Here is a 54670-nt window from a genome sequence, read left to right as displayed (position 1 = left end):
AACAAAATTCATGGTCTGATATTTTGAACCACCATTAGAGTGGAATTATGCATTGTGGACTGGATAAAATGGTGTAACTACTTCTCGTCGAGTACAGCTAAAGACCCTATGCGCTTCTTTTGAAAGTTTTTTACAATAGCATAGTCCCTAGTCCTAGTCCTAGTCTCTGAAACAACATTACCAAAAAAAGAAACTTCTTGATTCAGTTTATTCCAGTCATGTTATTGATCAAGATGGCAGGGGACATGATAAAATGTGTCCTGATATAAAAGCACGTTAGAGAGGAAATTTTTTGAGAATATCCAGTTACAACTAGGAGTCAAAATGTGAAATGGTCACTTCTTATGAATAGTGAGAATAGCAATGTTAGCCTTTAATTTTTGCTTCGAGGCACTGGATGGTTAGACCAAGCACTAAGCAAGACAGTGCAGGTCTTCTGAAATTCTTTCATTCTTCTGCAGAGTAATATTCGTCGTCAGAGGCAACACTTCCGCTTGTTGCTGCCTCTTGTGTTGCCTTGACCATGGCACCTTCTTGTTCATCCATAGCCTCGTAAACAGAAATGCTGCTCTTGGATCGGTTCATTTTACTGATCAGCTCTTCCATGTCGTTCTCGTAAAGTGCACGGGACCCACATTTCTTTACCTGCAACAAGCATCTGTCGTTTCCTCCAATCCGAGAGATTTTGAACGAAAACAAAACCTCATCGCATATGTCCGCCAAACGGTTTGACACAACAACTAACAAAAGGTGATCTGAAACAATTTGGATCAAATAGGAACCAAAACCTACCGAACCCCCCTCAAATCTTTTCTTCCATGAACAACCCATGTGATAGATATCAGGATCTAAATGACGGACTTTAGGAACAGCAGACGGATTGTCTTGAGCTACAATTAAAGCACAGAAAGCAATCCCAATCAACTTGCTATTACATGATTTGTTCATGAGGGGGGAGTTTCCCTCTCTTCTCTTTCACTGTTATTTTTTATTTCTCTCTTGGACGATGTATTTCTCTTTTTTATTATTAATAAATTGAGTTGGGGGACGGGCGGTGGGTTCCCAGAGTGGGGCAGACCCTTCACCTTCGGGTTTGAGGGTGGGACAAGTGCCCTGCATTGTCTGTCTCCGAGGAACTAATATCGCCTAATCCCTTTCTCCTTAAAAAAAAAAAAAAAAAAAAAAAAAAAACATGCATACGAAGGTGACTTCTCAGTTATCGAGTCTCCCACACTTTGATTATTGAACCACTCAGGAATTTCACTTCCAGGAATTACAAGATGGAAATACATAAAAGAACGAGGGGTTTCCTGCACCATACCAACCATCATATCACACAACTATTGAAGGAGAGAAGGGAGAAAGGAAGTGGGAGAGAGAGAGAGAAAGAGCTAGAAAGTACCTCAAGCACCCGCTTTAGCACTGAATATAAAAAATAACTAGAATCTTGATAACCAATCTTTCTCAGACAATTAATGCAACTGAGCGAAAAAGACCACAATCTGCACAAATTCGGTGGATCTGGAAATACTCGCAAGGAAGTACAATTGTCGGCTCCCACCCATAAGTAGTTACTTACCGGAAGTTCTGGCAATTGTTGAAGTCTTTTGCAATTCTCCACATTGATACTCGTAAGCTTAGAAAGCAAATGAATGCTTGCAGGAAGGCTAACAAAATTGTTTCCTCTGAGTTCCAACCACTTTAAGGAGGACAGAGAACCAATATCATTGGGAAGTTCTCCTTCACAGAGATTACAGTCATTTAGTTTTAATGTCGTCAAAGAAGAGAAATGCTTCAAGGAAGCTAACAGAGGAATCAAAGGGTGAGGACTCTTTCTTGGAAATAAGCCAAAAGATGATGCTATGAGATTCTGCTTAAGAAAACGGGAGTATGGCTGATCTCTTATAACAATTCCACTCAAATCAAGCTCCACCGAACTCTCACTCAAGTGCTCAATTGATGAAGGCAGTTTCTCAACAGCAGTCCCATCTAAATAAAGCTTTGATAATCTTTTCATTTGCCCCACAAATTCTGGAATCATTTTCAGTTTTGAGCAGCCAGATACATCAAATGTTTCAAGAAACTCCATATTTACTTCACTTGGTAGACTCTTAATACTTTTGCAGTTTCTAAAATTCCAAATTTTGAGTCTCTTGAGTAATGGAATGGATGGATGAACCTTAACTAAATTGGTACAGCCTTCAAGAATCAACTTCTCAAGATTTGGAATACCTGTGAAATCTGGGGTCCTTGTCAAGTTTATGGAGTAACTAAGATCGATGGATTTCAAATTGCTCAAGTACTGTAGAAAACATGAAGAACGGTAGAACAATCAGCTTCCATGAATGAATTACTTAAAAATTAAATTGTATTTGCAACAGCAGATATTCAATAACTTACTTTTATTCCATTCCAGAGGTGATCAATATTGCTATGAAGCAAACTAAGTTCAGTAAGTTCATCCGGTTGAAAACATGGTGGGAGAGATTTTGAAGGATACCAACTCCAGTTCAGAAATCTCAAGGTATTAGGAAGATATTTTGGGCCAAGAGAAAGCCTCAAATTATGAATGTAGAGCAGCTTAAGTTTACATATTTTAGAGAAGGCTTCAAGATTCCAATCTGCCTCTTCTAATTCAGCCAAGTCTAACAATATGCCTTCAATGGCTTCTGTTCCCTGTTATAACAGATAAGTGAATTCCACGATTAAGATTAAATGACAGAACTAACCCAGTTTGGTGATTCAATTTTTTCAAAATCTTACCGTATTCTTTGTGAATACATGAAAAATATCATTGCGAAGACACAACCGACTGCGTCCACCAGGCTCTTCATTCTCTTGCCGAACAATTTCACATCCCATTTCGTGTATCAAGTCATGCACACCTACCCGGTTGTCTGATGAAATAGTTAAGAGAGATTTCTCAGCAAGAACATCTATTGCAATACGGTTGCAATGGTCAAAACTGTATACTAGTTCAGTCATAAACTTGTTGCAGTACAGCTTGCGGAAACAAGCAATGTCCAGAAAAATTTTCTTCTCCATCTCATCAAGTCCATCAAAACTTATCTTCAGTATTTCAAAAATTGTTCTGTTGGGAGTTTGTTGGAGTTTTGCCAATGCAGAATTCCATGCATCTGGACTTCTTTTGTACAAGAAAGACCCCAAAATTTTAAGAGCTAAGGGCAGACCTCCAGCATACCTAACAAAACTCTTAGATTGTTCTGCATAAGCTTCTTCGGGCTCATGTTTCCTGAAGGCTTTCCAACTAAACAGTTGAAGAGCTTCATTTTCTTCTAATCCCTTCAACTCATATGGTTTTTCTATACCATGTGTGACTAGTACATGCCGATCTCTAGTTGTAATAATGATTCTACTCCTTAAACCAAACCAGTCTTTTTCTCCCACCAAGTGTTCCAGTTGCTCTGATTGATCCACATCGTCAAGAACTAGAAGAACCGCTTTATTACAAAGACATCTCTTTGTCATAGTGATTCCACTATAAACATCCCATACTTTAACATTTTCTTCCTTCAAGATTTGGGAAAGAATTTGTTTTTGTAGATAAACTAGACCATGGGTTGCAGAAAACTCTCTTACATTAGCCAGAAAGACGCAAACATCAAATCTATGAGAGATTTCCTCATAAACTAGTCTAGCAAGGGTTGTCTTACCCAACCCACCCATCCCCCATATCCCTATAAAGCGAACATCATTTGCTTCTTTATCTAAAAGAACATCTATTTCCTCTGTTAAACAGCGACAAGCGTGGCCCGTGGCCCACCATTGTACCGATACTGTCCCAACTTAACCACCCGATAGGTGTTGGGTTTTAATCACAAAAGGCCTCGGTACAATTGGGTGAGATCCACCCACTTATAAGTTATATTTTTATTTGTCACTTTTCCAATGTGGGATCTTTCCTCTCCAACACGCCCCCTCACGTGCAACCTAGCTCTAGGTCTGCACGTGAAATTCATTCATCCAATTCCCATATTGGAAATTGGGACACAAGCCTCATATCAGAGACTTGGTCAATACAATCCAAGGCCCACATTCATTGGACACTTGGTAATTTCAATGGCAATACAGGGAACCCCAATTTGGGCTCATGATACGTGCCTACGTGGAGACGCAATTGGAGAAGGACCCGCTTTGATACCATGTTAAACAGCGACAAGCGTGGCCCGTGGCCCACCATTGTACCGATACTGTCCCAACTTAACCACCCGATAGGTGTTGGGTTTTAATCACAAAAGGCCTCGGTACAATTGGGTGAGATCCACCCACTTATAAGTTATATTTTTATTTGTCACTTTTCCAATGTGGGATCTTTCCTCTCCAACATCCTCCAGCTTAGTATCCATTCCGACCAACTTCTCTGATGAACCAAATACAGTGAGACTAGGATGCACTTTGCTCCACATTGCTTGCACAATCTCTCTGATAAGCTCTGTTTCATACCTACAAGAAGAATATAACAAATCCCATGCTGAATATATAATCATATTGAACATAAAGTCCACTTGTAAGATAGAACTGAACCGCAATAATGAAGTGGGCATTCTATGCTGCAGGTTCTTGAAGAGCTCTAACAATGAGCAAAATGCTCAAGAACATAAGGTTGTTAAAAAGTCTTCTCGCATTGGGCGTCAAGAGTATCGTCCCAAGATGGCTGTAAACAATGTCTCTGAGCAAAACTTGGACACTATCCCTCAGGTGCAACACTCCCCTGAGGTTGCAAACCATGATCAGATTACTAAATTTGCAGAAGATGTTCTCACTGAGGCCGTTGACCAGGAACTGGATCGTATTGCTGATCTGGTCATTAATGAACCCATTATCAACAGGAAGCCTGAAAGTTGTAAAGGCAACATGTCTCCTCTTATCAACAAGAATAAATTTGCCATCCTTGCAAGCAAGGAAATTGAAGCAGTGGTTGACATTATTCCTAAGGAATTTGCTCAAGTTGTTGGAACAACTACTTTGGAGGTCCCTACGGTTCATATTACTGATGAGGATGATGAGGATGAGGAAGTTGACAGTGATAATGAAATGTGTGATGAAGAGGTGAACTCCAATATGGAGCAAAAGACTTACAGCCCCCAGCCAACCAATTCTCCACAGAGTGGTCAGAATTGGCATGATATGGTGGAAGAGGAAAATATGATTGATCTGGTTGATTTACCTACGGGTGTTCCCCCGGGATTTGAACATGTTGCAACTTTAGCCAAGGATGTCGCATTAATTACTGGTCAAGGAGTTAATGAAAATACTGAAAATGGTTTCACACCGGTTATCTCCAGGTCTCAACAGAAAAAACAAAGACGACAAGCTACCCAAGCTCTTGATCGTGAAACTCCTTACCCAAAGAGGGACAGAACAAAGAATAAAAAGTACAATCAATGAAGGTTCTTTATTGGAATATTAGGGGAATAGGAAACAATGACTCCCAATCCGAGCTTTCTAATATTTGCCATATTCACAAACCAGATCTTGTTTGCATTGCTGAGCCAAAGATAAAGTTCACCTCAATTTCAGCAGTTTTTTGGTCTTCTTTGAATTTGGATCTTGTTGCAACTAATGATTGTGGAGCGGCTCTTCCAAATCTTTGGCTGTTGAAGGGTTCTCATATTCCTCATCCGACAATTATTTCCAACTCCGAACAGCAGGTTACAATTCAGGTTCCTTTTGATATTGATCCCAGTCAACTCTCTTTTGTATATGCTTCTACCTCTTATATCAAACGCAGGGATTTATGGCAAGATCTTAATGCTCTTCGTCCTCAAACGTCTATCCCATGGATGGTAATTGGGGACTTCAACGCTGTGTTAGGAGCCCATGAAAAATCAGGAGGCCCATCTCCTTCTCGCCTCTCCTGTGCAGATTTTCAAAGTATGTCTGATACTTGTGATTTTGTTCATCTAGATACTTCCGGCTTGTTCTTTACTTGGTCAAATGGTTGGAGCACCCGTGGACATGTTGAGCTTCGTTTGGACAGATGTCTTTGTGATACCACTTGGTTTGAAGCTTGGCCTTTTACTAGTTGTGTTGCTCTTCCCCGTGTTGTTTCTGATCATTCTCCATTGATTTTCTCTGCTTCAAAACTCTCCCCAAGTGGTCCCAAGCCTTTCAGGTTTCAGTCTATGTGGTTGCAGCATCCAAATTTTCATGCAGTAGTGTCTAATTGTTGGAATTCTTTTCAACTTTGTGGCTGCCCAATGTTTGTTACTTTGCAGAAATTAAAGGCTTTGAAACATTGCTTGCGTGATTGGAACAAAGCGGTTTTCGGTAATGTCCATCAAAAGGTTGTTGCTGCTCGTGAAAACTTAGTCAACATTCAACATGATATCGCGACCCGTGGCATGACTGATCAAAGGTTTGAGGATGAGATTGTTGCAAAGTCTGCAGTCTTAGATGCTCTGAGGATGCAAGAAACTTATTGGAAAGATAGAGCTCGGGTTAAGTGGCTTACTGATGGGGATAGAAGTACATCTTTTTTCCATACTCATGCCAAGGTTCGTGCAGCCAAGAGTCAAATGTCTTCTATCCGTGTGGGGGAGAGGATACTTACTGACCCTTCAGACATTGCAGCACATACTGTGGCTTTTTATCAGAATCTCTATGATATTCCCTCCCCTTCTACAAATGTGGAAGAGGTTTGTTCAGTTATTCCATCTCTTGTGACTGACGATGAAAATGTGGTGCTATCTGCAATTCCTACATCTGAGGAAATTAGAAGTGCAGTTTTTTCTATGGATGGTTCTAGTGCTCCCGGGCCTGATGGTTTTTCAGGATCTTTTTATCAAGCTTGTTGGGATATTGTTGGTTATGATGTGGTGGCATGTGTTCGTCAATTTTTTCTTCAAAACTGGATCCTCCCCAACATGAATTGCAATTTTTTAGTTCTCATTCCAAAAGTCCCAAATGCTCAGCTTATTACTCAGTTTCGCCCGATTGCCTTAGCCAATTTTCTCTTCAAGATTATACCTAAGATTTTGGCTTCTCGCTTGGGGTCTATTGCTACACGTATAATTTCTCCTCAGCAATCCGCTTTTCTGCCTGGTAGGCGAATTAATCATTGTATTGGTATGGTTTCGGAATGTTTTAACTTATTGGACCGAAAGGCTTATGGTGGAAATGTGGGAATCAAAGTGGATATAGCAAAGGCGTTTGACACTCTAAATTGGGATTTTCTGCTCCGTGTTTTAAGTAATTTTGGGTTCTCTCCCACTTTCACTAGTTGGGTCAGCTCTATTCTTCACTCAGCAAGACTATCTCTTTTAATCAATGGCTCTCCTCAAGGTTTCTTTACGTGTTCTCGTGGTGTTAGACAAGGAGATCCTCTTTCTCCACTTTTATTCTGTCTTGCAGAGGAGGCTCTCAGCCGGGGCCTTCACTTACTTCTCCAAACCCGTCAATTGAAGCCAATATCTTTTCCCAGGAATTGCACTGCACCGTCTCATGTGTTATATGCAGATGACCTCATGGTGTTTTGTCGTGGGGACAAAAATTCTCTTAAACGGCTGCGTGGGTTTTTTGACCGTTATAGTGCAGCTTCAGGGCAATTCATTAATGCGGAGAAAAGTACTTTCTATCTTGGAGCTAGGTCTGGTCACAGGACAGGTACAGTTCAACGTATATTGGGTTTTCATGCAGGGCGCCTACCTCTTATTTATCTGGGAGTTCCTATTTTTTGTGGAAAACCCCGCAGCTGCCATCTCCAAGTTATTGCCGATAGAGCTAAGTCAAAGTTAATGGGTTGGCAGGGGAGGCTTCTTTCCATGGCTGGGCGTACTCAACTTGTGCAATCTGTTTTTCAAAGTATGCTTCTTCATAGTTTTTCAGTGTATCAATGGCCTGCATACCTTGTGAAGAAGTTATCTACATGGGCGCGTAATTTTATATGGTCTGGAAATATTGAAACTCGGAAAATTGTCACTGTTACTTGGACTCAAGTTTGTGCTCCGAAAAAAGAGGGCGGGGTTGGTATTCGTGACCTGGCAACTCTTAATTCTGCGGCTGTTTTAAGGTTTGCATGGAACTCTTTCACTTCTTTGAACCAATGGGGTGATTATATGCGAACTCGTTACCCTATATTATCTAGTTCCAAAGTGAGGTACCGCAAATCCTCAATCTGGCCAGGTTTCCGCTCTATTGCTCTTCATATCACCCACAATTGTCGTTGGATTATTGGAGATGGTCGTTCGGTGTCCTTTTGGAAAGATAAATGGCTTCAAGATCCAATTTTGGATATGTTGGGTTTTTTCGACTGGTCAGGATTCAGTGATCTACGTGTGGCTGATTTCATCTCAGATCATTCTTGGCAGTTTCCCTCTTTCTTCCTAGATACCTTTCCAGACTTGTACAGGAAAATTTCTGATATTTGTCTCCCTTTAGACACAGAACCTGATATGCTCATTTGGGAGACTACAGCCTCCGGAGAGTTATCCTTCACTGATTCCTATAACTTGCTTAGACGACACTTTATTGTGAGAGACTGGGCTTCTACTATTTGGCATTCCTTCATTCCTCCACGATTTTCTTTCTTGGCTTGGAGGATTCTTTTAGATCGCTTGCCCACTGATGATCGGCTGAAAAGAGGTGGGATTCCGATTGTGTCCATCTGCCAATTATGCAACAGTTCGGCAGAGTCAGCTTTGCACCTATTTTTACACTGTCCCTTCTCTCAACATCTCTGGGGATGGCTGGCAACTCAGTTTGGAACCTCATTTCCTGCTTATGACTCACTGTTGGATTTCTGGGTTGGCTTTTGTCAGAAGGGTTTTTCCCCTCAGCTTTATAATTTGTGGTTGGCAGCGGGATTGCTTACTTTCATGGAAATTTGGAAGGCACGAAATAGACTCAGGTTTGATAATCGCTCTCCTATTTTTTCTACACTGTGTTGTTCAATTATGGCATGGATTCGGCAATTTGGTTCTCTGGTTCCTGGTTACTATAAAGGCGTCTTGGATTCCCGTCTTCTTTCTTCCCTTGGGGTGTGCCCCAAGCCCCGTAAAGCGCCCAAGATTCAACGTGTCCTATGGCATCCCCCCTCCCTCCTTGGGTTAAAGTTAACACTGATGGTCTGGCGAAAGGTAATCCTGGTCCTGCAGCTTGTGGAGGAGTTTTTCGCGATGCTTCTGGGGTTTACTTAGGGAGTTTTTGCCAACCTCTGGGTTGCAACTCTTCCTTTTATGCTGAACTTTATGCTGTTATTGTGTCTATTGAAGTTGCTTTCACTAGAGGTTGGACTACCCTGTGGTTGGAAAGTGATTCTATTAGTGTATTAGCATCTCTCTCCTCCAATTCTTTCTCTCCTCCATGGGACTTGAGAGTTAGATGGCAAAACTGCCTGAAGAACATTCAGCAAATGCAATTTCGTAGAACTCATATTTTTAGGGAAGGGAATGCAGCAGCAGATAAGATGGCAAACTTAGGTGTTTCAAAACACTCATTTACCTGGTATCCTAGCCCTCCTGCAGAGCTTCACAGGTACTTGCAGGCGGATTTTTTGGGACTCCCAAATTATCGCTTCACAGGTTGCTGAGATGATTATGTTCGTCTGTCTTTCTTGCCTACACCTTCTCAGAGGCTTTTATTCCCAGGAAGTCGTGCGCAAAGTTAGCTTCCACATCCAGGCGCAAGCGAATTTCTGGCATATTTCGCGTGTCCAGTCTTCATTTTTGTGGCTGATTTTTTCATCTTTTAGATTTGTTCATGAGGGGGGAGTTTCCCTCTCTTCTCTTTCACTGTTTTTTTTATTTCTCTCTTGGACGATGTATTTCTCTTTTTTATTATTAATAAATTGAGTTGGGGGACGGGCGGTGGGTTCCCAGAGTGGGGCAGACCCTTCACCTTCGGGTTTGAGGGTGGGACAAGTGCCCTGCATTGTCTGTCTCCGAGGAACTAATATCGCCTAATCCCTTTCTCCTTAAAAAAAAAAAAAAAAAAAAAAAAAAAAAAAAAAAAAAAAAAAAATTCTATGCTCCTATAGAGTAAAACTTCGCAGGTGTGAGCCATCCAATTAGTTGTATGTGCATGGCATATTGTGTGTAAGTTCTCACTAATTTAAGCTCACATTTTCTAAATTTCAATACACACAGGCATTCAAACATTAACGTACATTATTTATGTGTCATTTGATCTTACTTATAATCCTTTGAAGTCCATCCAGCGAGACTGGCCACTTTGGTTAAAGCATCTCTCCACCCTTCCACCTCCTTATTACCTTCCCCAAACTTCTCTTCATGTTCTTGAAACGCTTCAGCAAAGCTGCCCCTTTGATGTCTCACATGAGAGGGATCCACCTCATAAAAGACTGGCAGAATTGTCCCCCTTTCCTCCATGCATTCAAGAATCTTAGACAGTTCAAGCAAGCACCACGTGGAAGTAGCATAGTTTGGCGAAAGAACAACGATCGCAAACCTCGATTGCTCTATTGCTGTGAGGAGTTCAGGAGAGATGGCTGTGCCTCTTTCAAGTTGCGGGTCGTCCCTGAAAGTCCTGATTCCTTGCCGCTGCAACTCTTTGTATAAGTAGTCTGTGAAGCCCTTGCGGGTGTCTTCACCTCGGAAGCTCAAAAACACGTCGTATGTCCATGTGAAAGCTGAATCCACGGAGGCTCCAACTTGGGTGCTCAACGCCATTCGAATGTCAACTGATTGGTGATTAGAGTTCTGCTTCAAACTTATAGTAATGGAAATAATGGAGAGAGAGAAGGAGACGACGGAAACAGAAGACTTTTGCTGAAAGTGAAACACACCAAACTTATATTGTATTGGCCGTGGGTGATAAGGTAGTTTTATTAATTAAAAGGTGTTGGTTGTGTTTTTTTATTACTAAAAGGTGTTAGTTTTTTGATGTAACAGAGTGCCCTGTACTGAAAAGGGCATGAAGTTATTATACTATTTCAAGTTTTCAACTAAGATAAAAGGTTTATTCGGTCAAAAAACGGGAGGAGCGTTTAAACGTTCTTTAGCATCTCACCGTATTTGTCTGCAAGTTTGAATCGGTAGAAGGTTGTATATTTACATCTTTGCTTGTTTTTTCTCATAATCTTCTTAAGCTTGTATATTTTGTAAGCTGAAAAATGCATTTGATTTGGATTTTTTTTTTTCCTTTTTGATTACTCATTTGCTTTGAAAGTTGAAATCTTTAGAATTTAGGAGCATGCATTTGCTTAATTTCTCGACAATTTCAGCTTAAGTTTACAGTTTTTTTTTTTTAATGCAATGAGTGATAGTAGATGAGCAACCTCTTTAACACTCCAATTTATTAAGTTAAAAAAAATGAGAACAATTTATTAAGTAAAAAAAATGCGAATGGAAGCCCTCACCAGCCTAAGCCCTGAACCGCCGAAAACGATGAGCAGCGCCGGCATCCGATCCCCCGCCACAATGTCGCCGCCGTCGAGTCCGCCTCGGCTGTGCCCCTCCAATCCCTCGCGTACCTCCAATCCCTCGCGTACCTCCCACCGCACCACCGACCTCGGGTTCCGGCTCCGACGATCCGCGTCGACGAGAAGGAGATGTCCGCCGTCATCAATAGCGTGACCAAAGCCGCCGACCGCCATGACATGCTCTGCGACGACGCCGTTAGTCACCTCAATTCCTCGTCTCGAGGTTGCAGTGGCTCAAACGAAAGGTAACGGATCAGTATTCAATGAATTAGAGTGATCTGGAGTATTGAATTGTTGAAATTTGAGATAATTTTGGATATTGCTGATTGGATTGGGAAATTTTGATTGTGATTTGTGTGCTGATTGATGTAATTGCTTGGTGAAGCTGGAATAGGGGAGCAAGACTGAGCACTTAGAGGCGCAGAGGTGAGTGCTCTGTTCTGTTTCTCATGAAATCTTTCCTGCATTTGAAAATTGGGTGAGGTTTCTGGTGTTAGGAGTACAATTACGGCTTCTACTGTTCTATTGTGTATGGTAGTGTTAGGACTACACTATATCAGCAGAACCTTAGATCACCACATTGAAGCTGAGATAGGGTTTATGGGAACAGTAGTGTTAGAGTGCAAACTAGCTTCACCTAATTTAGAATGAGTAGTTATTTAGTTTCTATATTAGCTTGTAAATGGAAAGCTTCATTGAGTTTAGGGTTTATGGGTTGGTTTTTAATGTTTAGAGTTGAAGATGATCATTTTAGGAAAGGCTGAAGTAAACAAGTCCTGGAAATGAGGATAATGGAAAGTTGGAAAGGTTGTTATTTAGAAACTGTGTAGTGCTTCGTTCAATGTTTCATTATGATTGATGCTTTAGAGTTGCTTACGGATTGAGATAATTTACTGGCATTGTTGAAGATAGTACCATATTGTTTCAAAGATTGAGAGTTACTGATAAACTTGTTAACTTTCGACTGGTTGCTATTATAAATCTGTTTCTAGCCTCCTAGGTGTGTAATTGAACTTCATTTAATTTTTATTTCACAGTCGGTTTTGTTGTTTCCCTTATTCAAATATGAGCTTGATCGAATCAACAGTTTTGAATATGGAAGTGAGTTTTTCAGTTCACATTGAACTGGGGACTTTATATATCTTCATGATAGTTCAATTTCAGTTATGAGATGCTTCCCACATTTTGTTGTATTCAAGTTTTGAAGCCATTTATGTGTGTGTGAAGTCCATTTTTGCGAAGATCCTAACACTATTCAGTATGTCAATGCGTTCTTTGAAAATATTGTCCTATACTCTCTTGGTTATAAGATTAAGGAATTATTCTTAGTTTCCCATGTATTTTACCTCCTCAGTTGATTGTCCTATATTGTCCTATACTCTCGTTGAGAATGTAATGAAAAATGCAGTTGCCCTTCAATTGTGTTATTTTAAAATGTGCTCGTCTCTTACTCGTGAAATGCGCTTTTCTATTCTAATGGCCAGAACATTATGTTCTATAATCTTTCGCACATGGTAGGATTAGCTTCACAACACAATTAGTAATCTATTAGTCGCAGTTAGTATTCGGGAGAATTAGAATAGTTGAATGTCAAATTCTAAGTTAAATTGGATAATATGTCTGTGCATCAAATATTAAGGATTTTGTTTCTTCTTCTTTGGTTGTCCCCATTTGCTTGGAACATTAACTATTACTGAATCTGAAAACTTGTCTTTTTGGTCCACCTATTGATGACCAACCATCTTAACTTTGTTACTTGCATAATTGATTCATTGATAAAAACTCTCATTCAATTGACTAGTTAAATTAGATAGGTTTTGAATAATGCACAATCATGATTACAATGAAGATCATGATTGCAAGGATTGGTGTATTGGTACTGCAATACTTATTGAATAACATCTATGTCTATCTGCAAAAGCATTTGGCATCATTTGATTACTCCATGATGACCATAATTAAACAATACTAGCTTATGTCTACCAGCTTATGTCTTTGATTGCCACTTCAGTTCTCATTTCAGCATAGCTAATGACTTTGATAGCTATATTGAGCATAGATTGAACAATTATAAGACAGGGTCAGTTCTTTTGAGAATGTGTTTTAGCCTTGCTCTCTCAAGAAGTTGAATTGCTAGTTGCGACTTCAATAGTTTAATTCTGATAATCTGTCAATAAAGGACTACCATTTTATGCTGGACATGATGACATGACTTTGACATCTTCATTCTCTACTTGTAAATAGTTTCTATTATGCTCTGCATTTTTCTAATTTAAGCATATTGAGATATGTTACCTGGGTTCAAGCTCAAAAGATACTAAGATTACAAAAGGGATATGAATCTCATAATCATTGATTGTTGAATAGTGAAAACACTAATCAAGAAGTTAGGAGAATCATTGTATCAGGCTCTAATCATTGACTTTTCTAATATTAGTATATTACTTATGATGGCTTTCACCATGCTTAATTATTTTGTTTCTGCTGGTTCATAATAGTCTGGTAATATTAGTCTGGTGATTACAGTCGAAATTGGTATTTGGGTTCAAGGCATCATGCAAGGCTTAGTTACCTTATAGGTGTCATAATATAGAATAGCAATCTGAGATTGATAGGGTTTTGAAAGAGGAGAAGCATTTAGTTTTGAGTGTTGGAAGGTTTAAGAGCTTAATACCAACATTCTTATTTTGTTATGAGAAATCATCCAAATTCTATGCACTTGCTGTTTGCTATAATTGTCAAGTCTAGCTCAGTCTCTTTGGTTTTGCTCGCTTTTGGACATGAATGACATGATACCTCAAAATGAACTTTGAGGACCTCAGTATTTTAGAGTAGGCTCTAGCAAGAGGTTGTAAAAGGTCTCTTTGTGTGGAAATGCCTGACCTGATTGCTATGTCATCATCTTAGGAAACTTCTTTACTAATTTAACTTGGAAAGGCTTAACTAAAGTCTCGCACGCTGCTGTTATTGAGTTTGACAGGTTAGAATGTCACTCTATAAACTTGGTTATGCCTAGTTCTGTGGTGCATATTGGATAAGATTCTTATTTGAAATAAGTTGTTACTATTATTTTGCTAAACTTGCTTGTGGTTTGACACTGTTACATTCAACCTTACTGCATAGCTAGTTTGACAGGTTAGGTATTGGCCATTTACTTCTGCATTACCACCGTTCATATTGTGTATTGTGTGTGTAAACACGGAAATCTGAAAACAAACAAGATATAGACACGTGTACAAAATAATAATTTTATTGATTTAAATGCGGGTTACAATCTCTGTAGATGCTCTTTCACAAAATTCTCCTCTGATTCGATCTCTGACGTTGATTTGATCCAAGGGTGATGAACACTTGATCTTGAATCGAACGGTTGTAGTGTGAGCTTCTTGCTATGTTGACCATTTGAGGAAGACGATTGACCAAGGGCTATAGAAGCTTGATCTTGATCGGATTTAGGCCACGAGTTGTGTCACGTGGTGAGCGTTCTTCAGCTTTGGTAGGGGATGAACCAGCACGTGTGTTTAGTACTTGTTGATTCTCCACGAGCTTGATGAAGAACTTGTAGAGGATTTACTTTGTTGACGACTTGTAAAATGCGGTCGATCAAGGGATGCAGACTCGCTCCAGATCGGATTTGTGCCACGAGAAGTGTCACGTGGCGAGTGTTCTTCGGCTTTGGTAGTGGATGAAACGACACTTGTGTTTGGTGCTTGTTGATTCTCCACGAGCTTGATGTAGAACTTGGCAGAAGCTTTGCTTTGTCGACGACTTGAAGACGACGGATGATCAAGGGCTGTAGAGGCTTGGACTTGACCAGATTTGAACCACGGGCGGTGTCACGTGGCGAGTATGGCTTTTGATGGTGGATGAATCAGCACATGGGTTTAGTGCTTGTTGATCCTCAGCGTGTTTGACGACTTTCGAGCTTGTAGGTGATTTCCCTTGCTTGTGTGAAGTCGACGAGGTGAAGAGACCGGCTATTTGGCAGCTTAATGGTTCTTCGCGAGCTTGGGAGACTTCTGAGCTTTGGAGAGGTTTCTTCCGTCTACTTGTGTCCCTCTGTCTGTCGTCGTCCTCAATGGTGTACTTGACTCAAGGGCGATTGACGCTTGATCTTGAGTCGTATGATGGCCACGAGGGTTGACACGTGACGAGTGCTTTGGCTTGAGGTTGGTGATGAACCGGCTATTTGGCAGCTTGAAGGCTCTTCACGCGCTTGAAGACTTATGAACTTTGGGAGTGATTTTTCTCTCCTTCCGCTCCAGTCCTTTTCTTGATTTGAGAGGGGGTATTTATAGTGTCGGCGTCTCTCTCAATTTGAAATGCCTTGATGACACGTAATTAATTGCATTTTCATTAATAGCATAATCAAATCAATCAGCTTTAATTGATCGGTTTAATCACGACTATAAAGGAATTGAGCCAATCAATTTGATGACTGATTTTAATTGTATTTCATTAATAGCATAATCAAATCAATCAGATTTAATTAACTGATTTAATCACGACCATTAAGGAATTAGCCAATTAATTTGATGGCTGATTTTCGTCTTGATTATCAATTTAAATAAATTGATATCTAATCAGTAGACGAGATTTAATGCTTGATTTTATTCGGAATCAATTAATTTGATTGATTCGCTTTAATATCAATTGATTTAGCCAGAGCAAATTCATTTATTGTGGTCGAGCGTTTCATGTATCGCCAAGTGTCATTCTCTGAGTCTGCGCGATTTTGTTGACTCACAAGCCACGTGGACAATTTGCGGGACCCACATGCTGACTAAATTTGTTCGGTCATAATTTCAAGTGGTGACCGAATTATTTAATGAATTTTATTTTCATTAAATTTTTGGTGTCTACAGTGTGCACTTACTATTCTCATGCTCTCTGTAAATGCGAACTTTCTGACAATGCATGGTCTTTTGATTGGTGATATTGAAGATGCTGTTTAGATCTTTTGAATTTTAATGTTTTGTTATTTAATGCTTTTTTGAGATGTAGTCTACAGCATGCTGTTTTGGGGTCTCAGGATAACTATGCATACCCATAAAGTTCTCATTCTGACATAATGGGTATAATACACGATTGACGGAACCATATCTTAGATCTAAAAAGAACACACAAGTATGCGGAAAATTTCATACTCTTAATGATGGAAATGCTCCCGAGCGAACACAAGTGTGTCATTATGCATAATGCTCCTTTATATTTCTGCATGCTAGTTATATTGCTATTCTTTCTTGACTTTTTTGTAATTGTACTCTTCGTTTCATCTAGTGTATGATATTGAGTGTTTTACTGATTTGCAGGTTCTCCTTGTACGACATAACTTGGACGTAGTGCATATTGAGAAGAATATATGTCATGGTATTCTTGGTACACTTTTGAAATTGAAGGGGAAGTCTAAAGATGGTCTCAACTCTCGTAAAGATCTGGAAGCTATGCAGATCGGACAAGATTTACACCCGAAAATAAGAGGAAAAAAGTTTCTGTTTTTTTTTCTTGTAAGGAAAAAGCTCTACTTAGCATGTTTTGTAAGGAATTATGTATAAGAACTTTAATGAAATGTACATTTTTCTTTTACATGGTTATAGTGTGTACTAATATTGGCATGCGAATTTGTTTAAGTTATAGTGAATGTTTATAGACCCAGCACATTGGGTGCAATATACTGAAACGTTAAGACAACGTATTCAATAATATGACAACATACTATGTATGCTGTTGAAAACTAAAAATAACATGCCGAGAGTGTTTTTAAAACTTACAACACGCGCTTGAAACGTTGTTGAAGATTTATTACAACTTGCAAAGCCCATTGTTGAGTAATTACAACAACTTGCTTTGCCTCTTTTTGACAACGTGCAAAGCGCGGTGTTAAGGACTCTTAGACTTTTAATGACGCATCTACAACATGCGCCGAATGTTGTCGAAATTGATTGACAACGTGAATTGCATGTTGTTAAACATGTTTTATCTTGTAGTGTTGACTTTGAAATATTGAAATATCAGTGCATCATCTTTGAATTATTTAACCAAAGACACTTTCAGACGAGAAGTAAACAAGCAAGGTTATTCATGTTTTTTTGTTTAGACAGTTTGACACTAACAAAAGTTTTAGACACACATTACTTTAGCTGACTGGCTCAATCCATAAGCTGTCCGTGAAACCTTACCATGATGATTAAGACCAAAATCCAATTCCTAATAGCTTTCAACTGACCTGCAAAACTCAATCGAACACACATCACAAAGCATGCCCTCGTGCTCTTGTTAATATAATAACTATCCAGTAATCTAGTTTAAATATCATGTAGAGAATGATAAAACATTTGGATGATTAGCTTAAGATGCCTAAAATCATTTGTAAAGTCATGACTTACACATTCAACATGGTTAGAACTATGGGGCAAGGCTTAAAAGGTGGCTGCTTTGGGTGTCCATGATCGAGTGGCCGTCAAGAAAGACCTCTATAAGCTCACGACTTCGAACTCGATACAAATCAGGGTTCATTTAGTTTAGTGGTGTGATGAATGTAAATGATAGAATAGATAGTTCAAACAAAAAAGGAAGAAATGTAACAAATGCAAGAACTTTGGTTTTGTGTTCTCTTTTCTTTTTTGGACATTTTATTGTTTATATCCAACACTTGTAAATGGTTTTTCACTTGTAAATTGGTCCTTCTCATTTTTGACAACTTCTTCCCTGGTCAACTATACTCATAATCTGCAACATTCCTTTGATTTGAATGAATGGTGATGATTCTGGTCACTACAACTTCTTTTGCAAGTCTTCAAACACTGACACAGTACAGTTTGGCACAACAACAATTAATAGAACCCTCAAGTGTGAACAATTCAGTTCAGAAACACTCCAAAATTTCTTCTTCTCTTTCCCGAACTAAAAAGGACCTTCAAAGTCTGGAACTTTCAGCTTCACTTGGCTTCATCCTCAATGGCTTCTTCCCCCGACAGAGATCGAAAGGGAAAACGACCTACCATTCCAGATGGCAGAGCAAATGATAAAATGCGTCCTGACATAAAAGCACAAGAGAGAGGAAAAATGTTGAGAATCAGTTACAACTAGGAGTCATAATGTGAAATGGTCACTTACTTCTTGTGAATAGTGAGAATAGCAGTGTTGGCCTTTCATTATTGCTTGGAGGCACTGGATGGTTAAACCATGCACAAAGCAAGACAGTGCAAGTCTTGTAAAATTCTTTCATTCTTCTGCGGAGTAGTATTCGTCGTCAGAGCACCACTTCCGCTTGTTGCTGCCTCGTGTTGCCTTAACCATGGCACCTTCTTGTTCATCAACAGCCTCGTAAAGAGAAATGCTGCTCTTGGATTGGTTCATTTTACTGATCAGCTCTTCCACATCGTGCTCGTACAGTGCATGGGCCCCACATTTCTTTATATGCGAGCCTGGATTGGTTCTGAAGGCAAACTTAACCTCATTGCATGTGTCCTCCAGACAGTTCTCAGGTTTCCAGAAATGAGCGGGCAAAACAAGTACGGCAAGGAGATCTGAAACAATTTGGTTTACACCGAAACAAACACCCTGCAAAGCATGACCATAATTATTCCATCGACAATTAATCAAAAGGCCTTTAGGAGCGGCAGACCGATTGTCTGGAGCTACAATTAGAGCGCACACAGCAAACCCAATCCGCTTGCTATTACATGCATGCATCCGAAGGAAACGTCTCAGTTACCGAGTCTCCCACACTTTGATTATTGAACCACTGAGGAATTTCACTTCCAGGAATTACAAACGCGAGATAGTCAAAAGAATAAGGGATTTCCTGCATATGAACCATCATATCACAACTATTGAGAGAGAGAGAGAGAGAGAGAGAGAGAGTACCTTAAGCAACCGCTTTAGCACTGAATATATAAAACAAATAGCATCTTGATTACCGACCGTACTCAAGCAATTGACGCAACCGAGCAAACATCTCGATAATCTGTACAAATCTGGTTGATCTGGAAACACTTGTAAGGAAGTACAATTGTCCGTTATCATCCATAAGCCGTCATTTGCTGGAAGTTCTGGCAATTGTTGAAGCCTTGTGCAATTCTCCACATTAATATAATAAAGCTTAGAAAGCAAATGAATGCTTGCAGGAAGGCTAACAAAATTGTTTCCTCTGAGTTCCAAACTCTCCAAGGAGGATAGAGTACCAATATCATTGGGAATTTCTCCTTCACATAGATTACAGTCATTCAGTTCTAATCTCCTCAAAGAAGAGAAATGCTTCAAGGAAGCTAACAGAGGAATCAAAAGGTGAGGACTCTTTCTTGGAAATAAGCCAAGAGATGATGCTATGAGATTCTGCTTAAGAAAAAGGGAGTATGGCTGCTCTCTTATAAAAATTCCACTCAAATCAAGCTCCACCAAACTCTCACTCAAGTGCTCAATTGAAGGCAGTTTCTCAACAGCAGTCCCACCTAAACGAAGCTTTGATAATCTTTTCATTTGCCCCACAAATTCTGGAATCATTTTCAGTTTTGAGCAGCCAGATACATCAAATGTTTCTGTTGAAGGAAATCAGCTATTAGTGTGCCTTATCAAACTAGGAGTAGCAATAGGAGAGAAGGTTCTAGAATTCCTAATCCTACTCGGATTAGTATTCCTTGTAACATTAGAACTAGTACTTTGTAATCCCTATATAAAGGGCTCCTATTCTCAATAATAATACACACAATTCTCTCTACAATTTCTCTCGAATCTCTTTTTCCTTAAACACGTTATCAGCACGAGTTCTAACCACAAACCAAAAATCAAAAACCCGAAAACCTTCTTCATCACCGCAGCTCCTAACCCACGCTAGCCTCACCTACGTGCCCCTGCGCACGCATCCCTGCTGCCCCTGCAGCACCAACGCACACCAACTGCATCCTTTTTCCTTTTCTGCGCACGTCTGTCTACTTGTAAGCCAGGAAACGTCTAGTTCGGAACCTCAGATCAAAATCTTTTCTTCATGAAAGTTATTCGTCTCTGTGTCTTCTATCCGACCTCCGAATTTCAGCCTTTTTAGAGTTGTTTTGAGACCAGCACATAAATCGAAGTGAGAGCTGTTCAGAAGCAATTCTGTTCCGAATTTCAACAAGTAAGTTTTTAAATTAAAGTTCCTACTTTCCGAATTTTAATTTCTCCTTCTTTTTCTTCGGGGACTTGCAACCTCCCTTCTTCTACATCCCACCTTTCTTATAACGTGGGTTCGATTCTTGAGAAAGCGGAATCGTGGGGATTCACGCAATTAACGAACTAAGAGCGTTCGTAAGACTTCGGACTAAGAGCGTCCGCAAGCATCGATTTATGACCATATAAATATCATTGTTTCGGTCTAATCCAAATATTCTTGGAAATCGATTTCTTGGTAGCATTAAGGTTCAGAAATCTTATATTAGTTTTCGTGAAAGCATTGACTCCGAAACTAATACGTTCTTGCTTTCCTTTTCAGGATGTAAGACTTGAACGGGCTCGATTTTACTTCATTGGATTCTACGGGCACGGAATTTTCATGTCGGCTCAAAATGTTGAGCTCCACCTAATTGCCTTTGATTTATTGCCTACAATCCAGGAGTCATGTTCTAAAAGAACCACTCAAGGCCCTCAAACTGAGATAGATAATTCCAGGGCACTTACCCTAATGAAGCGCCACATGAAGATGGCCCTCCAGTTTGAGTACATGAATGAGGATAAAACTTACAACCTTTGGGTTGCGTCTCGTGAACGTTTTAGTAACATTCACGATTTTCCGAACTTAGAAGCATGATGGAATAATATTCGCTTCTCTAAACTCTGATTGAGTTACGAAATATTGTTCGGAAGCTCTCCGCATCTGATTATTGATGCATGACTGTGAAAAATCACAAAAGAACAATTGATTGAGAAAACCCTAACATGACCATAGGGGTCATGACGTTGAGGGTATAAGGATTGGAATCCATGGTGCCACTTTTGGCCATGGTAACACTATTCCAATGCCATTGGTCCTAGGGACCATATGTATTGTGCCAATACACCTCAATCAAGAGAGCATCCTCTTCATGGTATGTTAAGGAGTACCTAATCAATAGTGATCACGATATCGAGCTATGAAAGACTTTAAATCTGGCGATGAAGACAAAATGCCGCAGATTTTTATTTAAAATAGTCTTTTATATTTTCCAAGAATTATGTAATGGCAATATATATGCATTAGTCAATAAATGACATTTTGTATTAATTCTATCTTATGTGGCGCATCGAATTAAGTATGATGTCTAAGACAGTAATTGAGATTAGTGGTATTTAAGAGAGTTTTGCTCTACCGACATCTCTCTCTACTTCCCTGGTCATATTTGATTAGAGTTACCAAACGGATAGAGTGACTACGATTTGATTTTTATATTGGATTAGATTTTGGTCACGAAACTTTGATGTAATCATTGGCTATTATTAATAAAGTATTGATTTATTTTATCTCATGTCGTAGACATATTTTTCGAACTTTATTACTTCAAAGATATAAGAGCCAATGATTTTCATGTGGAAACGCATTGTGAGAATGGACAAGAGTTCCTTTGCATCACCTCTACTGACTACGGACATAAAAGAGTCTTAGAGAAACTTATGTGTCGATCTAGTGGGTTGTATGCAACCAATATTCGCATAATTGAATCCAATCATGTTATGAGAGATCATTTATGGGATTCTGACACATATAGGCTTTGGCACGACCGTTTGGGACATCCAGGTGTGATATGATGATCCCTATATTAAAGACTTCACACGGACATCCATTTTTCAGAACGAAAAGAAGTAAAACTCGAAATTTGGATCAAGGAGGAGCACCTGCGCCTCAATGTGCCTTTCCCCTTCAAGTTCGGCCATCACAAGCCGACGCCGCCATCCCCCTGCGGCCCAAGGGTGGCTTTGATGCCACCTCTGCTCCCCTGACTCCAATTTCTACTTCTCAAGTCCATTGTGACTTCGTGGCTCAACCAAAATCCTCATTGGTTGTTTCTAAAGCCCATTATTCGTTCTGCAAAGCCTACTCTTTAGCAAAATTAGGATCGAGACCATCCTATGCAAATGACACTAAAGAAAATATACCATTCTTGCAAAGAATCCAAGGTGATATTTGTGGACCTATTCAACCACCATGCGGACTCTTTAGATATTTTATGGTGTTGGTTGATGCATCGACACGCTAGTCACATGTCATGCTATTGTCCACTAGGAACGCTGCATTTGCTAAACTCCTAGCCCAGATTATTAAGCTAAGGGGTCACCACCCTGATCATCCTATTAAGTCTATAAGGTTAGACAATGCTGGGGAGTTTACATCAAAAACTTTTGATGATTATTGCATGTCCATTGGGATTGAAGTTGAACATCCAGTTCCTCATGTTCACACCCAAAATGGTCTCGCAGAAGCCGCCATTAAACAACTACAAATAGTCGCTAGGGCATTGGTAATGATCACCAATCTCCCTATTTCTGCTTGGGGCTATGCAATATTGCATGCAGCTGTACTTATTCGTCTAAGGCCTACTGCCACTCAACCCTTCTCTGCGTCCCAGATGGTGACTGGGTATGAGTCTAATGTCTCACACTTACGCATATTTGGGTGTGCAGTTTATGTGCCAATTGCGCCGCCACAGCGCACCAAAATGGGTCCTCAACGACGATTAGGCATTTATGTTGGATATAATTCTCCAACGATTGTCCGCTACTTAGAACCCCTGACAGGCGATCTCTTTACCGCTAGATTTGAGGATTGTCACTTCGATGAGACAGTCTTCCCATCGTTATGGGGAGATAAGAACATCAATGTTCAACAAGAACGACAGGAATTGTCGTGGTCTGTCCCCACTCTGTCTCATCTTGATCCCCAAACTGCACAGTCTGAAATTGAAGTGCGGAGACTTCTCGATCTTCAGAACGTAGCAGAATCCATGCCTGATGCGTTTTCTGATATCGCTAAAGTGAAGAGATCACACATACCTGCTGCAAACGTGCCTGCAAGGATTGATGTCCCTAAAATTAGAGGACATGACGCCATCTCAAGGGCACTTGAGCATGGCGCCAACGTCCCCTCTCACAGCGATGGTGACATTGTGGCTAGGCCCATGGCCCCTGCCAGGAAGCGCGGGAGGCCCATAGGTTCGATGGATTCTCGCCCAAGAAAGAAAGCGAGTTTGGCACAAAATAATCCATTAATCATCGATATAAATAATCCATCTCATGAGAATATTCCGGATTATGGTTATGTCCAAGAGACATCATTGGGAGACGCTCCAATGACAGAACCAATTCCAGAGAATAGAGAGATCTCCATAAATTACACTAGTGTACATGAGATGATGGATAGAAATTCTATGACAATTGACGATGCATTCGCATATCATGTTGCAAAATAAATCATAGAATATGATGATATCGAACCTCGCTCTATCGAAGAATGTCAATGAAGAGCGGATTGGCCTAAATGGAAAAATGCGATCCAGGTTGAATTGGACTCACTAGCAAAGAGACAGGTATTTGGGCCTATAACGCAGACACTCCCAGATGTAAAACCTGTTGGCCATAAATGGGTCTTTGTTAGAAAGCGTAATGAGAAAAATGAGGTGGTTAGATATAAAGCCCGCCTCGTGGCGCAAGGTTTCTCACAACGCCCTAGAATCGACTACGAGGAGACATAATCTCCCGTAATGGACGTTATAACGTTTCGCTACCTTGTCAGTTTGGTAGTTTCTGAAAAACTTGACATGCAGCTTATGGATGTGGTTACAGCATATCTCTATGGGGATCTAGATTCAGAGATATATATGAAGGTTCAAGATGGATTTCAATTACCCAAATCAAGTGGCTCTAAACCACGGAGCGCATTTTCAATAAGATTAAAACGCTCACTATATTGATTAAAACAATCCGGACAGATGTGGTATAACCGTCTAAGTGACTACTTGATTGGGAAGAGATATATTAATAATGAAATATGCCCATGCGTGTTCATTAAAAGAACAAGTTCCGGATTTGCAATTGTAGCAGTTTATGTCGATGACATGAACCTAATTGGAACTTTAGATGAGTTAAAGGAAACTGCTAAATACTTGAAATCCGAATTTGAGATGAAAGATCTTGGGAAGACACGGTTTTGTCTCGGTTTAGAACTTGAGCACCGTAGTGATGGAATTTTGATCTATCAGTCTGCATACACTCAGAAAATCCTAAGGCGCTTTAATGAAGATAAAGCAAAGCCTGTGAGTACTCCCATGATCGGTCGTAGTCTTGAGCCCGGAAAAGATCCGTTTCGTCCAAAGGATGAGGACGAAGAATCGTTAGAGGCCGAAGTGCCCTATTTAAGTGCAATAGGCGCATTATTGTACTTAGCTCAATGCACAAGACCGGATATCTCATTCGCAGTGAACTTGTTAGCTAGATATAGCTCTGCGCCAACACGCCGCCATTGGATTGGTGTAAAGACAATCTTTCGATACCTAAGAGGTATGATTGATATGGGCCTATTTTATCCCTACAGAGAGAAAAGGAATGACGGAAGAATGAGATCGGACCCCATTAGGCATGGAGCCACCGTCCACCATGACAATTTGGCCGACCATATTGCCGCCAAAGCCGCCACCACCACCAAGGGTGGCCGGCCTCACCCTATCCCCCTCCATCAAAACGACATTGATGTTTTGATGGGTTTTGCTGATGCAGGGTACCTCTCTGACCCTCATAAAGGTCGCTCCCAAACGGGTTATGTCTTTACCATGAGAAGCACTGCGATATCTTGGAGGTCTACAAAACAGACCCTTGTTGCTACTTCCTCAAATCATGCAGAGATTATTGCTCTACATGAAGCCGTACGAGAATGTATATGGCTAAGGTCTGTAATAAGACATATTCAAGGAAGTTGTGGTTTGAAGTCTACCACGGATGAACCTACATGCATTTATGAGGATAATGCAGCTTGTATTGAGCAAATGAAGTTAGGTTTCATCAAGGGCGACAACACCAAGCACATATCACCTAAGTTCTTTTATAATCAGCAACAACAATCACTTCTAAAGATTGAAGTGAATCAAATCCGATCAGAGGATAATGTAGCGGACTTATTCACTAAGTCGTTACCTAAATCCACCTTCGAGAAACATGTGAAGAGCATCGGATTAAGAAAATTATCCGAACTCCCACTATTGTAGCAATCAGGGGGAGATATCGACATCAGGGGGAGTTATGATGTCTACATGTTCGATATCGAAGAGTGAATGACGTGTTGTGCTCTTTTTGTCCTTCGACTAGGGTTATTTTTATCCCACAGGGTTTTTGTTACCTGGCAAGGTTTTTAACGAGGCAACGGATGAAGCGTCACCACCAAGTTTGAGCGGCACAAGGGCGAGTGTTGAAGGAAATCAGCTATTAGTGTGCCTTATCAAACTAGGAGTAGCAATAGGAGAGAAGGTTCTAGAATTCCTAATCCTACTCGGATTAGTATTCCTTGTAACATTAGAACTAGTACTTTGTAATCCCTATATAAAGGGCTCCTATTCTCAATAATAATACACACAATTCTCTCTACAATTTCTCTCGAATCTCTTTTTCCTTAAACAGTTTCAAGAAACTCCATATTTACTTCACTTGGTAGACTCTTAATACTTTTGCAGTTTCTAAAATTCCAATTTTTGAGTCTCTTCAGCAATGCAATGGATGGATGGATATTAACTAAATTGGTACAACCTTCAAGAACCAATTTCTCAAGATTTGGAGTACCTGTGAAATCTGGGGTCTTTGTCAAGTTTATGGAGTAACTAAGATCGATGGATATCAACTTGCTCAAGTAGTGTAGAAAACATGAAGAATGGTAGAAGTAGAACAATCAGCTTCCATGAATGAACTTCAAAATTTAATTGTATTTGCAACAGCAAATATTCAATAACTTACTTTTATTCCAGTCCAGAGGTGATTGATTTCGCTACGGGGCAAACAGAGTTTAACAAGCTCATCTGGTTGAAACCCTGGTGGGAGAGATTTTGAAGGATACCAACTCCATTTTAGAAATCTCAAGGCATTAGGAAGATATTTGGGGCCAAGAGAAAGCCTCAAATTATCAGTGTAGAGCAGCTTCAGTTTACACATTTTAGAGAAGGCTTCAAGATTCCAATCTGCCTCTTCTAATTTAGCCAAGTCTAACAATATGCCTTCAATGGCTTCTGTTCCCTGTTATAACAGATAAGTCAATTCCAGGATTAAGTATGTTCCATGTTAAATCAAATGACAGTGCTATCCAAGCTTGGTAATTCAATTTGTTTAAAATCTTACCGTATTCTTTGTGAATACATGAAAAATGTCGTTGCGAAGCCACAACCGACTGCGTCCACCAGGCTCATCATAAGACTCTTGCCGAACAATTTCACATCCCATTTCTCGTATCAAATCATGCATACCTATTTGATTGTCCCATGATGAAATAGTTAAGAGAGATTTATCAACGAGAACCTCTATTGCAATATGAGAGCAAAACTCGGAACTGTATACTTGTTCAATCATAGACGCATTGTCATACAGCCTGCGGAAACAAGCAATGTCCAGAAAAGTTTTCTTCTCCATTTCATCAAGTCCATCAAAACTTATTTTCAGTATTTCAAAAACTGTTGGGTTGAGAGTTTGTTTTAGTTTTTGAAATGCAGAACTCCATGAATCTAAACTTCTTTTGTACAAGAAAGACCCCAAAATTTTAAGAGCTAGCGGAAGACCTGCAGCATACGTAACAAAACTCTTACACAGTTCTGCATAATCTTCTTCAGACTCACATTTCCTAAAGGCTTTCCAACTAAAGAGCTGAAGAGCTTCATCTTCGTTTAGTCCCTTCAACTCATATGGTTTTTCTACACCATGTGTGACAAGTACATGCTGATCTCTAGTTGTAATGATGATTCTACTCCTCAAACCAAAGCAGTCTTTTTCTCCCACCAAGTTTGCCAGTTGCTCTGATTGATCCACATCATCAAGAACTAGAAGAACCGCTTTATTACAAACACATCTCTTTATCATAGTTATTCCACTATAAACATCCCATACTTTAACATTTTCTTCCTTCAAGGTTTGGGAAAGAATCTGTTTTTGTAAATGTACTAGACCATGGGTTGCAGAAACATCTCTGACATTAGCAAGAAAGACGCAAACATCAAATCTGTGAGAGATTTCCTCATAAACTAGTCTAGCAAGGGTTGTCTTACCCAACCCACCCATCCCCCATACCCCTATATAAAGCGAACATCATTTGCTTCTTTATCTGAAAGAACATCTATCTCCTCCAGCTTAGAATCCATTCCAAATAACTTCTCTGAGGAACCAAATACAGTGAGACTAGGATGCAATTTGCTCCACAGTGCTTGCACAATCTCTCTGATAAGCTCTGTTTCGTACCTACGATAAGAAGATAACAAATCCCATGCTAAATATATGAACATAATATAAAGTTTACTGGTAAGATAGAACTGAACCGCGATAATAAAGTGGCTTTCTATGCTACTATAGAGTATTGATACTTCACATATGTGAGCCATCCAATTAGTTCTATGTGCATGGCATAGTATGTGTAAGCACTCACTAATTTAAGCCAACATTTTTTGGGGCCGTGACCACTTACTCAATTTCAGCTTAAAAATTGTCCACTTACTCCACTAAGAGTTTTTTAACCTCATTTACCCAATCTAATATCTACTGACAATTTTACCCATATTAATTAAATTGAAACTGCTCAATCTCTCATCTCATACTCTCTCTCCTCCCGGACTCTCTCTCTCTCTCTCTCTCTCTCTCTCTCTCTCTCTAAACTGAAACTGATCTATCTCCACCGGCGAAGAGCTAGTGCATCCACACCCGACCTGAGATAATCGCCAAGTATCAGATCCTCGAGCGGGTCGGATCTGGTGCCTACTCCGACGTCTACCACGCCCGTCGTCTCGCCGACAACCTTCGCGTCGCTCTCAAGGAGGTCCACGACTACCAGTCGGCCTTCCGCGAAATCGAGGCCCTCCAGACGCTCCACGACTACCCCAACGTCGTCGTTTTGTACTAGTACTTCCGGCTCGACGACGAGGACGCTGTGCTCGTGCTCGAGTTTCTGGCCAGTGACCTAGAGACTGATCAAAGCGGCGAAGAAGAAGGAGGGCGGGATTGGGTGCGGCGAGGTCAAAAGGTGGATGCTGCAGATGCTGTCTGGGATCGACGCGTGTCATTGGAATATGATCATGCATCTGGATTTGAAGCCGAGCAATTTGTTGATTGGGGAGGACGAAGTCGTTCTTTTTTTTTTTTTTGGTAAATTTGGCAGAAGAATGAAAAAAAAGTTTTATTGAGTAGTTATACATGTCTATTGCGGGGCAATAATAAGATTATTGGGAGGCAATAATATGAGTATTGGGGGGCAATAATATGCATATAAATTGATCAATTGTGCCTGTAGTGTATTCATTTTGGTTTTGGGAGTTTATGCAATTCACTGGAACGCAATAATATGATTATTTGAGGCAATAATATGATTATTGGGAGGCAATAATATGAGTATTGGGGGGCAGTAATATGGTTACTGGGGGGCAATACTATGATTACTGGGGGGTAATAATATGGTTACTGGGTATTATTAGGGGGCAATAAATTCAGACGCCGGAATCCGGTTAACAGTCCGGTGGCCAAATTCCGGTCATCGGTCGCCCGATTCCTGTCACTGGTTGCCGGAGTCTGCGGCCGGCCACTAGTCACCGGAGCACAGCAAGGTAGAGGATGACTTTTCTTTCTAAGTGAGAAAGAAGGAGAGGGCAAAAAAGTCCCAAAAATAAATAAAAAGAATTAAAAAAAGAATTAATTGGGTAAAGGGGAAATAATCTCTTAGAGTGTTTTGGATAAATTGAGTTAAAAAAATGTTAGTGGAGCAAGTGGGTAAATGAGCATTTTGAAGTTTCAATACTCACGAGCATTTAAACATTAAAGGAGTTATTTATGTGTCATTCGTTCTTTACCTATAATCCTTTGAAATCCATCCAGCGAGACTGGCCACTTCGGTTAGAGCATCTCTCCACCCTTCCACCTCTTCCTTATTACCTTCCCCAAACTTCTCTTCATGTTCTTGAAACGCTTCAGCAAAGCTGCCCCTTTGGTGTCTCACATGAGAGGGATCCACCTCATAAAAGATTGGCAGAATTGTTCCCCTCTCCTCCATGCATTCAAGAATCTTAGACAGTTCAAGCAAGGACCACGTGGAAGTAGCATAGTTTGGTGAAAGAACAACGATCGCAAACCTCGATTGCTCGATTGCTGTGAGGAGCTCCGGAGAGATGGCTGTGCCTCTTTCAAGATGTGGATCGTCCCTGAAAGTCCTGATTCCTCGCCACTGCAACTCGTGGTATAAGTAGTCTGTGAAGCCCTTGCGGGTGTCTTCACCTCGGAAGCTCAAAAACACGTCGTATTTCCACGAGAAAGCTGAACCCGATGAGGCTCTAACTTGGGTGCTCAACGCCATTGGAAAGTGTGTGAGTGGTGATCAGAGTTCTTCTCCAAACGCACAATCACTGGAAAAGAAATTGTGCACAGATCGAGAGAAAGGGGTTTCAAGTCATGGAAATAATATAGAGAGAGAAGTGCACTATCTCATAGTCAATTGATTCCGGGGTCCATTCCCACCATTAGCGAAGCCAATTGTGACACGTACATCTAATAATCCATTGGAAATTTCTCTGTAATTCCCTTGTATGCATATGTCGAATGAGTGGAACGACCACACAAAATAATGGAGGGGAGAGAGAGAAGAAGACGGCGGAAAGTGAAGACTTTTGACTGAAACATCACCAAAGTCTTTCAATAATGGAGAAATGGGTAGGGTCAGACGACTCTTATATTGTATTGGATCTGGGAGACAAGGTAGTTTTATTAATTAAAAGGTTTTGGCTTGATGTAACAGAGTCCCCTGTACTGTAAAGAGCATGAAATTACTACACCCTTGCTTTCATGTAATCTCAATCTATTTCAACTAAGATAAAAAGATAGAAACATGAATTTCTTCAGTTTTGTAGCTTGAGAGTTGAAATCTTCAAATGTTTTGGCCCAGAAAAAAGCATCTGGTTGATTTCTGAACTTTTTGCAACTTGAAAATCGAAACCTTTAGATTTTTTGTTTTTGAAGAACATACATTTACTTAATTTCTCATGTTCCTTGATCTTGAAAGTTAAGACCTTTACATGTTTATTTTCTCTGTTTTTTATTTTAGAAAAGAAAAGGAAGAAATGACATTTTTTTGGTTCATGCTCTTGTGAAAGGAGTCAAGGTCGACGTCTTCAAAAGACTCTTGGTTTGGGCTTCTATTCTTTATTTGTTCACTTAAGTGAGAAAGTTCTACTCGAAATGCATTTTATGATAATTTTTGGTTTTGTTATAGTCCTTTGGCAAATGGAAGTTGCGTTAAGACAAACTTTACAAGTAGAGCGGCAGAGGGAAATGAGTAAGGATTTACCTGATCTGCTTTTGGTTGTATTCTCAACAGTTTGTGGCTTGGTTTGGCAGTGTCAGTTGTTTAACTTCACTACAGTTCAGTTTGTGACTAGCTTGCAATCCAGGCATTTACAGGCAAGAAGCTGCATTGTAATGAGTTTGAGACTCGTTTTGCATAACTCATTTATATTCCCTTGGCCTTGGTTTTTGCTGCATTTTCATCTCATCTGTTAGAGGCTTCTTTTGGCATAAAGAATTGAAAGGACGATTTTGCCCTTGATTTTTTCCCACAATTTCAGTCTGCCATTCTTCTATAACATTCTTATTCGATGGTAAATGAGAGAGAGAGAGACTGAAAGGAGATTGGTAAGATTTCAACTTGATAAAATCAACATCGACATGATAGTTATTCATCTTTTGTTGATATAACTAAAGTGATTTTCTTTAATTGGTTATTTGTTTTCACGTTTCTAGGTACAGTGATCAATTTCCCAGCTTTTAACGATCTGTGCAGGTGAAAGTTTTTGTTTTGTTAATCAAAGCTTATCTGATTCAATTGTTCATGTATGTATGAAATTTGGTTTTCTTTTGTAGCCTCTACTTTAGCTTTTCAATCGCTCCGACAACCAAAACTTTCTGATGCTCTCAGAGATAAAAGTTGAACTGAAAACAAATAAAAGAGGTTTGGTTTTTAATCTTATTCATATTTTTTATTATTCAGTAAATCATCACAATTAATTCTTTTGATGTGCAAATGTTTATTGTAACTCTAAACCCTGTTTGATTGATTTCTGAGGTTTGATGTAAAATTTGGGGTTTTGATTGATGGTTTGTAGATTGATCTGATAGAAAATCAATTTGAAAATTTGAACTGATTTCTTCAATCTGAGATAAATAACAGTAAAATTGTTGGTGTTACTTTTGAAATGCCACTTTTTATCTGATTCTTGAGTGCAATTTCATTCATATCTACTGTGATTCTTTGCACAACTGTAATTCTTTTGCTTTGGTTCTTAACAATGTAAAGTTTCTGGGAAATTGTTTTTTTGATACTTTTTTTTTGACAGCTACCGTGTAACATATACTGATATACTGTATGTTGATTGATTTTATGTTTTCTAACTATATGACTCCAAGTACAATATGTCATTAAAAGTCTGTTTTAATTTGTTTCTAAAAATAGATAAAATCGTATGTTGCAACCTCCACCTGAGTTTTCTGTAGTACATATTATTACCTGCCACCATGCTTTTTCAAGTGCATTTGTAATTTACTGATGCCCTTCTTAAGCCTTCTATCTCTAACATCGCTTTATGTTCCTTTTCATTAATCTTTTTATTTAAACACAGAATCTACCTTTTGCAGAGACACGAATAAAAGTTTTACTTGAAGAGGCACATGACTGGAATCTTCCCACTCCATGCAAGCCAATACCACAGGTAAAACTCATCTAGACAAATCTTATCCTTCTCTATCAACTGTCTAGAGAAATTGCTAAACCTGCATGATAGTTAAATTTCACTTTTCATTTTAGTTTATTTTGTACTGTTATTTAATAAGCACTCCTTTCCTGATTTATAACTGTCATCAACACCAAGAAAGGGCTGAGGGTAGAAAATGTTGCAATTGAAACTCTGGAAGTCTTATCTTGCAGACTAAAACACACACATTGCTAAATTGATTAGGTCCGTTTACATATGCATTACATTTCAATTATGCAAGCATGCTGAATTGAAAATTTCCACCACATGCTGAACTTTCATGTGACCAGAATCGCACCATTTTAAAACTTTTCAATGATACATATTATGTCATGGGAATCGATTATATAAATCAAATGATCCAGGTTGTGGATCCTGGTCTACTAAGGGATACTTGCCTCTTTAGGTCGATTCACCATTTGGCAAAAAATAACTTCATCCTTGACGACCAAGGATATGATTACAGGTCGCCTGATTATCTATCCTTGGATGAGTATGCATCCTTCTATGATTGCCGGTCGAAAGTTGATTCATTGTCACATACTCTTAGTATATTCAAAAAGAATTCTGCCTTTATTTCTTCATTGAAGTTTATCGTCTTCACGAATTCATCTAAGTTTTCATTCAAATCAAAAGGTTTTAAGTGTTTAGAGATGGAGTACAATTTTGGGTGGGTGCAGATGAGCAGCACTACTAACTGAACTTTGCTTGAATTTTTTTGCGGACTTCTTGATTTGTTTCTGATTTTGTTTGATGGCTTTGATTGCTCTTCTGTGGTTTTGTTGTTCAATTAATTGTGATTAATTAAATACTTTGTGAAGAAATTTTTTATTTAGTGTTTCAAATTTGATGCAATAAATTGTCGTTGTTATTCTTTTGTTACTGATTAATTTTAAAATTCTATTATTGTTTTGTTTATGCTATCTGATGACTTGATCATGCTTGGTGCTATACCTTAATCATGCTCTTGCTTTTGCAGGTAGCTGAGAGCCTGAAGCTGGTGAGAACAAAGAGAGAAAGCATTTTTTGCCTGGTAATTTTTCTGGATCTATGATGCTTTGCAATTTTGGATCTGATTAGCTGCTAAACAATTTCAATAACTTATATTTTTTTGTCTGATTCAGTTTGCCTTTCATTCTTTCTGGGTTCGAATTTAGAATCAGCAGCCATAAGTGGAATGGCTCTTGCAAATCATGTAAGTAGGTCTTCAACTTTTATTCATTAGAGTTGTGACTATGAACTGCGTTGGAATATATCAGCAGTTCCTCTTCATAAAACATGAAAAACTCATCTTTGACTCTCTAGCTAACTAGAGCTGAAATGTGAGGAACAGAGAAAATGAATACAAAGGAGAGAAAAGGAGAAATAGAACAATTGAGGGAGGCATAGAAAAGAAACTGAGAAGAAAGAGATCATTGAAGAAATGAAGTTCAGATTGGTAGCTTAATTGAATTATTATAAATGGGAGTCAAAACTGATTTTGATCCTAAAATTTATTTGTTATTGAATCCTAGGTTTTATCTTAGTAAGATTATAGAAACTTTTGATCAATTCTTATATATGACTTAGGTTTGTCAAGTGTAAAACAACCTGAGGTTTGACTCAAGTTGGTTTTCAACATAGAAATGGAAAAAAAGAGGAATACCTAAAGCTTTTGAGTATCACAATCTATTCGTAAGTACAAAGGGAAGGAGTGGACTAAAGCATTTGCCTCTTTTCCCTTTGGAGAAGAGCATCACAGGGGAGAGCCTGGAGTAGATGTATAATGGGTATTTTTCAGCCTTTTGCCTCCTTTCATTACATTACCCTTTTGCTACCTTTATGCTTAAATTACTCATCCTCTACTTTTCCTTTTCTTTTTTAGCTCAGTGCTCATTGCTCCTTCGCAACACAGAACATGGGGTTGAAGGTCAGTTACTTTTTTAATTGTTTAGTTAGCAGCAAATCCATAATTTAAAGTTGTGATTTGTTGGGAGGATGGAGTACCATAGAGTGTTGAAGTTACAAAAGAACTTTAATCTCTTTTGTCATAATTACACATCAATAGTAATCTACAGCTACCATTTTTACATTTCTGTGAGGAAATACATTTTGATCAGGTACCATCTCTAGCTTGCAGAGAAATTGAAATGTATACAAAGCATAGAACTATCATTAGGAGACTAGATAATTTTTCTTCCTACAAGTGAGAGAATGCAACGGAGATATAGAAAGAGCAAAGCATATGAAGTTGTCGGATACTAAGTGGATAGATTGCCTCTACCTACATGGCAAAATTTTGTACTGAAATCACATCTATCATTTTATGATGCATTATGGTTTGTATATATATTGCATATAGAATACAGCTTCTAGAACCGAGTAGACACAATGTAACCTAACTCATAAATAATTTTGCTTCATTTTATTACGCATATCTTCCATTTTGTTTCAGCATAGTTAATTCACTTTTATAAACCAAACTGCACTCAAAATTCTTCAAAAATGAACAGTAAATACCACAATTTTCTGCCCCGCAGCATCGCACGGGTTCTCTTTCTAGTTAATACAAATTCCCAAGAATATTGGATGGTCAGGTTACATATTACAAACCATGCCCTCATGCTCTTACTAACCAGCACTCAGCTACAGTGGAATTATGCAACCTGAATAGGATAAAATGGTCATTACCACTTTCCCATTTCCCCATTTCTTTTGTTTTTTCCCAACACAGAACCTTCTTCATCCATGTTCTGTTCTTCTCTTCTCCTTTTCTCAGACAAATCTACACATCACAAAACTGTACTATAATTCAATGTTTGAATTGGTACAAAAACCCTTTCTTCACAATTGATCACACCCTTTTTGCCACTTACTTTTGGGTCGGTGCCAATTGGGAATTTAGCCCAATTCAAATTTGGGTGAGACCAGTTTTAGCCTCTGAGAAATTCTCACACACTTGCCCAGAAAAAAAGGGCCTGCAAAGTTTGGACCTTTCAGCTTCAGATGGCTTCTTCCAGCTCCCTTGCTGGAAAGGGAAAACGACATCCTGTTCTAGAGGACTCTCCGGCCTTCTGCTTGAGAATTTTCAGTCGTGAAGATCTCAAAGACGGGAAGAAGGTTGTGAATTACTTACACTTTTGCTTCTGTTTCTTCTTTTTTCTTCTCAGAATGTTCTTAAAGCTTGTGACTTTGTAAGCTGGGACATGCATTTGGTTCAGTTCTCATCTTCTTTAGCTCGAAAGCTGAAACCTTTAGAGTTTATATACATGCATTTGCTTCTTCTAAAAAATTTCAGCTTAAATTATGTTCTTAGTTTTTCTTTAAAGGATATGGGTACTTTTTTTGTGAAGAACTTGGCTTGAAAGTTAAAATCTATACACATTTTTTGTTTAAGTTCACTACAGGTTTGTGGCTAGGTACACATTTGCAATGCAGGGATTAATGTACCTAGGCTCTTACCAGTAATATAATGACTTTGAGGATTGTTTCGCAGTTTAATCTAACAAGTTTTCAACTGTTTGCGGCTTGTTTTGGCACTTTTATTTAAGTTCACTACGGTTCAATTTGTGCCTAAGTCTAAGTGTAGTATTGTACTAAGTTTGAGGCTTGATTTGGCAATGCTATTGAAGATGCTGGTCATGAGATAAATGGGTAGTAGTTTCATCTGACATGCTGGTCTTGGTTGCTGCACAATGATGTTATGTACATGTTTGTTTTGTATATGATCTAATGTTACAGTTTTCCTATACATCTTAATCTGAGTTACCTTTTAAATATGTACAGGAACTTCCTCCAGCAGCTGTGAGGGAGTATGGACATCAAATGGCAGACGATTTTAAATTGTTTTCTTTGTTTTCTTTCAAACAATAGTTGATAATTTTTAGCCATTCCAGATTTCAGTTTCTTTGTTATTATCTTATATTTGCTCCTTATTGTCTTTACGCTTTACTTGTTTGATCGTGTTATTCATAGTAGCTATTACTCTTATATTTACTCATACTCTCACGACTACACCTAACTCACCCGACCTTCAGCCACCAAGTCCTTAATCTAGAGGCATCGAATCGCAGCCGAGAATAAGTTCCTTCCTCGGCTAACAATTGCTTGACAAGTCAGATCTACATTCACCACACCTATAGTTGCACGCTTGGCCTTCTGGCCGTGTGCTGGCACGCTCCGCATCTATTCATCGAGAAGGACATTTGTTCCTTGATCCCTCGGCTATATAGGCCGAGGTGATTTTCAGAGGCAACATCTTTTGGCACGCCCAGTGGGACAAAGATTACTATTTCCTTAGTAAGGTTGAATGCAAGGGAAGGAGGTTAGTCAACAAAAACAAGACAACCCATCCTAGACGAACAAACATATATATAACATCATTTTGCAGCAACCAAGACAAAGGTCATATAATAAAGAGTTAATTAGTTTAAAGTCCAAAAACCATGAACTGTTTTGATTGTAATCCGGACGAAAAGTTTTGTTAATTGTGGTCCAGTGACTACTTACTTTCAGGGACTACTTACTTTAAGCATCCACATCAACTTACTTTCCTATATTAGCATGATGAGTCAACTTCTACTTTTTCACATACCAAATTTACCCATAATAATATTACTCAAAACAATCAATAATTTATGTATCAATAAATTGAGAGTTAATGTTGTTTTTCAATCAATTTGGTATTCATGAAAACCATATCAATTATAATATGTCATCAGCACAACAATATCCTTAATTGATGCATCGTCATTAAAAAAAATTATAACTTATGATCATTTTACATCCCTTACCATCATTTTTCTACACCCTATATAAAATGATCATACCTTACCATGGATTTAGATGACAGTTCCACACTTTGGGTTGGGAAGACAGACTTCGAATAGCAGTAGACGCTGCACAAGGTCAGCAATCAAGATGAAAGTTAATTAAACAACATTTATCTAATGACCAGCATGTAAGACATCATTGCCAAAGAAGCGTCAAACAGATGAGATGAAAATGCAGCTAAAAGCCAAGGCCAAGGGAATATAAACCCAATAAAGATGAAAACTTGTTATGCAAAACTAGTCTCAAACTCATTACAATGCAGCTTCTTACCTATGTATGCCTCGAATGCAAGCTAGCCACATGCTGTAGTGAAGTTAAACAATTGACATTGCCAAACCAAGCCACAAACTGATGAGAATACAACAAAAAGCGGATCAGGTAAATCCCTACCCATTTCCCTCTCCACTTTACTTGTAAAGTTTCTCTTAATGCCACTTCAATTGCCAAAGGACTATGACTAAAACCAAAAATTGATCATAAAATGCATTTCGAACAGAATTTTCTCACTTAAACGAACAAATAAAGAATAGAAGACCAAACCAAGAGTCTTTTGAGGACGTCGACCTTGACTCCTTTCACAGGTGTGTGAACTAAAAAATATGTAATTTCTTCCTTTTCTTTTCTAAAATAAAAACAGAGAAAATAAACATGTAAATGTCTCAACTTTCAAGATCAAGAAACACAAGAAATTAAGTAAATGTAAAGGTTTCGATTTTCAAGCTGCAAAAAGTTCAGAAATCAATCAGATGCTTTTTTCTGGGCCAAAACATTTAAGGATTTCCACTCTCAAGCTACAAAACTGAAGAAATTCATGTTTCTATCTTTTTATTATCTTAGTTGAAATAGATTGAGATTACATGAAGGCAAGGGTGTGGTAATTTCATGCTCTTTACAGTACAGGGGGACTCTGTTACATCAAGCCCATACCTTTTAATTAATAAAACTACCTTGTCTCCCAGATCCAATACAATATGACTCTCCTGACCCTACCCATTTCAGTCGTCTTCTTCTGTTTCCGTCGTCTTCTTCTCCCTCTCCCCTCCATTATTTTGTGTGGTCCTTTGGACATATGCACAGAAGGGTTTTACAGATAAATTTCCAACGAACTATTCAGTGTACGTGTCACAGTTGGCTTTGCTAATGGTGGGAAATTGGGAATGGACCCAGGAATCAATTGACTACCAGATAGTGCATTGCTCTTTTCACATTTTTTCAAGGAAAAGTGATTGATAGCTTTTGCTTTTTACATCATTTTTTCCAGGAAAAGTGATTGAGATAGTGCAGTTCCTTTTTGAAAATTAGGCACCATTGCAAAAGCAAAAGTACCTTACGCATTCACATCATTTTTTCCAGTGATTGTGCGTTTGGAGAAGAACTCTGATCACTACTCATTCACTTTCCAATGGCGTTGAGCAGAGCCCCATCGGGTTCAGCTTTCCCGTGGAAATACGACGTGTTTTTGAGCTTCCGAGGTGAAGACACCCGCAAGGGCTTCACAGACTACTTATACCACGAGTTGGATCGGCATGGAATCAGGACTTTCAGGGACGATCCACAGCTTGAAAGAGGCACAGCCATCTCTAAGGAGCTCCTCACAGCAATCAAGCAATCGATGTCTGCGATCGTTGTTCTTTCACCAAACTATGCTACTTCAAAGTGGTGCTTGTTTGAACTGTCTAAGATTCTAGAATGCATGGAGGAGAGGGGAACAATTCTGCCAGTCTTTTATGAGGTGAATCCCTCTCATGTGAGACATCAAAGGGGCAGCTTTGCTGAAGCGTTTCAAGAACATGAAGAGAAGTTTGGGGAAGGTAATACGGAGGTGGAAGGGTGGAGAGTTGCTTTAACCAAAGTGGCCAGTCTCGCTGGATGGACTTCAGAGAATTATAGGTAAGCTCGAATCACAGATAAATAATGTACTTTAATGTTTGAATGCTCGTGAGTATTGAGATTTCTAATATGAGCTTAGATTAGTGAGTGCTTACACACACACACACTGTGCCGTGCACATTGAAGTGTTGAACTAATTGGATGGCTCACATCTGTGAAGTTTTACTCTATCGGAGCATAGAATGCCCACTTTATTATTGCGGTTTAGTTCTATCATACAGGTGAACTTTATATTCAATATGTTCATATAATTGTATATTCTTGTTGTAGGTATGAAACAGAGCTTATCAGAGAGATTGTACAAGCACTGTGGAGCAAAGTGTATCCTAGTCTCGCTGTATTTGGTTCCTCAGAGAAGTTAGTTGGAATGGATACTAAGCTGAAGGAAATAGATGTTCTTTTAGATAAAGAAGTAAATGATGTTCGCTTTATAGGGATATGGGGGATGGGTGGTATCGGTAAGACAACCCTTGCTAGACTAGTTTACGAGAAAATCTCTCATCAATTTGAAGTTTGCATCTTTCTTGCTAATGTCAGAGAGGCTTCCAAAACCACCCATGGTCTAGTTGATCTACAAAAACAAATTCTTTCGCAAATCTTGAAGGAAGAAAATGTTCAACTATGGAATGTTTATAGTGGAATAGCTATGATAAAGAGATGTTTCTGTAATAAAGCGGTTCTTCTAGTTCTTGATGATGTGGATCAATCAGAGCAATTGGAAATCTTGGTAGGAGAAAAAGACTGGTTTGGTTTAAGGAGTAGAATCATCATTACAACCAGAAACCGACATGTACTAGTCAGACATGATATAGAAGAACCATATGAGTTGAAGGGACTAAACCAAGATGAAGCTCTTCAGCTCTTTAGTTTGGAAGCCTTTGGGAAATGTGAGCCTGAAGAAGATTATGCAAAACTGTGTAAGCGTTTTGTTACGTATGCTGCAGGTCTTCCGCTCGCTCTTAAAATTTTGGGGTCTTTCTTGTACAAAAGAAGTTTAGATTCATGGAGTTCTGCATTTCAAAAACTAAAACAAACTCCCAACACAAAAGTTTTTGAAATACTGAGAGTAAGTTTTGATGGACTTGATGATGAGGAGAAGAGAATTTTTCTGGACATCGCTTGTTTCCACGAGCTGTATCATGATAAGTCTATGATTGAACACAGTTCCAAGTCTTGCTCTCGTATTGTAATAGATGTTCTTGCTGAAAGATCTCTCTTAACTATTTCACACAACCAGATATATATGCATGACTTGATACAAGAAATGGGATGTAAAATTGTTTGTCAAGAGAATGCAGAGCCTGGAAGACGCAGTCGGTTGTGGCTTCGCAAAGACATTTTTCATGTATTCACAAACAATACGGTAAGATTTCGAAAATATTGAATCACCAAATTTGGTTATCGCTGTAATTTACTTTAACATGAAACATACTTAATCCTGGAATTGACTTGTCTGTTATAACAGGGAACAGAAACCATTGAAGGCATATTTTTAAACTTGGCTGAATTAGAAGAGGCAGATTGGAATCTTGAAGCCTTCTCTAAAATGTGTAAACTGAAGCTGCTCTACATTCATAATTTGAGGCTTTCTGTTGGCCCAAAATTTCTTTCTAATGACTTTAGATTTCTGAGTTGGAGTTGGTATCCTTCAAAATCTCTCCCACCATGTTTTCAACCAGATGAACTTACTGAACTCAGTTTGGTTCATAGCAATATCGATCACCTCTGGAATGGAAAAAAAGTAAGTTATTGAACATCTGCTATTGGACAAATATAGTTAAATTTTAAAGTTCATGCACGGAAGCTGATTGTTCTACCATTCTCCATGTTTTCTACAGTACTTGGGCAAGTTGAAAGCCATCGATCTTAGTTACTCCATAAACTTGACAAGGACTCCAGATTTCACAGGTATTCCAAATCTTGAGAAGTTGGTTCTTGAAGGTTGTACCAATTTAGTTCAGATTCACCCATCCATTGCATTGCTCGAGAGACTCAAAATTTGGAATTTTAGAAACTGCAAAAGTATAAAGAGTCTACCAAGTGAAGTAAATATGGAGTTTCTCGAAACATTTGATGTATCTGGCTGCTCAAAATTGAAAATGATTCCAGAATTTGTGGGGCAAATGAAAAGATTATCAAAGCTTTGTTTAGGTGGGACTGCTGTTGAGAAACTGCCTTCATTAATTGAGCAGTTGAGTGAGAGTTTGGTGGAGCTTGATTTGAGTGGAATTGTTGTAAGAGATCAGCCATACTCCCGTTTTCTTAAGCAGAATCTCATAGCATCATCGTTTGGCTTATTTCCAAGAAAGTGTCCTCAACCTTTGGTTCCTCTGTTAGCTTCCTTGAAGCATTTCTCTTCTTTGACGGAATTAATTCTGAATGACTGTAATCTCTGTGAAGGAGAAATTCCCAATGACATTGGTTCTCTGTCCTCCTTAGAGTGGTTGGAACTCAGAGGAAACAATTTTGTTAGCCTTCCGGCAAGCATTCATTTGCTTTCTAAGCTTGAATATGTTAATGTGGAGAATTGCAGAAGGCTTCAACAATTGCCAGAACTTCCGCCGGGAAATGACTACGGCGACGGCGTCAGGGTGGTAACCGACAATTGTACTTCCTTGCAAGTGTTTCCAGATCCCCCAGATGTGTGCAGATCATCGGTTTTTTCGCTCAGTTGCGTCAATTGCTTGAGTACGGGCGGTAATCAAGATGCTAGTTATTTTTTATATTCAGCGCTAAAGCGGTTGGTTGAGGTACTCTCTCTCTCTCTCTCTCTCTCTCTCTCTCTCTTTCTCTCTCTCTCTCATAATGGTTTATATGGTGCAGGAAACCCCTTGTTCTTTTGTACGCTTTGACTTTGTAGTCCCTGGAAGTGAAATTCCAGAGTGGTTCAATAATCAAAGTGCGGGAGACTCGGTAACTGAGAAGTTACCTTCGGATGCATGTAATAGCAAGTGGATTGGGTTTGCTCTGTGCGCTTTAATTGTACCTCAAGACAATCCGTTTGCCATTTTTGGATACCCCCATTTAAATCCTGATACCTTTCATATTGGTTGTCGCTGGAACAATTATGGTACCGATTTGGTAGGTGTTGATTTGCCTGTAAAACAATTTGTTTCAGATCACCTTTTGTTAGTTGTTTTGCCAAGCCCTTTCGGGAAACCTCTCACGTGTCTGGAGGTTAATTTTGTTTTCGAAGTCAGACAAGCTGTAGAATACAACAGATGCATGAAGGTGAAGAAATGTGGGGTCCGGGCACTGTACGAGCACGACACGGAGAAGCTGATCAGTAAAATGAACCAATCCAAGAGCAGCAGCATCTCTCTTTACCAGGGTATGGAAGAACAAGAAGGTGCCTCTGACGACGAATATTACTCTGCAGCAGAAGAAGAATGAAACAATTTTACAAGACTGCTGTTTCTCTATTCTAAAGCACGGGAGCCTGGTGAACAGTAACACCACAGTGCTTTGACTGTTTTGCCCCTGGATGATTATAATTTGGCAGAGAGAGAGAGAGGTGATTCGGTTTTGCTGATTGTTGGTAAGCTATCTCAATTTCCTGGTAATTGATTGTTGGGTTCTTCAAAATTGAATCTTTAATTTCCCAACTGGTCTATAAACATTTGGTGGTTTCTGAAGTAGTTTGGTGATGGTTTTTGAAATTCAATGATGAATTCATTATATGGATTTAATCATGATTATATAGAATTGCATTTTCTCTCTGCTTTCTGTTTCGTCCTCAAGAGATTTAGATTGTCATTATATGGATTTAATCATGAGGATCAGTTGACACCTGATTTTAGTCTATTTGAGAGTTGAGAAGGAGAACACAGAAAATAGGTTTATTAATTTGCACTAAGAAACTCACTTGCGAGATTATTAAATGCAGTTACTTTCTGAGTTACAACAGGTTATGTTCTTTTCTTCCAGAGTGGGGCTAAATTATACTTGAAAGGAAGGCAAAGACTAAAGCAAAGCTATTAATTTTTCATCAACCTTTGCTGACTGGAAATCCGTGCTGGACTTGAGACTTTGCTACTGCAATACGTGGTTGGGAACTTGGGATGCTAGCTGGGCATTACTTTTTCAAAAAGACACAACCAATAGAGAAAGCTATGAAAGAATAGAGAAAGGAAGAAAAATATAACTGTATTAGAAAGGAATAGAAAAATGTAGATATCTGCGTATCATATTATGCATTGTATCAGTTTTGAAGTTTGATATCGTTAGAACTTAATATTGAAAAGATGATATATTTTCGGTGATTTACCCTTTTGTTTATTATAATTTGCCATGATTTTATTCGAGTACTGTGTGAATGCTTTTAATGTCGTTTAACTAAGGCTCTTTGCTTTTTTTGATCTGAATGCTCTTCTGTTATTTTTCACTTGGGCTTCAGATGCTCTTCTTCCTTTTCACTTTCTTTTGTTTAAAAATGCTTTTGTTTCTCTTTGAACTGTTTGTGTATAGTTTGTGGTTTTAACTTTCGTGGCATTGATGGCATTTGTGTTTTCATGCATTCAGCTCGCTTCTGCAATTGTTTGTGTTCGTCCCTTTTCCTCAAACTACTGTAGGAATGAGGGGTTGATAAGAAATCAAGCAATGTTGCCTCGGAGCCAAACTCAAAGCGTTTGTCACCAAAGGCTTCAAGTGACCATCCTGATGATGAAAGAGGGACTGACAAGAGGAATGGTGTGAAGGCAAGGAACAAGTAAGCCATTGGAATTTGTTTTACAATTCAGTAGTATTCTTGCAAGTCTACAGTCTGTGTGTTGTTAACACTCCATCAGTATGTGAGTCATTGAAGCTTTTTTCATATTTGAAACTTTGGAATACTGGTTCGTTAATCTTGATGTGTTTGAACATATTTTTAACACAGCAATTCTATAATCTTTACTTAATATCAGCCACTGAAAGATATTCTGTTCTGTTTAAGGATCTAATACAATTTAGGCAGAAAAAGACACATGATCTGGATGCAAAATGGTAGAAGCTGTTTCTTACAGCTGACTAGAATATATGTTCGATAGTTCTTAAAACCAAAAGCCTGGTTCTTAAGCTTTGAAAATTGGGTTGCTTTTCATTGATGGGTGTTGTTAAATATTGAGGTTCTTTTGGTTTGTATATGTCAAGTTTGACTGTTTGGCTCTGAAGAAAATATCTCAGAACGCCAACTGCCTGTCTATGAGCTGGCGCTCTTATGGCAGAGCTTTCTTTCTTCTCCACTGGAGTCCACGTAATCCATCTAATTATTACTTATTATTTTGCGGCTCTTTTTTGGTAGCTGAAAGGACGTCATCTTTTCACTTGGGATCTTCATAAACTGTTTTCATGTTTCAGCGTGTGGCAATATCAACTGTTGCAAATATGTGCAAGAAACTTCCTTCAGATGCAACTGACTTTGGGATGGAAGCTGTCCCATTATTGACAATCTTCTGCAATATCATGGTGTGTAGAACTATGGAATCCATTATGCTTATGATTTATGTTATGTTCTGCGATACCATGATATGTAGAACTATGGAATCCTGTAACTACTTAGACCTTAAAATTTGATACCTTTTGAGTACAACTCTTCTCCGAGCTCTTTTAGATATAAATGGTTTAGTTGCAATGCTGCATAGAAAATTAGAGATACATTATAATTTATGGTTTTGTAATTACCATCTTACATTGAAAGTATAGAGAAATTGAAGTTGATGGGTTCCATGCTAAGTTTCACTTTTCATGATTTATGATTTATACATGAATTTGAGGTCCCAATGATAGGACTTGCAATGGGTCAGTGCAGTTGATTTCATGGATACATTGCACAAATTTGGGTGGTTATCTTACTCCTGGTACACGCTCGATTCAGGAATTGTTCCACTTCCTAACTTCCTATGGAACCTGCCATATATATTACATGTATACAACTTCAGACTTATAAGACCTGATACAAGGCTGTATGTTGTTACTGGAAAGCCTATCAGCAACAGCAAATCTCCTCCTTTATACAACAAAGAATTCAAGTCAGTAGGTTTCGATGAAGTTTATGTAAATTCTTTCGGTACAATTCAAGTTAGTAGGTTGAGTCAGTTGACGACATTGCAAATTTTCTTCCTACTTGCTGATCAACTGACTTTATGTGGATTCGTGGATCAGTAGGTTTCATTGAAGTTAGTAGGATTCAAGTTAGTAGGTTGAGTCAGTTGACGACATTTCAAATTTTCTTCCCACGTTCTGATCAATTGACTTGTGTGAATTGAGGTTCGCATTTGTATCAAGTTATATATCCCTAGTATAGACTAGAAATAGAAATATCTTTTTTCCAAGTTGTTCTTGCTGTTTACTATATATGAAATACTAGAAGAAGAAAAAAAAACTTTTTTCCCGCAGCATTCGCCCGGGTGGGTTAGCTAGTTCCCACTATTTATAAGAAGTGACTATTTCACATTATGACTCCTAGTTGCAACTGGATATTCTCAACATTCTTCCTCTCTCTCATATGCTTTTATGTGAGGACACATTTGATCATTTGCTCTGATGGCAATAACATGACTGTAGAAAACTGAATCAAGAAGTTTCGTTTTGTGGTAATGTTATTTCAGAGACTAGGGCTAGGACTAGGGACTATGCCAGTGTAAAACATTTCCAAAAGAAGTACAAAGTGTCTTTAGCTGTACTCAACGAGAAATAGGTACACCATTTTGTCCTGTCCATAATGCATAATTCCACTCGTACTGGATGGTTATTAACAAGAGCACGAAGGCATGCTTTGTAATGTGTGTTCCGAATATCAGACCATGAAATTTTGTTCGATTGAGTTCTGCAGGTCAGTTGAAAGCTATTAGGAATTGGATTTTGCACCTAATCAGCATCGTAAGGTTCATGGACAGCTTATGGTTTGAGCCAGTCAGCTGAAGTATTGTGTGTCTAAAAATTTTGTCTAGTGTCAAACTGGTGATGTTACTAATGAGCTTTACTTCAATGATTTAGACATAACAACCGGATCATCCAAAATTTGGGAAGTTTTATCAGTTATCTACAAGATGTTAAGCAAATTACAAGTCAACCAAAGTTATATGAAATTGCTTATTTTCTTGGCGGAAATGAATTCCACAAGTTGCATTGTGGTTTTACATGTTCAAAGAATTGACATGATATGTAAGCCATCGTTTAAAAACATGTTTTTCTATTGATCCACGTCTTTTTTAAGTCTTTATCAGAGAAGACAAGAAAACTTGGAATAAACCTTGCTTGTTTACAACTTGTCTGTAAGTGTAAATAGTTAAATGATGGACCTTAAATGAATCAAAGATTGATGCACTCATATTAAGATTTTATATTTCAAAGCCTAAGGAATCCCATCTCATAAAGTCTTTCTTCACATAGTTTGAAACAGGAGTAGAAATTTAGAATTTACGGTCACAGATGAAGCTAATTCCCTGTGGCAGATGAATATATACACATGAAGATTGCACTCAAACTCAATTTGTTTTGAAAGTGTATATGGTTGAATGATTCAAAGATTGATGCACTGATCTCATGAAGTCTTTCTCTTTTATAGACAAGATAGTTTGGATACAACAAGAGGAACATTTGCTAATGAAAATTGAACTCAAATCCAGCTAAAAGCACTCAGTTTTACTGTAATAGCAATACTTCTTCTGAACTCCATCCATCACTAATCTTTCTGTAAGATGATACTTAAAATTTCCTCATATTTAACTTCAAAAGTGTATGCTGTGGAACAATGTACAATTTTCACCTCAGAATATCGGGACTCTGCATGTACTGATGTACGTTCCTCTATCAACTCTAACACAGATATCTGCTTCTTCCAGATGGTTGTCCTGTGTAAATGCTCTCATACTGTATCAGCGCATTCTCTTTAAGGCAGTGTATTAAGCAGTCCAACTTCTGTCCGTAGAGGGGTCAAATTGCAAGATGTGCCTTCTCTACCGAAATGTACCATGGCAAAAGATGTTCTTATATCCTGCAGTTGAAAATGTAAAGGTTGTTATTGACTTGATTATCTAACATGTTCCTCCTTGAAGGACTGCATTGAGCCTAGCTTGTCAGTTTTTTTTTTTTTTTTTTTTTTCATTAGACAACTGGCCAACTGGGATTGTTGAGAAAGCTTACCAACCGATAGCTCAAGGATGAAGCTGTTATTCTGATCAGAAGTAATGGCTTGTCAGATGTGAAACTCCTGAGTTTGGAAAGATCATTTCATGTCCAGTTCCGGGGGGAACTATGTTTAAGTTCCTGTACATGTTTAAGTTTACTCATATTGAGATGTGTAGGTTAATTGTAATGTTTGTATCCTAAACGAACAAACATTTATATAACATCATTGTGCAGCAACCAAGACCAAGGTCATATAATAAATTAATCAATCAAGATGAGAGTTAATTAAACAACATTTATCTAATGACCAACATGTTAGACATCATTGCCAAAAGAAGCGTCAAACAGATGAGATGAAAATGCAGCTAAAAGCCAAGGCCAAGGGAATATAAACCCAATAAAGGTGAAAACTTGTTATGCAAAACAAGTCTCAAACTCATTACAATGCAGCTTCTTGCCTATGTATGCCTGGATTGCAAGCTAGCCACAAACTGAACTGTAGTGAAGTTAAACAATTGACATTGCATAACCAAGCCACAAGCTGATGAGAATACAACAAAAAGCAGATAGGTAAATCATTACCCATTTCCCTCTGCCACTCTACTTGTAAAGTTTGTCTTAATATAACTTCAATTGCCAAAGGACTATAACCGAAACCAAAAATTGATCATAAAATGCATTTCGATCAGAATTTTCTCACTTAAGTGAACAAATATAGAATAGAAAAGGCCAAACCAAGAGTCTTTTCAGGACGTCGACCTTGACTCCTTCCAGAAGAGCGTGAACTAAAAAACGTGTAACTTCTTCCTGTTATTTTCTAAAATAAAAACAGAGAAAATAAACATGTAAATTTCTCAACTTTCAAGATCAAAGAACATGAGAAATTAAGTAAATGTATGTTCAAAAACAAAAAATGTAAAGATTTCAGCTTTCAAGCTGCAAAAAGTTCAGAAATCAACCGGATTGTTGAAGGAAAATCAAGTTTAGTGTGCCTTATTGATAGGAGCATTTTTATGTGATATTTTAATAATTAATTCCTCACATTTTGCTTAGTTAATTCCTTAACTAAATCGATTTTTAATTCAATTTCTATTTTTAGGTACATTGGAGTAAATGAAGGTGAAATGAGCGTTAGGTCCATAATTACCTGGAAATGATGGAGAAAAATGGAAATGTACTAAAAGATCAATTTTACACATATTCCTATTCCGGCTAGGAGAAACCAAGCCAAGCAAAGAAGAAGGAGCGGCCGCCTGACCAAATGAACTTCAAATGAGCTGAAACCTTCCAGATTCATTCTAGACACCCAAATGATCATTTCTTATGAAGAGTGCCAGAGAAAAATATGAGTGGAAGACCTTCAAACAATCAGCCCAATTTTCTACATAAGCAAAACCGGAAAACTGGACCTGTAAGAGGTCCAGCAGCATTTCCGGCCCAACCACATGGAATAAAGCTCTGAAAATTTGTCAAGATGATCTACACTCATAGTGGAACATTTTTTATGAAGAAGTCGAAAGCTCATTCTGAAGTTTTGATGGAGAAATAATTGAAGGAATAAAGGGGAAGAAACTGACCTGAAAACAGCTCAACACCACATATTCATGTTTCCCACCCATATGAAGAAAGCATTTCTTTTTCCTTGGATACATTTTTTCTACCCTAAAAGATCATCATCACTTCCACATTTCTTCACCTTCATACTTTGCTTTCATCATTACCTCATCTTTTACATATTTTACAAATCACTTTCATACTCCACTTTCATTATTTTTCTTCCACTCATCATTTCACTCTTCTTTTTCTTCCCTATATAAACACCTTCTCCTCTCATTCTAAAACCAATTCCTTCATCCATTTCATCTTCTTGTCTCACCATTTCCTCTCCATTTTCCCACCAATTCCTTCATCCATTTCATCTTCTTGTCTCACCATTTCCTCTCCATTTTCCCACCAATTCCTTCATCCATTCCATCTCCTTGTCTCTCCATTTCCTCTCCATATTTCTTTTCCATTCTCTAGTTTTCTTGTTCTTCATTTTCAAGCCAAGAGAAAGAGAAGCCATGCAATACATCAATTTCCCAACCGCCATCCACCCTTGTGTCGTCCCTAGAAGATTGCTTGCTTTCAAGGATCTTCAAGTTCTTCGTCTCAAGGCTTTATCATTCATCTTTCAAGGTGTATTATATCCTTTCTCTTGTTTTCTTTGTTTGATTTTGTAAAACTATGAATTCTAGTTAACAAATAATGTTTAGGGCAAAGTTTAAGCCCAATTTCTATGTTTAAATAAAGTTTTCAAATTCTATAATTGTGATTCTAAGTTGCTTATGTGAGTTTGTTCGATTAAATTTGCTTTACAGAAAACTTTTATATGTTTATCTTATTTGGGTCGACACTTATAGGATTTGCATGTAATTGGTGCTAGGTTTAAGAACATGAAATCGACTTTTCGTTTTGTGTAACTTGAATCAAAAGTAGTAAAGGTTCTGGACAAGAATCGAATTTAATTGAAGAGGATTGCAATTAGGTGGACTTTTCCATAACTAAGTTGTACACTTGAGTTGATAGCCTTTCTCTATGTCTAATGCGTTGAACATGTCATGATTGACTAGCTTTCTATGGCTTGATTGCATGTTTGATAGAATTAATCTAGGTGCTTTCGCTTAGATTAATTAGCATTGAAAAGTAAAATATGGGAAATCATTTGCTTTCGAATGTTTCACATGATCAACTCCTCTCTCATGACTTGGAAGAACAATTATAGGGTTTGAATCGAATTTGATTACATGGAATTGGTTTTGATCTTTGTTCCTTGCGTTCCACCCTTGTATATATGTTTTTACGTTTTCTTTATTTTATTTATTTTAATTTTAATTTTAAGAATCCTAAACCCCCCTTATTTTTGTTCACTTGTATATATTTATTCTTTATTTTATTTTTGTAAATAATACTTTTCTTTATTTGTTTCACAATGACAGGTGTACCCTCAATCCCCGGAATAGAACGATCCCTATTTGCTTATATTACTAACGACATTTCAGGGTTAAATTGCGCGCTTCCCAGAGGCGCGTCACTTATCAAACTAGGAATAGGAATAGGAGAGAAGGTTCTAGATTTCCCAATCCTACACGGATTGGTATTCCTTGTAACATTAGAACTAGCACTTTGTAATCCCTATATATAGGGCTCCTATTCTCAATAATAAGAACACATCTCTCTCTACAATTCTCTCTCGAATCTATTTTACTTAAACACGTTATCAGCACGACTCTAACCACAAAACAGAAAACCAAAACTCATTCACAAAGCAGCCCCTAGCCCGAGCTAGCCGAGCCTTCGTTGCAGCCCGAGCGCCCGTGTGCTTGCAACCTTGCACAGCAGCCCCTGCTGCCCCCTTCCTGCAGCCCTGCGTTCCAGCCTGCTGCCACCGAAGCATCCCTGCTGCGCAAACAAGCCAACGCACACTCACTGCATCTTTTTCCCGTTCCTGTGCACATCCGTCTTCTTGCAAGCCTCGAAACGTCTAGATCGGAAGCTCAGATCGAAAAACTTTCTTCATCAAAGTTGTTCGTCTCTGTCTCTTCCATCTAACCTCCGAATTTCAGCCTTATCGGAGTCATATTGAGATCTGTACACCAATCGAGGTACAAGCTGTTCAAAACAGAATCTGCTCCGAATTTTCACCAAGTAAGTATTCAAGAGTAAGTTTTGAAGTTCCTATAATTCAAATATTTCTTCTTTTCTCGGGGACTTGAAAACCTCCCTTCTTCTACATCCCACCTTTCTTATAACGTGGGTTCGATTCTTGAAAAGCGGAATCGTGGGGATTCACGCAATTAACGAACTAAGAGCGTTCGTAAGACTTCGGACTAAGAGCGTCCGTAAGCATCGATTTAACGAACTAAGAGCGTTCATATGCTACGGACTAAGAGCGTTCGTGAGCATCTATTTTGACCATTCAAACATCATTGTTTCGGTCTAATCCAATTATTCTTGGAAATCGATTTCTTGGTAGCATAGCTCGGAAATCTTATTTATATTAGTTTTCTTGGAAGCATTGACTCCGAAACTAACTTGTTCTTGTTTCATCTTTCAGGATGTCAAACATGAACAAACTCGATTTTGTTCCATTGGATTATGCAGGCAAAAGGTACTTAATTTGGGTCATTGATATCGAGATCCACCTTATTGCCCGTGATTTATTGCATACTATCCAAGAGCTTTGTCCTATAGAAACAGCTCCAGACCCTCAAACTGAGAAAGATAATTCCAAGGCACTTGCCTTCATGAAAAGTCACATGGATAATGACCTACAGTTTGAGTTCATAAATGAGGATAGCGCCATAAAGCTTTGGTATGCGCTTCGCGAACTATATGGCAATGTTCGTGACTCCATACTTCCGAATACAGAAGCAGAATGGAAAGATCTTCGCTTCTCTGAATTTGACACGGTCATGCTATTTTATTCGGAAGCCCTCCGCATTAGAGTAATGATGCGTCTCTGTGGCAAGATGTTCACAGAAGACCAGTTGATTGAGAAAACCTGATAGGAGCATAATTATGCGATATTAATAACATTAACCTCTATACTTTCTTTGTTAGTTAGTGTATTTTCTTGTTATTTACGTGGTTTACTTGTTTTATAGGTTTTTTGAGCAAAGAAGGAGAAAAGAAGTAAAAGAGGGATTGAAAGGCAAAATCGGCAAATCTACCTGTGCAGATCAGTCAAGTTCGACAGATCACTGAGACCAGCTCACAATGATCCAGAGGATGATCTTTATATTGATGGAAAGCTTCAGATGTCTAGTTTCCAGTTCTTTTTACGGCTCATCAATATCATTTTTCTAGAAGAAGTTATGGCCGATTTAGTACAAGAAGGTCAGGCTGCACGTGAATCTGAGGTTGGACGGGAATTTATGTTTCGAAGCCCAAATCACACCGAAAAGCCCGAGGACGAGTTTTTGCATCATATTCTGACTTAATGGGCGATGTGAATGGTTGGAATAAGTCATCAAGTTCAAGAGCCAATAGGAAAACTCCACCTAAGCACGTGAGCCCTAATTCTTTTAGGTTTTGGATTTCCTACACAATAGAAAGATGAAGGCAACCTCTAAGTATATAAAAGGAGATAAATCTGCAGCAGCTCTTGGCTTCTCTTCCCGGCTCCCCGCCCTCTCTCTCTACTGCAACTTCTTATTTTTCTCTTTAGCTTGTTTTTGTTTTTCTTTCTATGAGAAACTAACTCTTTTGTTAGGGGTTGTTGAAGCCCCAAATCATGATTGTAAACTTATTATGACTTTCAATTAGTTTTGTTTATCTATTGGATGAGAATCTAATTTCTATCTTCACATTGATGATTCCTTTGCATGTTTTCTTTGGTGCGCAACTTAGATTGCATGTTTAGGATTCTATTGCTAAGAATGATCATTGCCTGTGCCTTGTTTCGAGGGTTCCGTTGAGAGTTCTAGAGTAGTAAATCGTCTATAAGGCGAGTGATTAGGTTCCTAGGTTAATTGAGACGCGTCGTACTCATGATGCCTTGTGATGTCTCGTTTTTCTTAATCTTAATGATTTCTATGTGTTAAATCTAGAGTTGCGTCAACCTAGGTTGCATTTTAGAAAATAGGTTAGGTGTAGAGCGTCTCTCACCTAGCATACAAGTAAGGAAGAACAATAGGTTAATTCAGGCGTTGGGTTAACTTGAGCATCTTCATCCATAGATAAATGAAATTAGGTTGAACATGATTAGTATACTTGATTGATTGGTGGTGGATGCAATTCCTCTAACTTGTTTTATCTTTGATTTTCAAAACCCTAAATCAAGTCTTTTTATTTTCGGAGTCATTTAGTGTTTTGTTTTTATTTAATTAGTTCGTCAACCAAAACATCTTCAAAAATTATCAAACTTTGTCAGTAGTTAGTTTATCATGTCTAGAGTCTGTCTGTAAATTTTCGTGACATTTAGAATAGTTTAGAGTCGTCTGCCAGTCAGATCTTTATAACTGGACAGTTTAGGTTTATTTTGTTTTGAGTCTTTAGATTAGTGATTAGACCACAATCTCTTGCGGGAACGATCCCTACTTACCTATACTATTTTCGACATTCTTGTAGGGTTAAATTATAGACATTTTTGTGCATCTATTTAGGTGTATAGAAATAGCCTATCAATTTTTGGCGCCGTTCGCCGGGGATTGTTATTTCTAATTGCTAGTCTATTTTTTTTGTTTATTTTTGTTCTTGATCTGTATCTATTCTAACTTTCTTTTCTTTTTATTTTTGTTTTGCAATGTGGCATCCTTCATACGAGATGTGTTCCATATGCTCCTTGGTTGGTCATTCAACGGAGACATGTCCAAACATGCAATATCAAGCTTACTTCGATCAAAATAACATGTTTGGAGGATATCAAGCAAACCAAGGGCATTGGAATGATCAATATGTGCCTGCATACAATCCGGCATGGGATAATCATCCCTACGTTGAATGGAATGGCTATCTAAACTCCCAACAAGAATCCTTCAATGCGTTTGATGCTTCTTCGTCTTCATACCATGATCATCAGTCACCAACACCTGAAGGTAACTCTCTTGAAGATTTGGTTGCTTCTATGACTAATACTGCTTCTTCTTGCATACAGAGCATGAGATCTTATACACAAAATATTGAAGAATCTGTTGAGAAGATTGGGCAATATGTGGAGATAATTTTGGATTGCTTGAATCAAGAGTCAAGAGAGCCAGAACCAATTCAAGAGCTTTCCACAATTGAGGAGGATGATTGGCCGGCAGTTAATGAGATTTGGGAGAGTGCATTACCTCAAGAGAACTCTCTTACACCTATGACAACTCTATGGGAGCCCCCTACACCAGCCACTGTGTTTCTTCAATCTCATGATACATTATGTGACTCATTCTTAGATGAGGATGACGACTACACCGTCCACCACTTGACCGAACTTGAAGCGTTGGAGGAGGAAGATCCCTTTGATGATGAGGGGTTTTATAATGAAGAAAGTAAGGAGGAGCTTTATGACAATGAGTTCAATGTGCCGGAAGCAATCACAATACCTCATGAAGATCAAGAGTGTTTCAATGATGATATGGGTGATTTTATAGAAGAGGATACCATCAAATCACATATCATCGGGCCTCTATCTCTAGCACACTGTGCACCACCTGATTTTCCCTTGCCATATTCGAGCTCTACAAATGTTTCTTCCATCCAAGAAATCATTGATTTTGTTGATCATGTGGAGATGGTCATTTGCGAGAATTTGACATCTGATAAGGAGATCCTTCTATCCATGCTTGGTGGATCTCATAGGAGATGGAGACAATGGAAGAAGAGAAAGAAAAAGAGGATCATCCAATCGCATGTTTCCATTACTCCCAAGCTACCCAAGTTGTTATCAAGAGATCATGAAACTTCACTTAAAAGGGTTAAACATTTGAGGAATCCAAGACCAAAACCTCCTGATTACTCTTGATGG

At 38.6% G+C, this 54670-nt stretch overlaps 1 protein-coding gene, 4 long non-coding RNA genes and 2 pseudogenes across 20 annotated transcripts; 3 read left to right on the top strand and 4 right to left on the bottom strand.

Annotated features, from left to right (window-relative positions):
* Positions 1-270: 270 nt before the first annotated feature.
* LOC112184115 lies at positions 271-10788 on the bottom strand (annotated as a pseudogene).
* A 7201-nt stretch (positions 10789-17989) lies between these two features.
* Positions 17990-19283, bottom strand: LOC112184131. The gene is made up of 2 exons (XR_002930016.2): positions 18518-19283; positions 17990-18437 (listed from the first exon to the last, which is right to left on the bottom strand). It is a non-coding gene; the product is annotated as an uncharacterized LOC112184131 (long non-coding RNA).
* A 7049-nt stretch (positions 19284-26332) lies between these two features.
* LOC112184124 lies at positions 26333-30164 on the bottom strand (annotated as a pseudogene).
* Positions 30165-31240: 1076 nt separating this feature from the next.
* Positions 31241-36300, top strand: LOC112176148. Of its 13 annotated transcripts, none has more exons than XR_005804823.1 (8): positions 31241-31255; positions 31364-31403; positions 31484-31571; positions 32255-32328; positions 33350-33403; positions 33495-33565; positions 33994-34139; positions 34235-34279. It is a non-coding gene; the product is annotated as an uncharacterized LOC112176148 (long non-coding RNA). The 13 variants fall into 13 exon arrangements; XR_005804837.1 differs by lacking the exons at positions 31241-31255; positions 31364-31403 and adding exons at positions 34890-35469; positions 36136-36300 and having other exon boundaries at positions 31410-31571; positions 34240-34279; XR_005804828.1 differs by lacking the exons at positions 31241-31255; positions 31364-31403 and adding exons at positions 34890-35469; positions 36136-36300 and having other exon boundaries at positions 31410-31571.
* Positions 36301-38191: 1891 nt separating this feature from the next.
* Positions 38192-45421, top strand: LOC112184089 (TMV resistance protein N). Of its 4 annotated transcripts, XM_040512533.1 has the most exons (9): positions 38192-39072; positions 39343-40435; positions 40538-40813; positions 40911-41822; positions 41896-42153; positions 42273-42610; positions 43594-43780; positions 44410-44517; positions 44826-45421. In XM_040512533.1, the coding sequence occupies exons 1-6, from the start codon at positions 38585-38587 to the stop codon at positions 42360-42362; spliced, it is 3117 nt and encodes a 1038-aa protein (XP_040368467.1). In that variant the 5' UTR covers positions 38192-38584; the 3' UTR covers positions 42363-42610; positions 43594-43780; positions 44410-44517; positions 44826-45421. The 4 variants fall into 4 exon arrangements, with proteins under 4 accessions (XP_040368467.1, XP_024178147.1, XP_040368466.1 ...); XM_024322379.2 differs by having other exon boundaries at positions 41896-42610; XM_040512532.1 differs by lacking the exons at positions 43594-43780; positions 44410-44517; positions 44826-45421 and adding an exon at positions 42980-43338 and having other exon boundaries at positions 41896-42610.
* A 1025-nt stretch (positions 45422-46446) lies between these two features.
* Positions 46447-47836, bottom strand: LOC121050942. Its single transcript, XR_005804473.1, has 3 exons — positions 47764-47836; positions 47197-47319; positions 46447-47047 (listed from the first exon to the last, which is right to left on the bottom strand). It is a non-coding gene; the product is annotated as an uncharacterized LOC121050942 (long non-coding RNA).
* LOC121050943 lies at positions 46932-47342 on the top strand. Its single transcript, XR_005804474.1, has 2 exons — positions 46932-47067; positions 47162-47342. It is a non-coding gene; the product is annotated as an uncharacterized LOC121050943 (long non-coding RNA).
* Positions 47837-54670: the final 6834 nt, after the last annotated feature.

The sequence above is a fragment of the Rosa chinensis genome, chromosome 1 (genome assembly GCF_002994745.2).
Source record: "Rosa chinensis cultivar Old Blush chromosome 1, RchiOBHm-V2, whole genome shotgun sequence".
In the NCBI taxonomy this organism is placed as follows: Eukaryota; Viridiplantae; Streptophyta; class Magnoliopsida; order Rosales; family Rosaceae; genus Rosa; species Rosa chinensis.
Note: the sequence above shows the minus strand (reverse complement) of the source record. Positions and strands in the feature narration are given on the sequence as shown.

Coding starts and splice junctions, on each gene's coding strand:
- LOC112184089 (XM_024322379.2), top strand. CDS start 38,585: ATGGCGTTGAGCAGAGCCCCATCGGGTTCAGCTTTCCCGTGGAAATAC. Junction 40,436..40,537: donor ATGTATTCACAAACAATACG/GTAAGATTTCGA, acceptor CTGTTATAACAG/GGAACAGAAACCATTGAAGG. Junction 41,823..41,895: donor CGCTAAAGCGGTTGGTTGAG/GTACTCTCTCTC, acceptor TATATGGTGCAG/GAAACCCCTTGTTCTTTTGT.